The sequence below is a fragment of the Magnolia sinica genome, chromosome 15 (assembly GCF_029962835.1).
Source record: "Magnolia sinica isolate HGM2019 chromosome 15, MsV1, whole genome shotgun sequence".
Taxonomy (NCBI): domain Eukaryota; kingdom Viridiplantae; phylum Streptophyta; class Magnoliopsida; order Magnoliales; family Magnoliaceae; genus Magnolia; species Magnolia sinica.
The window spans coordinates 13,549,765-13,621,853 of NC_080587.1; the positions used below are offsets into that span (position 1 = coordinate 13,549,765).

The window sequence follows — 72,089 nt, forward strand, 5'->3', positions numbered from 1 at the left end:
GTTGTGTTGAGGGTCAAATATTGCATATTAGACCCCATTTATTACCTAGATTTACGAGCATGGTACTGTTTAATGCCCTGTTTTAATCATGTTTGTGATGCAAGGTGTATTTAGGAGTCTGGACTGCAAAGGGGTACTAAAAGCATGAAATTAACGCTCTAATGAAGCCAAGGCAAGGGACGGACTCCAGGGGACCAAGATCGATGGATTTACACGCCAGAGATCTGAGAAAATCGATAAACTGAAGCTCAAGTGGCCTGAAAATCATCTAGAATGTGAGATCACGGGGTCCTAACCATCCGTTCGGCTCAAAACTTCATACATAGCCTGAGGACTATAAATTAACCGTACACGCCGAATTTCATCCATTGGATCCGTGTAAAAGTGACCCAACAGACATATCATCCCATAATTCTCTAAACTGGGGCCCACGTGCTATCTGGATATGCCTCAAAATTGGCATCAACGGTTTAAATAAGATGAGAAATAGGATGGACAGATTGGATATCTGAAAAACATCACAGTAGACCCCACACCGTAGAGTGTGCGTACACAGTGCATATACGCACGGACGAGCACTGAACTGGCTAAGGCGGGTCAGCGCCTGCTGACCCGCATCTCCTTTAGAAACGAAAACCTCCGTTTCCAGTGTCCGTGTAACGGACGGACTCTGTCCGTCTTGCGGAAGTTAGCGGGCCCCACACATCAGTCATTTGAAGGATCTGGACCGTCCATTGTGTCCATAGGGGGGTGTAACTCTTGCCTAGCTCTACTTTTGGTCTCATGCACGTACAGACAGGTAGATCAGCGTTCGAACGTAAGATGGATGGTGGAAGAAAAATGTCAGTGGAACACGTCAACAACAATCCAAAACCATCCATTCCTAACTGGTTTTTGGCCAGGAATTCAATGGACGGGGTGGATTTTATCGAAAACATCACTGTGGGGTCCACCAAACATCACAGCGCCGACGCGGAAGCTCTGTTCGCAACAGAGGCTGCGGGTGATCGCTGTGGGCCCCACTCATCGTCCATATAGTTAATCAGAACCGTCCATTCGAATTATAGGAGGATTTATACCAAGATCTAGTTGATCTTGGTTTGAAACATGACGGACAGAAGGTGAAAAATGAATGGACGGCAGAACTATGTTACATGAAACGTTACGTGGGCCACACCAAATCTGAGCCGAATCAATCCATATCTGACCGAAATTCTGACGTGAATCCACTGGACGGAGTGGATTTTCTTGCCAGCATTGATTATGGGCTCACCAATCATCACACAAGAAGGAATTGTGTAAGAAAATTCCAGAGTCTTCTCTGCGTAAATAGAGTTGCTTGTTACGCACTCCACCGACCTAGCCACCGTCAGTACATGCTATAAGAGAGAAAAGAAAGAGGGAGAAGGGGACATCTGGATCTGAATCTTGTCTGTGTGCAGCCGTGGAGGCATTCCAGGGATCGAAGCAGTTTGAGTTCCTTTGTTCTTAATTTTTATTATTTTTGTTTTATTTAGGGATTGGTTAATCATAATCATGAATTGCTAAACCTCTTAGCTTGGGCTAAGAGGTGAAGCTTGTAGCGTGATGGGAAAACCTTTGCTTGTGCCTTTTGTTTAGATTGAACTGATGTTGATTTTGGTTTAATTAAGGGAATATTTTTAGTTTTTAATGGTCTGTTGTGACTAAAATTATAATGGGTCTGCGATAGCTTTAAGCGTGTCCTTTTCTTTTTATGTTTATGACGTCAGGAAGCCCTGTTGTTCACCATTGTCTCCTGGGCATGGTCGGATGACGGTACCCTTCTTAACCTTCATATCATGTTGATTGGTTGTTAATTAGTTTAATTCTATTGTTTACTTTGTCTCCTGGGTATGGTTTGGTGATGGAATCCATTCTAATTCATATACCTTTCATCTCTTGAAAATTATATCAAAGGAAGTTCAGTCTTGATTTCCATGGTTATATTCTTCAACTGGATGAAGATGGGACTTTAAGTCCAGTTGAGTTCTTGACGCAGGCATAAGATCTCCTTGATCTCTACAAGTGGATCATCTGAATCCCTAGTTCCTTTCCCTGAATTCTTTAAGTTTTAGATAATTATTTCATCATTATTCCTTAACTTACACTCGATTTAGATTTCATCTCATTCTAGTTCTAGTTCTATTTAATTTCAAATAATGTACAAGTATTAGTCCCTTGGGATTCGACCTCGGTCTTACCGAGTTTATTACTACATCACAACCCTATAATTGGGGAGTGAACAGTACCCTTTTCACTAAACCCGGATAGGGCATCCTCATCTCGGGTCGATCCTTTTGAGATTTTGTTGGCTGGAATGCTAGATATGCAAAAGAGGAATTTAACATTTTACTAAGCAGTCGCGAATTTAGGACGAATAGTCACGAGTCCAGACCGAAACTTTTAGTAGATGGATGGCTAGTCATGCTGAAAGTATGAATTGGACGATGGCCATCTTTGCCGAAAGAACACCTACGATACCTTAGCAACAGGTTGATACTAGTCTTGCCAAAAATCTGGGATTAATACAACCTCAGCTAGCACCACAAATACTTCCTCCACAATGGAACACTCCTCCTACCCCAGTACAGGAAGTGCGGAATCTTATGCTACATGCTGAGTATAGGTAACTGGAATAGGAGGTTAGGAACTTCATCTCTGAAGAAAGAAACCAAGGTATACTTGGGCGGAATTCCTTACCTAGGAATTCACCATATCATGGAAGACAAAACTAGGTAGGTCTGGAACCGCCACCAGTGGCTGAACCACACCATTTAAATCGTGACCAAATCATGCAATTGGTCTAAGAAGTAATAGGCCAAATTCTCGATCATACTATTATCCTGATCTACCATAAGCCTTATCTGGAATAGATTGATCAATAGTCTCCATTGTCGTATATGAATTTACTGTTTTTTTACCACGATGGCCAAATTTGTTGTTATTCGATGGCCAAATTTGTTGTTATTCGACCAAGACATCTAAATGTAATGTTTTTCGACCAAGATGGTTGAATTCGACTAAGATGCATGGGAGAATTTGTTGTCTTTTTTTTTTTAATTTACCGAGATGACCGAATTTGTTGTTTTTTGACCAAAATGGCCGACTTTGATTTTTTTTTTTTAAATAAATTAATTAAGATAGCCGAGTTTGACTAAGATGATCGAAATTGATGTTTTTGCCTGACTGAACAGTCACATTTTTGCGTTGAATGATGAATTAGCGCCGCTCTCACCTTTTCAACCAAAGGCGAGATGACGTAGGGGGCAATGTTATACCTTATTTTTTACTATTCTTGGAACAATCAATCATGAATAGACACGTGTCATTACAGGGAAAGGTATAGCATATGGAAGATATTTACCGATATTTGAGTGCGGCTAAGATACTTGAGATGCGACTGAGGGTTTGGAGAGCTGACGATGTGGTCAAGAAATTAGATGTAGATTGCAGTTGAAAGACTCAGAGAGTGCCCGTGAGGCAAGATGCGACTAAGAGGCTTAAAAGCATAACTCGGTCGAGAGAAGATGAATAATCAGAAAGGAAACATACCAAAAGAATGATCTAGACAGTGACACTTCAGTTGCTATAACTGTCGAATTAAAGAGAAGAAACACGTAAAGGAGAGCAACAAAGATCTATAAATGGATAGAAGATTAGCAAAGAATAAACACCTCCAATCCAATAATCAAACCAAAACAAATCTATATTTTATATTAGTCTATCTATGAGTAACAGTAATCCTTAGTTGTAATTTAGTAGTAATAATTCTTTGTTATAATCTAAGTTTATGCTCGTATGTTAGACTTGATCCTTATCCAATACAAGCAGTTCTTTGAAGAGATGTATTTTTATAGTTCCTCTAGAGAAGCTCGTTTTTATAAAAGGCAAGGCGCAACCTATTTTCATATGAGAACGCGAAGTTGGACAATAGTTTAATAGCTCAAAATGCTAGACTGGACACATCTGAGTCAACTCAATTTGACCAGATTTCACTAAGACTCGAGAAACTATGGGGTGATGACACGGTCAAAACTCCATATTCGACTCAGAATACAACTCGATTACACTGGTGCATGGGAATTAGAAAAGTGGGTATAAATATCAACTTCAGTTGAATTTTTATGTATCGAAACATCAGTTTTGGACCACATCATGTCGCCTAGTGACAAAAAATAGCAATAGAAAATGATTTTTCACAAAAGGGTTAGTCCATCAGAGTATAAATATGTTATTCCTTCCATTTAACTCCTTTCCCATACCATCAAAGTCACGGGCATGCCTTGAAACTCCAAATAAAGACACACGCCCAAGAATATGGTACATCTGTTTCCACCTGAACATCGTAGAGCCACCTCTCTGCAGTACACGTGGCGGCATGATGTACCAATTCTAACCGTCCATCTAGTGTCACCTATCAAGGATGGCCCATGTTTTAAAATTCATATATTTCTTATCATTGGATCCATTATTTTCTACCACCTAATTTCTACGATTTCTTTGAAGGCTACTGATCAGATGGATACAAACATCCCATTTTGGTGTATTTTAAATGGTTTAATATTTATAGTAGAATAAAGCATATGGACGGTCCTGATGATAGTTGACCCTGTCATGTGTACTGGGGGAGAGATGGATCTACCTTATTCGGGTTCTACCGGCTGTACCGTATCATCTCCAATCAATAAAATAGAAGAACATTCTTCCAATATAAATACTATCAACGCCTTGGCAACTGCAGAGATGGCTGATGGTGCCCTTGAATATTCCAAAATAAGGAAATAATTATTAAAATTGGGACTGATTGTACACCCTTTGTTTCTTGATATACACGCCCATTTTTCTAGCTTTTGTAATAAAATAATACACCTTTAGTACTACTTCTATACCAAAAGTAGTATTATTGGGTGCATTTATTAACGTTTTGTTGAGCAAGTTTCAAATGAAGTGTTAAATGTGGGGAGTTATTATTTGATACTCTGGCAGAATAGGATGCTTCATGGACAGTCACTCAGAAATCGTACATGAAAGTCAAAGATCCACTGGACCCAAAAATCAGATTGTTCGAACCATCTGAACCTATGATTCATGGGCACTTGTTTGTTGAAATGGGACCATTGTTTTTTTTTTTTTTTTTATAAAAAAAAATATATATTTATTTTAAACGCCCAATTAATGTTCACAATCTGATAGTCAGAAAATCAAACAACCATATTTTTTGATACATGATACAAATAAAATGAAACTGATAATTTGGACAGTTTAATTTTAATTACTTCTATACTATGAATGTAATTTCTAAGTGCATATGTACCATCGTATCATTATCTGGAGGCGATTAGGTGCGACTGCAGCCTAACCCTTGATGGTGTGGCCCGTGACATAAGGCCTACCTTGATGTATGTATTATATATCCACATTGTTCATCCATTTTTCTAGATCATTTTAGAACATGATTTCAAAGTTAAGCAAATCCAAATCTCAAATGGACCATATATACTACATAATAGTAGTAATTAACTATTATTGGGCAACAAAAGTTTTGAATCTAGCTGATAATTTTTTTCCCTTCATTTAGGTTTATGTGACCTTATCAATAGGTTGGATGACAGAGAAACCTTATGGTGCACTTTAAGAAGTTTTTAATAGCAAGGCATTCAACCACCACAGTTTCTTATAGCATGGTTTGCTTAGGATTTAGATCTTTTTTATTTTTAACACTAATGTCATAAAATGATATGGAAAAATAGATGAACAGCATGGTATGATAAATACATCGCCCTCACCATGCCTGAGTCTGCCAGAGAACCAATGTCTTTAATTAGACCAGTTCAGTGCTTCATAGTACCACTTAAAAATGTAGTTCCTAAGATAGGAATCTACAGTTTTATGCATCCTGCATAACTAGGAAGTCTAGTCATTGTTCCAACAAATGTATAAATATTTACAAGAAAAAGCTCTACCATTAGAAATTGCAAATCTGTTAAATCTAAGGGCAGTCAATGGCTCAATCTAGAACCTAGCAAATGCAAAATTTTGAATAGGCCTGGCCGACAATCTAAACCCAAACAGTTCAAAAATCAGCTTAAATCCCAGCCATTAACATCTTGTTTTTGTTTTTGTTTTTCTGCTTTTGTTTTCCTTTGTGGATGCGAGACTTGGAGTTTAAGAAAAGAGAAGCTTATATGATACTTAACCATCCTAAGTTCGAATCTAAGTACGATCCCGATCATTGACTTTTTTTGTGACTTGGGGGATAAGAAAAGAGGGAGTCATATGATACCCCACCTACACTTAGAAATTGCACACGTCATACATTGACTTAATTTAAAATGACTAAATAAAAGACCAACCATCTCAAGTCACAATCCAAAAATCATATTGATTAATTAAATAATCCTAAACTCTTATTCATGGGGCACATTTTTGAAATGGGATCAATGAATATTTTTCATTTTTAATCATTTAATAAATGTCCACCAATCCAATAGTCATATAATCAAATAAGCACAATTTTGATCGAATGTACATCTAATTAAGAACCATAGAGTTTTGCTAGCCTGCATTCCATGTATGCAATTTCTGAGTGGTCGAGTATCATCCATCACGTTCAGCTAGAGCATCAAAGATCTTATTTCCAGTGAAAAGATGTTAGACTTGTCTCGAGTGGACTAGCTGAAATGGTTACAGACAGTTGTAAGTGGGCCGGTGATCTAGGTTTGATCCTGGCTGTCTTACAAGTAAAACCTTACTAATACTGGAAAAAAAAGAAAAATAGAAAGAAAAAAAAAGGAGCCTTACCATGAAATCTAAACTGTTCATTACATCTACTAATATAGCACTCATCTGACAAATAATAATCATTTGATCAATGTCTTTAATATGGACAGTGAAGATCATATACACAAGAATAGGTCTAATCAGCAATTTAATCCATCCATTTTTCAAGTATAGATTGGATCATTTGATCCATGTGATTTTTGCATGGTAGTCTATAAAATATTGTCTGGACTTAATGGACCTTTCGGATTGATCGATTGGACTGTCCAAGTGAACAGATGCAGTTAGAAGCACCCTAACTTGTAGTACTCTTATAGAAGAAATTGGATCATTTATCCACTTGCAATAATATTGCAATTTGCAAGTAAAATGATCATATCATGTTTTTTCAATGATAGGGAAAAAGAAATCTCCTCTCAAACATAATTATGAGTTATGTTTTCTGCTTTTTTCGAATTGCCATGATGTCCCTGTTACAGTAGCTTTTGCTAAGCCCACGCGCGTGTACAGGTGAGTCTATCTACACGCCACCTATTCACCCAGCGCCAGATCCAAGCCGTCCATCAGATGGGTCTCACCATGCAGATTCCCTTGACCAAAAATAGTATGCTATATGTTTAGAAACAAATAACATGAGTGAAAAAATTAGCCGACTTTTCTGAGTCGTCCTTTTGCATCTAAAACCATGTCCAGTTTGATTTGTAGATGGGCCTGATATTTTGTCAGTGGAATGTAGATAGTTTGGCCCACACGATAAATGGCTTGGATTTCAAACGCTCTTCCATGTCTGCATGTGTGGTGGCGTGTAAATGGGCTCCTTTGTACACACGCGTGATTCAAAACTTTACATTAATCATGTAAATGAGGTCCTACTTTTTGATAAAAGGACCCATCATCACCACCACTCATCATCACCACTAGAAGAGCAATCAAGAACTAATTAACGGCTGATTGAATCTCGATTACAAACTTAGGAAAAAGGACCTATGAACATATGTTTCTCCGAAGTTTTTTAAGCACACATGCTAATATGGCCGGCATATGTAAGATCCAAGCCGTTAGTCAGGTGGGTCACACTTTTATATCCTTAAGTACAAAAAGATTTAGTATGTATCACTTTTCAGAGAACCACATTATGATAAAAGAATTGGTGGCTAAAACAAAATTTCCAGCCATCCATTTATTTTGTAAATTTTGGCCCACCTGATCAGTGAAATGGCCTGATTTTATGTTCATGAGTTATAATCAGTGTGATATAACTGATGGAAGGCATAGATCCTCTACATGTATGTCATATTGGAAGGTGTGGCTGTGATGTATATAAGCAGCGTGCTCGGCGCTTGTGGTTCTAAAAAATCTAGCTTCTTATCTTATCTTAGAACGGTGGAAAAACAAATAATTACTTGCACATGTACAAAAGATAAATACAAGCGAACGGCTAGAATACAATGCTTCTGTCACAATTTATTAAAATTTGGCAACTCACGAGAGGTATATGTGATATGATGTATGTTAATCCAGACCGTCCAAATAGTTGGCATCATATATATTCGATAGAGAAGGGCCTGAAAAATACAGTGATTGGGCGGCCTAAAACATCTTGCTTTTGGATTGGATTTTGACAGCTGGGTCTCTTTGATGGTTCACCAAACGGACATTTAATAATGTCTAATTAGTGTAATGTTCAGTATATTCTAGACCTGATAATGTCTAATGAGTGTAATTTTCGGCCATATGGTTAGGACGGTCCTGATTGCATGCTTTTATGACCGTAGATGAGTTAGGACAATTTAGTGGATTGTGACAAACGCACATTGTATAGAGGAAATGGAGTATTATTATGACTAAATGTTTTAAGTGACCAGTAGGTATGAGAGAGAGTGAGAGTAATAGCTTTTGTTGAGAGAGAGAGAGAGAGTGAGTGAGTAAGAGAGAGCATGTTATAGTGGGTAAGTAATAGCTTTTGCTGAGAGAGAGAGAGAGAGAGAGAGAGGGAGAGAGACTGCATGTTTGAGTGGGTGATTAGCAGTTAGCTTTTGTTGTGTGTGTGAGAGAGAGGATGAGTTGTAGTAGCTTTTGTGGAGAGAGAGAGACTTTTACACTGCATGTTTAGAGAGAGAGAGAGAGAGAGAGAGAGAGAGAGAGAGAGGATATTTACTTACTAGATGTTAGAGGGAGTGAGGGAGTAGTAGGATTTTGTGGGGTGGTTGGGTTTGAATGGCATTCTTGGTGGAGAGGTGTGGAGAAATGGTGGTGAGTGTGGAAAACCACAAGGCAGTGCCAGCGCCCTTCCTGACCAAGACATACCAGCTGGTGGATGATCCATGCACTGACCACATTGTATCTTGGGGTGATGAAGATAACACCTTTGTGGTGTGGAGACCCTCTGAGTTTGCAAGGGACCTTTTGCCCAACTACTTCAAGCACAACAACTTCTCCAGCTTTGTTAGGCAGCTCAACACCTATGTAAGCACCATTCCATTCCATTCCTCTCTCTCTCTCTCTCTCTCTCTCTCTCTCTCTCTCATGTGGTGTTCTTAGACTGTTGTTAGGGACAAAATGAGTTGGGTTTTGTTTTTTATTTGGTTTTGAGGCTTTTTTTTTTCTTCTTTAGGGTTTCTTGTATTTTAATGATTTCAATTGGTTTTTTTTTTTTTTGGTGTTCTTTTGGAGATTGGTTTTGAATTGAGTGTCTTGTTTTTTAATATTATAAGAGGCAGAGATCTTATATGTTTTTTTTATTTTTTAATGGTTTGTGGTTTATGGAGATGGACTTTGAGATTTTTTTCTTTTTCTTTTTGAAGTTTTAGAAATCAAGTTCTCATCATCTCTTTTTCTTTGTCTGTTGATGTTCTTTTGTGGTGGGATTTAAGATCGGTTTGTAGTCATTTTTATTACTAAAATCCATGAAGAAAGTCTCATCATCTCGAGTAGCCCTTATTTTCTTAATTTGCAGTGGAGTCTTGCCATCTCTCTCTCTCTCTCTCTCTCTCGGGTTTTCTCTAATTAGTTTTTTCATTTTTATTTTTTTTACACGCACACACACCCCCCACACTCACGCCGTAGTGGGATTTCACCATCTACGGATACTCGAATCCTTGACCGGGTGTTGAAACCCTTGAGAGTCTACCACTGGAGCAAGAGTAAGCATCCTTCTCTAATTAGTTTATGCAAATAGCCTCTTACATGAATCTTATTGTTTATCTCCTTTCTTGCAAATCAGTGTAAAAGCACTGAGATTATTCAAATGGGTTTTAGTTTAAGTTCTCTGAAAAAGAAAAGGAAAAAAAAAGGGATTCGGAAATGGTTTTTGGAAATGTTCCCACATATATCTTAATAAAGCCTATTCTCAATAATCTTTCCAAGAAGATGGTGCCTGAGATGTTGTTTTCATTGTTCTGACAGCAAGAAGTTCTTTCTTTCATGGTGGTAGGATAGACACAAGTGCATTTCAAACCATTTCTTAAATGGTGGTGACTCCTCCAACACACTCATTACAAACATGTATGTCAAATCCAGACCGTCCAAATGATGGGGCACCATTGTGGATGGATCATTGACCAAAAATCATTACCCATTTTATATCATCCACTGATCTTTGACCAGCAACCTTTTTTAACCATCCATTAGCTAGATGGTCAGAATCATCCGATCAATGCGATAAAATCATGGCCCATGGTTTGATCATGCCCAATCGACATGCACTATGCTAACATGTAGGGTGGATGAATCGCCAACCATCTAAGATCGTGTTCTTTGCTTTTGTTTGATTTTTCATGTTTATGTATGCAGGGATTTAGAAAGATTGTTGCAGATAGGTGGGAGTTTGCAAATGAGTTCTTTAAGAAAGGAAAGAAACATTTGCTATGTGATATTCACAGGAGAAAATCATCTCAAATCCCACCACAGCATCACCACCAGCACTATCATGAATCACCACCCTTGATCAGCTCAGGTGAAATGAACGGTTGGATTGAATCCCCACTACCATCCCCCACACTAGAAACCACTGATTTTCTATCAGCCCTTAGTGAGGATAATCAGAGGCTGAGGAGGAGGAATTCCATGCTCATATCAGAACTAGCCCATATGAAGAAGCTCTACAATGATATCATGTACTTCTTGCAACATCATGTAAAACCAATGCCCTTAGATCAAAGGCCCACCAATCTGGTCCCCAGGCTCATTGAAATGGGCCCTTCTCTTCAGTCCCAGAAACCCCATCTTGGCCTACAAATCAATAGAAATCACGGCGTGGCGGGCCATTCCATTGCACTGTCTGAAGAGCCCAATGGCACCATCAAGCTCTTTGGTGTCCCACTCCACAGCAAGAAGAGATTGCATCCGGAGACGTTCGATCGTGAGGAATCCGGATGTGCGGCGATGATCAACTAGTCTAGATTGATTGAAACCATGATTTATCATCAGATGGTACCATAGCAGGAATTATCAGCACGATTAAGGTTACACAAGCTTCCCATATGTGACAAAATGGCATGCATCAGTGTATTTTCTCTAGTCCATTCATCAGGTGGGCCCCATAGTGAATGTCGTCCAGCAATGCATGTGCGTTGAATGTAGAGCGTTGGTTTACTTATACAGTCATCGATTGTTTTTTGTACATGACCGGCCTGATTCTTGGGCTAGGGCACATCCGTCGCAGGCCCGCCGTAATGTACATCCCAGATCATGTACACATGTGTCATGTTAGCATGTGTGAAGCGTTTCAGTTTGGTTTTTGCCTCATTTGCATGGCAGCGATGGTTAGGTCATGTGATAATCTTTCATGATCAGAGAAGTTATAACTTGAGATTTCTTGCTTAATTGCTCTTTTGTGAAATGGGTCTCTTAATCTCTACCATTAAAAGTCTATTGGTTTCAGCTGATCAACGGTTGATTGATGATTATCAAGTTTTAATTTGTCTTTGAAACACATTGATCTGTTTTTTTCAGACCGAAAGCAATGCAAAACAGTCACATGCAATCGTTGTATTTGAACTTTCAGAGACATGCTTTCTTTCCCGCCAATTTGTCACTTGTGCAGAACATCCAAGCCGTGAAAAATGTGGATCTCTTCATAGGGATCATCTGGAACAAAAACCAGGATGGCTCACTTGTAAGACAGGCTATGCCATCAAAATCAATGGACAGCTGATGGTCTAATCAATGCAGCGTGGTCGACCTAATGAGTGGATTAGTCCCATTTTCACCCCAGATTATCCTTGTGGTGTCACTCATGTTTTACACGGTTTGGATGTTCTACAGAAGTGATAACGGTTGCATGTAGCATCCATGCATATTTAGTCCTGATCTAATGATCAGATTGGAATGCGTGGATGAATCTGAACCGTTGTTTTAAGAGTGCGACCGGCCTAGAGAACAAAACAGAGATTACTCGCCCCGATTCGTCTGGTTTAAGGGCGTGATGGGCCTGGTAGCTAGCTTTGCTGACCAGGGTAACTGAGTTGACTCGGCCGAGTTGACCGGGTTCAGAAGATATTTGTAACCATGATCTGAACCGACCGACCGATAGGCCACCTTACGAATGCCCCAATGGTTCAAAAAAATAGTACTAAAAAGAGGCGTTGTTACTATTGGCAATTTGTAACTGTTGGATCTGGCTTTTGGACAATTGATCTAGAGCTTTCCTGACCGTTCAATAATGATGAGAACAGATGTTAAGAACAGCCAATCATGGAGAGTTTTGAGAAGTAGGTCTCTGACTAGTCAAAGAGGTGATCAAATAACTGGACGATCCGGATCCATTTTTAAAGTAACATCAATGAAGGGTTTGCCTGATTATAATTTTGTACCATTTACAAAATCTCCACTGTTTTTGGGATTTAAAAAGACATTAAAAGGAATTTCCAACATAAGCAATTAAAGGTATTTAGAAAATTTACAAATTATTCGTACTTATCATCAGATGATGTGGTGCTTGAATTTATGGGGTCCTTTCTCTTTCTTGCATGTGTAGCACGGTTCATGCGGTACCCACCTCATGACTTTTTTTCTCTGCATGTAGCACCACCCAATCTTTCTCTTTGAAATAGATTGTGGTGACCCATAGGTGATGTTGGCCACAGTGGGGCCGAACAAGATGTATGTGTTTTACCTGCACTGTCCATTTTGATAGCTCATTTTAAGGGATAAGCTCAAAAATAAAATAGATCAAAAGCTCAAGTGGACTACACCGCAAGAGACTGGTGGTGATTAAACGCTCACCATTGAAAACTTCCAAGGGCCTCAAAAGCTTTGGATTACGATGATATTTGTATTTTCCCTTCATCCAGGTCCATTTGACTTGCCGTAGTTGGATTTCACCACCTATGGGTACTCAAACCCTTGACCAGGTGTTGAAACTCCTAAGAGTCTAGGACCGGATCAAGAGACCTTATCAAAAGGTTGGATGGCAAATAAACATTATGGTGTGCCGTGGTAAGGTTTCGATTGTGGACCTTAGGAAAGTTTCAATGGCAGGTGTCCCTATCCTTACTGTTTCCTATGGTTATGTATGCTTATCATCAGATGGGGGGCCGCCTAAGTTTATGGAGTCTTTTGGTGACAATAGCCAGCCCCCTTTTATTATGTTCTTGCATGTGTAACATGATTCTTAGGACATTCATGCCACTTTCTCTCTTTACATGTAGCACCGCATAATCTTTCTCGAATTGGTGGGGACTCCCTAGGTGGTGGTGGGCACTGTGGTACCCAATGAGATGTATGTGTTTTATCTACACCGTTCATTTTAATAGTTCATTCTAAGGCATGAGCCCAAAACTGAAACAGATCAAAAGCTCAAGTGAACTACCTCATAGGAGACCGTGGTGATTGAATAGTACCACTAAAAATTTCTTGGGAGCCATGAAAGTTTTAGATGAAGATGAAATTTATGTTTTCCCTTCATCTAGGTATTTTTATTTTTATTTTACTTTATCAAAAGGTTGGATGGAAATTAAACAGTACTGTGAGCTGTAGAAAAGTGCCGACGGGGCCTTAAGAAGGTTTCAACGGTGGGTGTCATTATCCCAGTGTTTCATGCTTACATGTGCGCATGATGCTTGAATTCATAGTCTTTAATCCGATCAACCTGCCCTGATCTTCTTTCTTTTTCTTGCATGTGTAACATAGTTCGTGTGGCCCCACTCCACTTTTTCTCTTTGTATGTAGCAGAGCACAATCTTAATTTCTGTGGGAAAGAATTGGGTGATGACCCTTAGGTGGCCTTGGGTGTTGTGGGACCCAATGAGATGTATCTGTTTTATCCACCCCATCCATTTTGGTAGCTCATCCTGTAGCATGAACAAAAAAGAAATGTCGCAGATCAAAAGCTCAAGTGGCCCACACCATAGGAGACGGTGGTGATTGAACACTCACCATTAAACACATCTCACCGGTCACAGAAGTTTTGGATCAAGATGATATTTGTGCTTGACCTTCATCTAGGTCTGATGTTATCCAAAGGTTGGGTGGCACATAAACATTATGGTGGGCCTTGGGCAGGTTTCAACGGTAGGTGTCATTATCCCCACTGTTTCATGTGGTGTGGCCCACATGAGCTTTAGATCTGCTTCATTTTTACTCTCATGCATTAAAATGAGCTGGCAATATGGATGGATGGTGTGGATATAAAATACATACATCGTGGTGGGCCCTACGGCACCCAACACCACCCACCCAATCAGCTTCTCTCTCTCTCTCTCTCTCTCTCTCTCTCTCTCTCTCTCTCTCCTGCCATGATCACTGGTGCAAGTTGACTTGTACCAGATCATGGACCTATTCTATGGGTCCCTTAGATTTTTAAGGAAATCAATTAATGAACATGGATTTCTATCATGATCTGAAGCTCAGGTGGGCCTAGTGGAAAACTTAATTAATTGAAGGAGAATGGTAAATGGTAGGAGTTCAATCAATTTACACGCAGCCCATCCACCTTTTTAATCAGAAACATTCATCTGATGGGTCGCACAATGCAATCCCATGGTGCAAAAGATCCCTTAGGTGGTCGATTGGCCCCCATTGTATCATGCAAACAGGCAAAATAAAAACACCAACGTCCCACACTCGATGCGCAGAAGGCCCTTTACAAGAATTAGAAGTAAGATTTCTTGAATCTATTTTTGTACCAAAAGTCATCTAAAATAAGGCCCATCAGATGAACGGTTCCGATTACCACTTTTTTATCTGCATGTGCAATGGAGGCCCTGAGGACTACACTTCATTGATGGTACATAGAACCATAATCTCATTATTTTCCACACAAAACACTGACCAGTATGCAGTGATCTGTGAGATGAATAAAAAGCATATCAGTTTTTTCTTTCTGTGGTTATCCATCAGCCATTTGAAATCTCTCAAACAGAAGTTTTCAATTCCACTCAGGTGGGCCTGATCGAAACTTCGTGATTTGAGCTTTCCATTCATCATAAAAAGGTGTAGATGAATGGACAAGGAAAGTGAAGCCTTAAAGAGCACATGTCGCCGGACACCCAGCTAATTTACTGCTGGATGTGGGCCCCACATGGCTGCAATCATTTTGGGAAGATCTGGACCGTCACTATGGTGGGGTGCACTGTGGGATGCGAAATTCCAAAAGACCACTATAGTTTATTATTATTATTATTATAGTATCCCTCTGATTGGTGGATTTTCAAATGGACAAATGAAAAAAAGTTATTCAAGGGTCCAAATTCAACTGGAAGATCTATGGACTAAGACGTCCAATCGGCATTGTTTGCACAGGATATCATCCATCCAGGGTATGTCCCACGAGATGGACGGTTCGGATCATCCGATAATGCAGCCATTTGGGCCCCATAGAACTACACATGATGCACACAATGGAAAATGGTAAAGTAAATTGATGTGTATTGGGCCATCATTGCTCCCTTTGTGTTTTACATTTTTCTCAAGTGGAATCTGGACTTTCTTTCCTTTCTGGAAAAAAAAGAAAAGGAGGGCTTAAAGAGGAGAAACAGTAGCCGTTGAAGCGTGTCCAAAGCAAAGGGGAAAAAAAAGGCTGTGAAAAAGATAGAATGATGGGTGGACCACACATTGCTCGGGGAAAGATCACATGCATTCCAACATATATACGGTCATTAGATTGCCATATCTGAATGTGGTCCACCCATGATGTGTACATACAATCCCACCGTACATCTCATTTGCTTCCTTGTGATATCCTTACATCCCAGGAATCATCCTCATCAAAAACCTATATATTCACTTTTGTGGCCCACCTGAATTTTGGCATGGATCGAGTTTTGGTGTGTCCCTTCATCCTGGTGGGGCAAACTTGATGAACGGGCAGGATGACATGTAAACAACATTGTGGTCCCCATTTGGATGTTTTAGTTCTCCTCCTCAAGTTCCCCCACTGTTACCTTTGGTGTGGCCTAATGGGGCCCACCTGAGTTATGGACTGGCTGGATTTTATGATCAACGGTTTAAAATAGTCAGGATCTAATTTTTTTTCCCCAAATCCCCTCCATCCATTGTAAATCCCATTATATAAATGGTTTTGATTATGGAAATATGATCTCAAATCGTAAAGTTATTTTTAAGTCGATCGTGGGGTAAAATAAGAGAATCATGACCATTGAATATTTTCAAATTGTTCATACCTTTGTATGACAGTGACCCACTTGATGATTAGACAGAGAAAATGGGCTAGTCTGGGCCGTTCATCATCAGCCTGGCCAGACACCAGGCCTAGATTTCAAGCCCAATCCTGACCCTTGGGCCAAGTTTAAGGGTCCAGGCCTAGCCCTATAGGCCGGGCCCATTGAAACCCTAGTTGGATGTCACACACATCACGGTGGGCCCCACACAGATGGAACTTATGGTAAGAACCATCCTATTTGAAGCAAGTGATCATTTTCCCACATTGCTTAGCGATTGTGATCTTTTGTTTTTCTTTGTATGAGGTTTTGGAGGATCCTGTACACGAGTTTTCAGTTTCTACAAGTGGGGGCCACAGATGGGCCTTTTAGGAATGGTCCATCTGTGGTGGACCCAACAAATCAGTGATCTGAATTACCAACCATGTGTCCCACTCTTCAGGTTTTGGCTTGATATAGACTCACTACGTACCAGTCTTATATATGCAACTTGTCTGAGTCGACTCGACTCAGTCCGTGCTGATCCAGTTCGGTATCACAAATCACGCGACTCGGACGAGTCAGGCTGATTCAGCCCCTTTCTCCAGCCAGTAGGGACTCGACACAGGGCCAAACGAGTCCGGTTGAGGCTTTTCGTGTATATGCTACCACATCAGCTGCATGGCACATTGATAAGAGATTAGTACTGTTGAGGATGTGGTTGTCAGCTCTTGTTGTACGGTCTACATATGAAGGGAGCATGGGTAAAGAGAGGGTATTATCTTTTGGAGAAATTCTTAGTTAGAGATTTTTCATGAAGAACGGGAGATATGTAAGTTTTGTATTTCTAATTCTTTTGTTTTAATAATGAAAAAAGTTTTGGATTGTTGATCCGTGAACATAAGTACATTGTTGAAATATGTTGAAAAAATTATCTTATTTCTTGCTTATTAACATTTTAGGTTTTGGATATTTTGTGTGGCTCTTTTTTCTTGTAATTTTGCTTTGCTTGTATTGGTTATGCGTAGGTGTTTTTTTTCCACGACAAGTAAATCTCTCCATCATAATGGTTTTTACTATATTGAATTCACGATTCAAGAATTTGTTTAGTCCACTAATTAGGTGGGCCATGTTTAATGAAACAAAAGTACAAATGACAAAAAAAATAAAATAATAAATAAATAAAATAAAATGCTTGAAGTTTTCTACGCCACCATTAGCTTGATGAGCGGACCAACCTAATTTTTAGATGAGAAAGAGCCGTCATATGCACATGATGGATTGTTTGAATATTTCACTTACCTACTACAATACAGGTGTTGCCATAGAAATAGTATGACTGGGCTTAGCGATCCTAGATTTTTTTTATAATATGAATGAAAATATGACTAAAGTAAAGGGTTGGAAATTACGTTTCCTTCTTTTAAAATTTTCTTTCAAAACTGCCTATTTATTTTCTCAGCTAGCCCGCTGTAAATGTAGTTTTCTTGCCCGATTATCTAGCTGACGTGAAGTTTTAGAGACCTTTTGGAAAGAGATATTTTGATATTTTTTCCAAGTATGATGGATGATATATATATATATATATATATATATATATATATATATATATTGTGTGTGTGTGTGTGTGTGTGTGTGTGTGTGCGTGTATATAGGTGTGCTTTAAAATTGCATACATTCCATGCTAGAAATTCTAACTAAACCGTTTAAATTGTGTAGTATTTCAAATGTATCATGAACCAAATATTCTGATTATTTGATTATCTGACTATTAAATAGATTGAAGGAGTATTATTTGATGGATCAAAATGAAGAGTATTCAATGCCATCTAAGTATTGACGATCAAGGATAGCTTTGTCCAACCAATCTAATTTTTGGACTGTAACTTTGTGATAGCGGGCCTTACAATTTAGGGTCCATTTGGATACCACCAAATAAGTTACTTTTTCTACTTACAGCGGTGGATAAGTAAGTTGAGTTTAAGATCAATTATAAGTAACTTTTTTACTTAAACTTCATATTAATAAGTAGAAATCAAGATGCGCTACGTGAGTCATGAGTAGCCCATTTTAAATAACTTATGATCCAAACACCCCCTTTTTAGAAGATTTGTGTAAAAGGTGATATGGTAACTTTTGTTGAGCACCACATGGCGCCCATTGTTTTTTTTATGCATAAGATCCACTTTGTCTATCAGGTGCACCCCTTAATATGGGTAGTGGGACCAAAAATCAGCCCGATCCATAAGTTAGGTGGGCCACACCATAGGCAACAATATGAAGAACATGTCTTTCATAGGTTTGTGTGTGAAGCTGACCGCGATGTCCATGTTCCGTCCAACTCGGTCATCTAGCTACGTAGTTCTATATAGTTTTGGACTATAAACTTAACTTTGAGAAGCCACATCAAGTGAAGGAAAGGATGCCACACTTTGAGAAATAGTATTTTGTTGACTGATTTAAAAATATATCCAAATTTCTTGAGAAAATATGTTATTAATAACCAAACATGTACAACCGTGTTAAATAATGTTTCCTTTCTCATGCTTTTCTTGAAACAAGGTTTCTTAGGAAATGTTGATGCATAAATATGGTTAGCCCTCTTTGGACCTGCTTACCTGCACAAGGAAGTCCCTGTCTAGAGCAGGGACCCTCCGATGCCCAAGTCAAGAAAGGGATCTAAGTCTAGTTGAGTATTAAAGGTAGAGCTAAAGACAGTGGTACATCTCACCATTAGATGTATCTTTATTTATAGTTTAGGAGAGGCAGTGGCATAGAAGAGATCTACCTATTTAGTAGATGCGTGTTGTAGAGGGATTTGGATTCCGAATGCGCGGTGAATCTCCCAAGATCCTCAACGAAGATATCGGGATCCCGAGCGTGTCGCGGATATCCTCCACAGACCTTTGACGGATCTCTATCGTGATAGATTTCCTATATCTTCGGCTAAAATCTCAGGTGGACGCGATCAAACCTTAATAGGAGGCGGGCTGAGCCAACCTGAAATGTGCCGACCTGGGACACGCCCACCTAGGCCATACTGGCCTGGGTCATACCATCCTGGGTCATGCCGACCTGAGTGATGCTGACTTGGGTAATGCTGACCTAGAAAATGCCGACCTATCTCCTTAGTCAAACAAAGGAACGGAGCTCTCCTGACGAATTATGAAGATCTTTGAATCGACGGAGGTGGTGCTCTAACGGGCATGTTCTTTGGCCAGGGACTTTGAGTAGGAAGCGGATTCCCATGGCGACCATGCTTCTTCTTCTTTTCCTTCCTTCTCTATCTCTTTGTCGTGGAGAGGGAGAACAAAATGATTTATTGTTTGCTTGGTTGAGTGTGAAGGGTTCCGACCTGACCTTTTTTTATAGGTCAGTCCGTTGTTTCCCACAACAGGAAACATTTATAGAGCTAAGCAAAACTAGATTGGAAGGAATACTTTGGAGCCACATTTGCTATAATACATCCCAACATGGTCTTATGTCCATCTTGCAATCCTAGATGTTGAATGGGTTTTGTCGCGATGACCCAAGCCATCCATATGATGGGGTTTATTGCGTATGCAGTGCTAAAATAATCTTAAAATAGAACTTTTAATTATTTAAACTATACCTTAACTGATGTTTTCTGGGTTATGACATAAACTTCTAATACTAAAGTTTTTTTTTTTGGTATCATCAATCCAAGGTGAGGATTATCATAAAAATAATTTGGCTCATTGTAACGTAACATCACTCCAAACACTAGCATGAAAAATAGCAATATATCTAAATGTATGTAGCAAGGAAGTCAAGAAATTGATTTCTAGGATTTTTTGGATAGGTGTAATCTAATGAGCCATCCATGATGGTACCCACTAGATGGACAGATCTGATTGGAACATGATTGTTGCATGTGTATTGTGGAGAGATGATTTTGCTTATGGTGTTATAGAAATAGTGCTAGTCTATCAAATTAGACAAACTTTAACTAGAAATCGGCAAATTTAAAATCAAACTACACTAAAGGGTCGTACATTTTTAAAAGCATTGAACCGCGGATTACAAATTCAAACTTAAATTTGTAGAGTTCAAGTTAAGTAACCATGTTTATCACACTGTGTGTTGTTTTCTAAAATCTTTTCCACTTCTATGAACAAAAGAGATGGTTCTTTAGTATGGAATTATATGATACACACCTCCCATGGACCTACAATGGCTTGCTAATCCCAATTTGAATGGACCATGCAACAAATAATTCTTAATTGAAACATTCCAACGATTGGATTGGAGCTTTATTCGGTTGAAATGTGGGTTATTTTTGTATATTCTTTTGCAGTAGTTTGTTGTCCACGAAACAGACGATTAAAATTGATGGTAGAAGTTTAGAATTCAATGGTCTGGATTATTGAACCATGGACCCGAAGTTGGCATTCACCATGCAAAAACACCAAATTGATTATGATAGAAGGTGTTGTTAATTAATAAATCTGAACCATGCAGCTCACGGGCCAATTAATCAATGTCTCAGATTTCTATAAAAATGGTCAATGGAATAGATATTTCAATTTATTTAATCATGGACCATTCATGCCTCCTAAAAATAGCTTTGGTTGAAAAGATTATTGGCCGTTGGATGATCCGTCGGGGCCATGATATGCTGCAAATGGATGGTTACTATTGAAAAGACTTCTCCTATTTCCCGGCTATCTAGAAACACCAATGATCCGTTGAGTAATAGCAAGTTAAGGGCCTGTTTATTAAATTTGAAATCCGAAGTCTAAATTTGAAGTCTAAATCTGAAATCTGAAATCTGAATCTGAAGTTGGAAAACTAATAGTGAATCTAGAATAACTCGTTTGTTAACTAACGTCTGAAATGTTTGAAATATATTAATTTGACACATTTACCCATACAAAACAATTGTGATTGAATCCCTACCTTTAAAAACTCCGTGAATTTCACTGAAATGTTTATTTGTCATCCAACGTATTAAAAAAGTCACACAAGCAGCTAGATGAAGAGATGACACAAATATAAACATGATCCAAAGCTTTTGTCGCCCAAAAGAATTTTTAAATGGTCAATCACCACTATTTCCTATACAAAGGTTTATCTAAAATTTGAAGCTAATTTATATTTTTGGATTATGCTCTAAAATAAGCTTTCCATATAGATAGACCGTATGGATGTAGTCACATATATCATAGTAGGCCTCAGAGTCAGGGTCCCACCCACCTCAGTGGATCCGGGGTTGCACCAAATCCACTCCCCTATATTGGGGAGGCAGATTGGCTAGTTACCTTGCCACTAGCCAATGGCTATTGGTTAGTGTTCACGGTGGACATCAGGAAGGTTTTAACGGTAGTCGCTCTTGTCCCACTACTTTATGTGGTGTGGTTGACTTGAGCTTTAGATGTGCATCTTTTTTTGGATCATGCTTTAGAATGATATAGAAAAGTTGATAGACGGTGTGGATCTAACACATAAATCATGGTGGGCTCAGAGAAGTGCCCCATGTTAAAAGTTGCGATGTGTATAAGGTAAGAGAGAAAATCTTTGTCGCAAAGAACAATTTTGAATTAAAAAAATAATCACGAAACACATTTTTGATTCCCCATTAAGCTAGACTTCTATTACAGAAAAATTTCGATATAAAATGGTGGAGCGCTTTCCTTCTTCTGCGTTAACAAACACCACTAAACATGGAACATTTTCGAAATTCCATGTTAAATACAAAAATTCAGCGTTAACAAAAAGACCCTAAGTGGTTTTTAAACATGTTTGGTAAACAACAAAGGTGGAAAAGTTCTTTCTCTATATTGAAGTTTTAATTAAGTAGCCTAATATGTTTTTTTTTTTTCCTTTTTCTTTTAGGGCATGTTTAAGATACCATGTTTAAGTTACTTTTTAACTTATGTTAATTATTAAGTTTTTTTTTTCACTTAAGTTAGTTTAGTAAGCATCATCGTAAAAATAACTTACGTGCTAAAAGTTACTTATCTTTATAAGTATTTTTTTTAAAAGTTTTTTAACTTATTATTTTTAGATCTATATCAAAGAAGACACTCTCTCCCGAACCATAGCAAAGGAGGCCCCACTTGATGGACTATACACATCGAAGGTGGGGTTCACATGATGGACAATCCATAGCAAAGGTGGGCCACACATGATGGATTACCTCATATTAATGTGGGCCCACATAATGGATGGTCTACATCAAAGGTTAGCCCATAATAATAAATAGCCCACATTCAAAGCTGGCTGGGACAATGGATAGCCCACTTCAATGGTGGGGCCTACATGATGGACAGTCCACATAGTGGGTAGTGGGCATTGAAGTTGGGCCCCACATGACGGATGGTCCACATCAAACGTCAACTACCAATGATGAATGGCCTGCATCCAAGGCGAGTCCCACATAATGGGCAACCCAAATTGAAGGAGGGGCCCTTGTGATGGACAGTCCACATCAAAGGTGGGCTCTATGTGATGGGCAATTAATAATAGTGGGCCTCATATGGTGGATGATCCACATAACATGGGTTCCACATGATGGATGGTCCACATCAAAGGTCAACCCTGATGGAGAGTGGCTCATATCCAAGGGGGCCGCCACATGATGGATGACCCACATCAAATGTGGGGCCCATATGATGGACGGTCCAAGTCAAAGGTGGGCTCCACATGATGGGTGGTGGATATTGAAGGTGGACCCCATATGATGGATGACCAACAGCAAAGGTGGGCCCTACATAGCGAGTGGTGCACATAAAAGGTTGGTCCCTAGTGATAATAGCCCACAACCAAGGTGGACCCTGCATGATGGACAATTCAAATCAAAGGTGGGGCCCACACAATGATTGATCGACATCTAATATTTACCTACTCAAAAAGTAGAAACCAAAATAAGTTACTTATAGCATAAGTAGCTAAAGTAACTTAAGATCCAAACGTCCCCTTTAAGTCTCCCAATAGTAATTTTTCTCTTTAATTACTTTCACATCTCTTTTTGAAAACACAACTATCAGTGACAATGGGTTACGTTTTGGTCAAACTAGCCCAGACTAGTTACTTATAGTCCTATGCCCAGGCTCCTCTAAATCCAACATGAGAATAGCATGGTGGGCCTAAACCTGAGCTCAAAAAAATTGGTTGGCTTGGGGCTGACCAAACCTGACCCAGATATTAGTAGAATCCCAATTTCTCCAATAAATGTTCCTAACCTATCCGTTGATCATGTGGGCCACACATGCAGAAGAAATGCTTAAAAGGAACAGATTAATGGCATACACTCAAGAAGCTTAAGTTGCTTAATCAAGGATTATAATAACATTTAAAGGATATCATCATCATCTTCTTCATTAATTGGGGTCATTAATCCTTTTATGCCATTCCACTCTATCAAGGGCTATGAACTTCAATTAGATCATAAGCCATTAACTCTTTTCATACCACTTCCATCCATGTTTTTTCAAGCCGTCCCCTTGCATATTGGCTAAGGATATAAGATGTACATATGAAGTTGGCTCAAACCAAGCAGAGTTAGAATGGGCTAAAATAACTTGAGCCTAAGCCCATTTCTAAAAATTGATTGGACCATGCATGTCAATAAGCCTGGTTCAAAGTTGAGTTGTGCTCATCAGCCCACCCCACCCTTACCTACAACCACGTACAAACAATATAACTCAAAAATAAACTTTCCAAATGGTTGCACCACTTCATATGGATAGTAAAGTACTATAAAATAATGAAATGATGTTTTAATTGTTAAATTCATGGATGTATAATGGACAATAACTTGAATATTTAATTTCAATTCCAAAATAGCACAATATTTTTTTTAAAATTAAAGTTCCAAACTATTTAATATTAACTATGAATTTACAAAGTGGGTTAAATTTTTTATATAAAACTTGACGTAGGGAAGAGCATGAAAGGATAAAGAGAAAGACCGCCATCTTCCTCAAGTGAACAAGACCTTGAATCCACAAAGTGTAGTGGCTCATTGAATCCATAAGAGTTAAGAAAAATGAAATATACTATATTGAAATTTGTCTTTCAAACGAGATTATAAGTCTTTAAATAATAAAATGAAATTCTAATTAAGAAACCTAATGTAAATAAATTGAAACTTTCTTAAAATAATAAAACTTTGTAAAATAGAGAGTTCTAATTTAACTACGCAATATGATTCCTTGTATGATAAGAAGCAAACCCTAGGAAGATACTAAATACTAAAACTCCAAGGATAAAAAGTTATGTCCAATTTAAAATTAATTAAAAATAATAAGTTTTTTGAAAATGATAGACTTGCGTAGTAAGGAATCGTTTTCTTGTGAAATGGAGCGACTTGACATGCTTACGAGCATCGGTTAGCCCCAAAACAAAATTTCAGTTTAAATTTATAGATCAAAAGTTATGGTTGATTTATAGTTTGCACTTTAAATAATATTTTTTAAAAATCCGAAATAAATTTCTTTGATTCAGATGTACCTAGGGCCAATTACATCACGCCCTACGTAAGACTAGTCGCAAATCTAATGAATTATGTCTGCTTCCATTTGAACTTTTTTTGATTCATCTAGGCTAAGAATAGATCTGCGGCCGCTCTACATCACAACTAAACTCATTTTTAATCAAGTGCAAAGCCGTGACAAAAAATGCTGGTTACGTTCAAACAGGCCCTTAAGGAACAGAGATTAATTATTCGTAATGAATTATTGTGTGGTCCAGGTGCACACACCTGTGATCACAAATGACCCATGAAGGGGTGGGACCCACAGTGGTTGAGCTATGGCCAAGAGTGACAAAGATAGGATGATCAAAGCCCTCCATTTAAGGCCATCTTGCAGGCCCATAATCTGATGGCTTTGATCATCCAATCAGGGTAATTACAGCCCTATTTGAATAATCGCTATCCACTGGTCCATCATGATCGTAGTGGGCCCACTTGGGTCTCACAGAGAAATTCATATGGAATGAGGCTAGGAGAATTTGGACATGATTAGGAGCTAATGAGAATTTTTTAAATAAAAGAGAACCTTGAAACAGGGATATTTTCAGACCAAAGTTCTTTCATGCTGAGATCCACATGATAGACGGTTAGGATCAACAAGATGGCAGCTCCCATGTATCATTGAATCCATTTGACTATGTTTTGAAGCATATCTTGCCAACTAATCTACATATCTCAAAATTGAAAAGGTGATCGACGGCACACGTTCCATCATATACCTCTACAAGAGATCCTGCCCATCCATCAACCGCAAAAAGGGATGCAGATTGCCTGTGACCCACTTCGTGCGGTTGAAAACTATGTGGCTCCACCGTGATGTTTGTGAGAATCCATCACGTACGTCCATCCTTTTGTGCTGCTGATGTTAACACATACGCCCAAAAATGAGGCAGATCCAAAACTCAAGTGGGCCACACCATAAGAAACATTGGGATTTGAACGCCCACGTTCAAACATTAGTGGGGCCACAAAAGTTTTGGATCTGGCAGATATTTTTGTGCTTTCAGTTTAATCCCAATGAGAATGACCTTATAGGAACGGTTTGGGTATTGGATCCAGCAGACTTTTGGGCTCATATGTTAACAGGAGCTGACAAAACAGATGAACAGTGGGATTTCTAACAAATATTATTGTGGGCCCCACATAACTTTCCATCACAGACAATCTGCGTCCGGATTGCCTGCCACCACCTGCCGTTGGAAGCTAAGTGAGGCCCACCATGATCATGAGAAATCTACTCCATCCATCCGTTTTATCATTTTACGAAATAAGACCAAAAATGAGATGGATTCAAAACTTAAGTGGGCTGCATGAAAGAAATAAGGGCATTGAAACATACATGGGGCCACATAAGTTATGTATCAAGATAATATTTCTATGTTTTTAGTTCATTTAAGTAGGAATGACCTTACAAACAGCTTGGATGGCACATAAACATCAAGGTGGACCTAGAAGGTTTCAATGGTAAGCGCTCCCCTTCGTACTTTTTTCTGTTTTCCCACTTGAGTTTTGGATCCATTTCATTTTTGGGCTCATGTCTTAACATGAGCTGAAAAAATGCATAGACAGGGTGGGTTTCTCACAAAGACCACAATGAGCCCCAGCTTGGGGGTCCCAGCCAATATGCATTCAAAAGGAAGCCTGTAAACTCACCCAAGGGTCTGACGTGTTTCAAAAGACGGATGGTTGGATAGAAATAGCCAACAACCCACATTCAACAATGAGTGGACCAGCTAACTCATGGGGACTGCATTTTCCACGCTTGCCGCAGATGATGAATGGCCTGATCTTCTTGGATTTGATAGTGACCACTTTGGTACCAACATGTGGGCTCCACCATGATTTATGTGTTTTATCCGCACCATCCAACCATTTTGCCAGCTCAATGCGGCAGATCAAAATCTCAGGTGAACCACGCTACAGGAAACAGTTGCGATTAAACGCTTATCATTAAAAACTAAGGCTCGCTTATAATATATATTTACCATCCGATGAGAAGGTCATGAAAACTTAAATGAAGGAAAATCACAAATATCAACTTGATCCAAAACTTTTATTACCCCCAAAAAGTTTTTAATTGTGGTGGTTCAATCACCCTTTTCCTATGAGGTGGTCCACTTGAGATTTGTATCTTCCTCTTTTTTTAGCTCATAGGATAAAAATGAACCGGAAAATGAGATGATAACGTGGATAAAATACATATATCATGGTGGACCTCACAGAGCACGGATACTAGAAGTATCACTGCCCAATAAGAATATTTCTTACTCTTGCCCGGGTGATAGACTTACAAGAGTTTCAACATCAGGTCAAAAGTTCAAGTACCGATAAGTGGTGAAATCTCATTCTTGCATATTGAGACTTAGACCATTATCAATCTTGGCAAGGCTCTATGGTGCCCACTGTGGTGTATGGGTTTTACATATGTTGTCCATCCATTTTTCCAGATCATCCAAAAATAAGGCAATTACAAGATTGAAGTGGACCACATGGTGGTGATTGAACCCCCACCATTTTAGCTTCTTGTAAGCGGCATAATATGATATTTGTGTTTTTCTTTCATCTGTCTATATGACTAGAGCCATACACTAGTTGAGTTAGCTCGGTTAGGTCACTCAATTCGACTCAAAAAAGCTTGACTCACCTTAGCTTGAAATTGGATTCGGACTGAGTTGAGCTAGATTTTGGAGCTCAAAAAAATTTTGAATGGAGTTCGAGCTTGTCCGAGCTCGACTCGACCCGGATAGAACCTCAACTCGAATCGACTCAATGACTCAGTTATTTTAATATTGACACTATTTGTCGAGTGTTTGATGAAATGACTAAATGAAGTATTGTTTCAAGTGCATATATTATCCGTGGGATGACGGTGATGAGGAAGGAATGAATGTTAAACAAAACACTAAATTTTTTTTAAAATAATTATATTATAAAACTATTCTTATATCTTGATTTTGATGTTGCACGCGAAGTGTTTGATGAAATACATATAAATTCCTGCTACTATTTTGCATTATGTGATAAATGAAGTTGCACTTTATTTGTTTAAGAAAATGTCTTATAACTTGAATTAGCCTGAGATGTTGACCAAATTGAGCCCAGCTGACCAGTCAAGCTCTATAACTGTGATGAGCTGAGTTCAAGGTAGGGCTAGCCTGGCCCTGCGGAGCCATGCCAAGCTCGACTCGATTCACCGTGCCGAGCGTGACTCGATCCGTGTACAGCATGGCCTTATGAACGATGGAAAATAAGTATCACCGGTAGGGCTCACACAGCACCGACCAGTACCGACATCTGCAGGGATCACTACCGAATCCGAATCCGAGTCTGATCTTCCTCTCGCAGCCGCGAATCGCCGCCTTAATTTATCTCCCGCGAATCGCTTCAGCATTTCCGGATGAATTTCAACCCCTCATAAACCCTCTCACTTACAGAGGCTGTATCATAATTTATAATACGTCCACTCTTTTACAGCCAACGTATGTTCCATATCATATCCTTTTCGTAGAAAATGTGGGAAACAACATGATAATTATGTTATATGAAAATCATGCTGACCCACCTATACATATGGACACAAATTCAGTACAATGGACAGACGATGGTTTGACTTAGTTAATTTTGTAGCCCATAAATTAATTAAATCATCTTATTTTTCTCAAATAGTGATAATACGTTGATTGTAACCTTTTCTATGGATTGGATATTTCACGAAAATTTAATTTTAATGAAAAAATAGGATGTATTATAACTTATGGTACAGCCTCTGTGTATGATCATTTTAGAAATCAGACTCTTTTAAACCCTGCAATCATTTTCAGGTTTTCTCCTCTTTCTTCGTCGACCCATTTCAATCCTCTAAATCTAGTTTTCTTCCAATTTGGCAGTCGAAAACTCGTATTTTCAGCAGATTCTATAATGCAAGGAGCAATTGCATTCAATTCCCTGTCATACCCAAAATCAATTTCTGCTAAGAAAGGAAGAAAATTCTATGATTTCAAGAGCAGGGGTTTAAGCTTATCCATTTCTGCAGTCTCCCAAAGTGGTAATTCTCAGAACCCTAATTTTTTGGAATTCTTTTACATTTATTTTTATTGTTGAAAGATTAGGTCTTTTTTATTATTTATTTTTTATTCCTGAAATTTGTGAAAATTTTGAATTTTTCAGAATTTGGGAATTTTTGGAAGTATTTGTTGTTTTGGGAATTTGTGGTTGTTTTTGAATTCTGGATTTAATCTGATTTGGGTTTTCTAATTCACGATTGAAATGTGGCGGTTTTAGGGATTTACATGGAAATATCGGTTTTTTGGGCAGGAAATTCATGTTGTATTCTGTTTACACACACACACACACAGAGAGAGAGAGAGAGAGAGAGAGAGAGAGAGAGAGAGAGAGAGAGAGATACTTTTTATAATAACTTCTGATTGGAATGTGGCAATTTTTAAGGATTTACATGACGATATTGCTTGTTATGGGGAATTCATGTTGTATTTTGGGCAAGTTTTTGAATCTGGTTTGGGTTTTTGTATTTGTGATTGGATTCGATTGAAATATATGGTTTTGGGTGGGCGCGGATTTTAAGTGAGTCTGAGGTGACAGCTTAGTGTGTGAGTCCCTGACCATGGGGCCCACCTTGATGTATGTGTTTTATATCCACTCCGTTCATCAGTTTTTCCAGCTCAGTTTAGGGCATGGTCTCAAAAATGAAGCAGATCCAAATCTCAAGTGGACCACACCACAGGAATCAGTGGTCGTTGACCATTAAAAACTTCTTGTGGGCCACAAAATTTTTGGATCAAGCTGATATTTGTTTTTTCCCTTCATCTAGGTCTGTGCAACCTTATCAACAGGTTGGATGGCAAATAAACATTACGGTGGGCCCTAGGAATTTTTTAATGGTGGGCATTCAATGAACACTGTTTCGTGTGGTGTGGTCCATTTTGAGGTTTGGATCTGATTCGTTTTTTGGATCATGCCCTAAAATGAGATGGAAAAACTGATGGATGGAGTGGATATACAACACATTCATCATGGTGGGCCCCACGGTCAGGGGCTCACCCACTAAGCCATTACCCTTGACTCACCTAATCCGAGCTGGTTTTGGGTAGGGGCGTTAACTAGCTGGGTTAGGGCTGGGCCAAGTTCTGTCCAAGCCCAGGCCGTATTATTCAACATAAGCCTGAGCGCAGCCTAAGCCCATGATGAGCCAAAATAGTCCAACTTGTGCTCAGCCCAAGCGTAAGCCTGAGTGTTTCTTAGGTGGATCACAATCTACAAAACAAATAGGAGTTGCACAACAAATTAAATGAGGATTTTTACATATTCTGTGTATTACAAAATTGCCTTTGCAAACCCTGATGGGCCAGGCTGGTCGGGATTCAGGCTGGGCCGACGGGATGTTGTACATGGTTCAAACCTAGCCCAATTGTGAAACATCCCCAAAGCTTTTAAGTGACACTTGGAATGCACAATTGTCAATCCGGGCTGTCCATTCTTTCATTCAATTAGGGACGAGCCATGGTGCAAAAATAATGTGAATCAGATGATCTTAAGCATCCAACGAATAGCATGGAAAATGGATAGTTAAGATTCAACAGAGAAATAAAATAGGTCCAATCATCATCTTGAGCCATAGATCCCACTTTCTATTGTTTATGATTCAAAAGTAGCAATTTGGTTTGTAGATTCTAACCATGCAATTTATGGCTCGTAAAAAATGGACGGTTGGAACAAATTAGCTTCATTCATAGGGTTACGATCATCTAATCGGTGTGATTTTTACACCATGTCTTGCTCCCAATGGTACTATCAAGTGAATGGTCCAAATTGATGATCGGGGATCCCACAAGTCAATTAAAAGCTATGGGGATGTTGATAACATCGTGGGGACGTTCGCAAAACCCTCAGCCAGGCGCAAAGCACTTCCCTCAGCATTGTTCAAGTACAATAGGTGTCATAACATGAGACAGTTCTTTCCTAGCCCGACTCCCTAGCCATTGTGCCAGGCGCAAGCCCTTAGCGCTTGGCACCGGGACTCTATCACCAGATGGCAGGTGCTAACATGCAGTTCAATGCATTTTCTTCATCATCTCTGTCATGTGAGACCCATGAGAATGCTGGAATGATTCACCCTTGTCTATGTTGCAAGGCTACATGGTCATTTGAAGCTGATGCTTCTCAAGATATGGGATATGCATTATTTATTAGTATCTCGATGCCCAATTGGCTATTTGAGATGCCTAAATGCCGAAAGCTATCATGAGTTTCCCTAGTTTGATCGATGATTTTGACACTCTGAAGATGAAGGACTATAGATTAGGACCTTTTGCATCGTTTCCATTGCACTATTATACACCATGTAACAGACTAATTCACGCTAGTTTTACTTTTACCTTCAATCAAGGGTTCCTCTAGGGAATGTAATTTAGGGCATATGAAACTACAGCTTGGAATGTATCTTTATTTTAATGAAAGCCTATCATTGGAGTTAACAATAAAATTAATATCAAATCTAGTCAATCATTCAATAGACATTTTGTTATGAAAAATAAGACTCAATATCAAATCTAGTCAATCATTCAATAGACATTTTGTTATGAAAAATAAGACTCTTAGTTCTTGTCAAAATCTTAAGTCTTATGATTTAAATCTTACAATCCAATTCAAATTTTATGGAAAATGACTAGAATCTTAATTTAAAACTCATTCTCCCTAAAAAAAAAAAAAACCCTAATTGAATCCTATGATTTATCAGTAAATCTTACAATACATGATATGAATCTTATGACTTGATTAGAAAAACACAGATCATTCTTGTGCGCTAAAACCATGGCCTGTTAAATTGCAATTTTCTTTCCTTTAAAAAAATAAAATAAAATATTTCAGAAGTAATTTGGTGCCTTTTAAGCCTAAATGGCATATCTCGCACTTGTGTGAGGCATTTTCAAGTTTTGAACCTTCAAAATACTTCATACATGGATGAATAGACCATTATAAGGGAATTGAAGATGTCAATGCAACTGTCATTGATAGACTAATTGTCATAGATTGAGATTTGAATGTTTACCTCTCATTTGTTTGGGTCTTTTAGTTTTGGAACTTAGTACTTTGAAGTTGGAACTTGGAAGTCCAAAAAAGCGTTTTTTATGTGTTTTTAAACAACAATAGATAACGCATTACGTTGTATGTATCCTTATGTGTTATGAATTATGATAGAATTCACAAGATCTGAACGTATCCCACTTCTTTGTATTTTAATTTTGTTTTGTATATTTACCATTAAAATATTATTTTATGTTTTTCTATATTTTTGTGCAACAAAATCATAAAATCTTATGATCTCATCCCTCTTATGATTTTGGGATCCAAAATGACTTTAAGAACATTGAATCTTATGCATGTTTGTTGCAATAGAACTGTTCCATTATTCAGGTTTTGTCTGTTTTTTTTTTTTTTTTTTGGTATCTGCATCCTTGCTTTAGGTCGCATTTGGTTTGACAATCTAATTGAATCACAATTATTATCTACAAATTGGAAATGATAAACATTCTGGGCTCCAAAATACAGTTATGTAACTTTCAAGTTGGATTTGGAAGTAATCCAACTGCAATTTAAGGGCTACTTCCTTGCTATGATTGCTAGGAAACATATCCAATTTTGTCTTTTCCTCTTGATTAAATTGAGTGTTCAATTCAATGCACTAGTGCATCCAAAACCAGCCTTAAGTCGGCATTGACATAACTTTCTTCTTGATTTCTTAGTGACAACTCCTGAAGCACAGGATGCTTTGAAGCGTGCTCTTGCGAAGAGGGCCGTGGGACTTGTAAAATCTGGGATGGTGATTGGTCTGGGGACAGGAAGCACAGCATCCCTTGCGATTGAAGAACTTGGAAAATTGATCAAACAGGGAAAGGTTAGAAGCACTCCCAACACTTGTTGTAAGCAGTCTCTTCTGTGCTCTGCGACAAAGTTTTTGTTTCTTTCAATATCCTGCAAATGCATAAACCAATACTAGGCACTTATATGTAAGACTGGCTGAATTGTATCACTTCTTGTTGTTTATCACGGTGTAATATGTTGCTAGACCTAGATTTCTACAATCATAAGCTATGTTCAAAGGCGCTAACTCGTGGATCGTTTACTTATGACTTGGGGTCCTGATGCATCAGATGTGAATGACATCTTCTTATGCCTATCTGTACTACAGGGGTCCATGGTTCAGTGATTTAGGCCACTGATTGCCTCCAACATTTGTAGAGATCAATGTTTTGAATAGCGTCCGTAGCGTAGCTATGACGCTATGTAGCGTTAGCAAATAGCGTAAATTCCCTGTAGCGTATGCTATAGGGGTTGTAGCGTATGTAGCGTCATAGCGTACACCACGTTTTTTTTATAAATGATAGTTGTATTTTGTATTTTGTACTTGATGCTCTCAGCCTGTGGGATTTTAATTTCGTTTCATACGTGTGACTTGTGGTTTCAATTAGATGTTATTAATTAAAGTGGTTTGCTTATAAAGTTGTTGATGTGATAATGATTTGATTTGGTTTATATATGTGGATTGGCTTTTGATAAATGATAATTAATAACTTGTTTGAACATGCTTATACTTGAAAAAATAATCATCTTTTAAGCATATATATATATATATATATTTGTTTTTCTTACTATTTATCATATTTTTTTCTATTTTTAATTAAAAATTAGAAGTATCAGGTAGCTTATGCTACAAGCTATAGAGGGCTAAATGCTACACAACATGCTACGGCGAGCTGAATGCTACAAGACATGCTACTGCTGTTTAAAACACTGATAGAGATTGCTTGAAAATCTCGCAGATTGGAAAATCCTGGCCATACAACCAATGGATTTTCCACCCAACCATTCTAGTATTATTTTCCTTAACTACTCATTTGGTGGCTACCGATTGAGGGGTCGTGACTTCCATTTTGGAAGATATCTGGGGCATTTCCCAGCCACAATGCGATCCATCAGATCGATGATGTGCCTCACCCTTTATGATACATGCACAATCTTACCCCAGAATGGAAGATTTTAACGATAGAATATTGAGGCTTTCTTCAGTTAATGTGAACCATTGCATATTTTTATTTTTAATATTCTATTTGTTGGGCCACCATTTGAATTGTTGGAATCTCTCCATTCGAGTGATTTATTTGGCACTGGTCACCACAGAAAACATGTTGAAAAACCTCCAAATTGATGCGGTGGCCCACATGATGGTTGGATTGACTTGATTCTTGTGGTGCCCAACAATCCCATGCTGGCCTAACTTAATTATAAAGTAAAATTGTCCTATAGCAGTCCTAGAATCTTGAAAGAAAAGATCCCAAGGGACATATATTTTGTCCCAAAAATTGGAGTTGCTGCAAGTTCACCAAAAATTTTCTGTGAACTGAGATAACACTCACTAAGAATCCCCTAAAGAAAAGGATGGCTACTCAGACATCTTTTGCGTATAAAGCGAGACCTGTGGGTCCCATTGGTGATGTCAGCAGGGCATCGCCAACCTGGCCCTTGTTTTCCTCCCATTTCTGGATCCTCCCTGACACTTTTTTTGCTTTCTTGACAAGCCGTTACACAGCCCCACAACTGTTTCCATGTAAAATAGTAATATCACTACGAAGTTTCTTTGACGAGCCATTTCACAGCCCCACAGCTGTTTACATGTAAAATATATCACTACTCTCTCTCTCTCTCTCTCTCTCTCTCTCTCTCTCTCTCTCTCTCTCATTGTACCTTTTTCCCCTTCTTGTTCAGTTAAAAGATGTCGTTGGAGTGGGAGCAAACTACCAGTCACGGGTACTTGCTAGACAGTTTGGTGTAAAAACTGTAAGTTCCCACATGGCGTCTTTCCTTTTTTCTTTTTTATTTTTTTTGGAAGGATAGAACATTCCACCTTCTTCTTGAACATGATCTTAGATTTTGCAATTATCAGCACTGTGTTTATTCTATTGTAAGCAGTTAACATGTTTTTTATTTCAAATAATTATGTCTTGGAATGGCCATGCCCTGCAGGTTGATTTGAATGACATTAATCACATTGACATTGCCTTTGATGGGGTAGATGAAGTGGATATCAATAAGAACTTATTAAAGGTAGATGTCCATTCTTGTAATGTGAATATCATAGAATCTCTATTTCGTTTGTTATTATTTTCTCATATTTCGTTTTTTGTACATTGATTCATGGTTTTACCTTGTTAGGGTGGGGGAGCTGCCCACACAATGCAAAAGGTAACTTGATATGTATCAGAAGATAAGTTATGATTATTTATCACATTCCAGTCTCTATATATTTTTCCTTAACCATCTTTTTGTTTGCCATTGCACAATCGGTTAGGATCTTCTAATTTAGGATATTTTGTGGCACCTTCCATTGATGGTGAGGAATAAGATCACCTACCTGCATTGTCAAAGCATGGGCTCCAGCTATACAAATAAGGCACCTCATGACTCTGTTCATGTCCTATTGCATCAGGGCTTGATAATTCCTCCCTGCTAGAAGGTCAAAGTATTAACTACTGTACAAAATACAATGAGCTTGCATCTGTTTCCTTCTTTCTGGATGCATGTTCATGCTTTCAGTTGTTTCAGTGGCCTTTAAATGGAAGCATCCACTCAATAATGAGAAATATTAGGGAGGTTTGTGTTTTCTTCCTCATGATTTAATGATCCCATTCACATTGGACCCACCTTAGATGGTCATAAGGCAAAATCTCACTGATCAAAGATCCTCAGCATCCATATTAAGTTGAATTAGAAATGGCGGTCCCCATTCCAACACATATGGATGGCGAGAATCTCGTAAGTAGCAAGATTTTTTCCATGTGGGCCATCTATGATAGGACCAAGATATTCAAAATCGGTTATGTAATGGTACCAGTCATAACCGTTACGCGTTATGGGATCGAAACGGCCGTAACAGAAAAAGCTGGCCGTAAAGGCCCTATAACGGTCCTGCAACGGTTTGTTCAAAAAAAAGGGGGGGCCGTAACAGCCGTTACGACCCGTATCATAACGGTAATGGTGGTGGCCGTTACGGCTACCGTTACCATTCTGGAACACCTTCAATAGGACCCATTAGATGAACAGCCTTGATCATTACGAGAAAAGAGCAAACCTCCCTAGCTGACCTCTCCTCATTAAGTGTTTTCTTTCATACTTGTTCTAGAACATCAAAATATTTTACCTCTTTTCTTTGCTTCTCCAACCTTTGGAAAACAACCCATCAGCTATTGTGCTCATAGATTGAACTCTATTCAATGTAAACCATATTTTATCAATGTCTGAACAGTTCCCTTACAACTTGCATGCATGCATCTTTTTTAATTCCTGACTGATGCAATTCTCTTGTGCTTGGCAATAGGTGGTGGACTCCATGGCGAAAGAATGTGTAATATTGGCAGACCAATCAAAAGTTGTTGTCCAGCTTGGTAGCACATTTCCTGTTCCGGTCAGTTTCATGTGTTTTATTCATCATCTTGTTGCTACTTAAAAAAGAAGATTAATGTTCTGCTTGCATGAATTATGGACATACCTGCATCATCATCATCAAAGCCTTATCCCAACTACTTTGGGTCGACTACACGAATGCTATTCCACTGTTCCACTCTATCGAGGACCACATCCTTAGTTAAACCATAGGTAATCAAATCTTTTCTTTCTACCTCCCACATCCTTTCGGGCCTTCCCCTTGCCCTTTTATAGCCTTCAAGTTGAATCAATTCATTACTTTTGACCAATGTAGTTCTTAGTCCCCTTTACACATGGCCAAACCATCCAAGTCTATTTTCCCTCATCTTATTACCAATTGGTTCTGCACCTAAGTTCCCTCAAATGTATCCATTTCTAATCCTATCCTTCCTCATCTTTCCACTCATCTTTCTCAACATCCTTATTTCTACTACACATCCTATAAACTTCTTGTTCTTTAGCTGTCCAGCATTTTGTCTCATAAAGCATGTCTAATCTTATAGTTATCCTATAAAATTTCCCCTTTGGACCTTTTTGGATTGGTAGAAAGTGTGGAAAAAGATATATTATTTCCTAAGAAAGCTTGTTTTCAGGAAAACATGGGAAAGGAAACACTATTTCCCATGTTTGTTTATCAACAACATTTTCTTAAGAAATTTGGGTTTGTTTCTAATTAAGTTGGCAAAGTAATGTTTTGTCGACTGTTACATCCACTTTGTCCATCTGTTGCCTATACTAATCTTCATTGTACAAGCCAAAATTCGGCTTAATCTAAAACGCAGTGGGCCACACCATCTTAAACAATTTAAAATCATGCATAAAACCACCAAGTTCACATTGTGAGGCCCTCAGTTTTGGATGGGGTTGATTTTTGAAATGTTTGTTCATCCTGATGAGGGGCTCTGTTTGAACAGGTTAGATGGAATATAGACACAATGGTGGGCCCCACACAAACCTATGAAAGGCATTTTCTCTCCATTGTTGTCTGTAGTGTGGTCCACCTGAGTTGTGGATCAGGCTTATTGTGAGCCCCAGTGTGTAACATTAATGGGGGCACCTGATAGACGGAGTGGATTTTCCATACAAAACACGGTGGGCCTCATGCTTAGTGAAAGTTACCACGCCCCTACTGACACGTGCCTTTTTAAAAAGGGCAGTGGCTTATTTGAAAAGGGAATTCATTTGATACTCTTGCAGTGCATGACTCTCGATACACAAGTACCTAGAAATAGAACAAGTGGCATATGATAACACAACTTAAACCGACTAAATTGTGGGACCCACTGTTCTTAGTTATGGTCCAACAACCAAATTGATTGAACAATCCTAACCTTTGATCTGTGGACACTTGTTTGTTGAGCTAAGGCCATTGGAAACTTTTCATTGTGAACCATCCAATTAATGTCCAACAACCTGATAGTCAGATAACTGAATAAGCAGAATTTTTATTTCATGTTTCATCTGAACTGGTACACCGATTAAACATTTAATTTGGATTGCTTGTATGGAATTTATACATTTTTTAAGTGCTTGTGTTTCATCCATCACACTCTGGTATAGTACAAGCATTTCTCCTTTTAATAAATAGGTACGTGCCTACGAAACCTTTGTTCGACTATGGACGAGACACGAGAGAAAGGAAACACCATTTTGCAGTTTTGAAGGAAAATTTCCCGCGTGGGAAATGTAATGTCCTACTCTTTCCAATGGTGTGGGTCTTCACAAACAAAGGAGAGAGGGTTTCTTGAGAAACTCTTTTTCTTTTCCCACTGTCTAACCGAATCCAAACAGCCCCTTAAGCAATGGTCAAAATATCGGTATTGCACTATGTATTGCATCCTTGGGATACAAATGTGTATCGGTTATCACACGGGATATATCGTTTGTATTGGGTAATTTGTCGCACTTTTTGGGAAACATGGGGAAACATTGGGGAAATTGTTGAATTATTCAATGAAACTTCATAGATTGTTAAAAAAGACCTTAATACACACTTTTAAATCATAACATCTCAAAAAAGAAGTTTACATTATAGGTTTCCTTTATATAAGGTCCTAAGCTGTGTTGTCTGACCAAACTAATGCAAATATATTTAAATTGAATGCATAGCATTTAGAGCGTATGTTATGATCATTTCATCAAACACTCCTAAATACGTCGAAATTAGTCTCAATTAACAACTGGTTGAAGGGAAATTTCGAAAAAAATAATAATTTTTTTTTTTTATTATTAATATTTAATAAAAAATGATTTTTATTTTTCAAAATTTGACGAGTACTTAACAAATCAGTAGATCAGCCTTCTACGTGCTCGATCTCATGTTTGGGGGGCAACATTGCAAGCAGTTTGGGAGAAATTGGGAAAATTTCAAAATTTTCCCAAATCATACCATCTACACTCAAATTTCGAAATTAGAGTATGATCATCAAATACTCCTAAATATTTCGAAAGTAGTCTCAATTGATAGTTGGTTGGAGGAAATATTCAAAAAAAGAAAAAGAAAAAGTGGAGAACATAAAGAACCAATGGATATCGAAATCAAAGCTCCAACTCCATGATTTTTCATGTAAAACATGAAGAACCGATGGATTTATAACCATTTGACACGATTTAACATAATTTCAACATTAAAAAAAAAAAAAAGGATCAGAAATTGAAAATGCTCACCGGATCGAACATGTGGGATATAATGGTACTACCTGTGTGTTTCATATTGCACAGGTGGGAGACAAGATATATCGTGGGATATATCGGCCAATATTTAAAACATTGATCTTAACTAATTCCTCGTTTCCACTCCTGTTGTTACTAAAGTTGCATTTTATTAACTTTTGTCTGACTAATTTAAAACCTTTAGACGCTAAAGCATCCCTTCATAGTTTTGGCTTTGCGTTTGCCCCGTATATACTGTTTTAGTCTGACTGAATTTAAAACCTTTAGATTTTAAAGCATCTCGCAATAGTTTTAGCTTTGTGTTTACCTCCCTTGGCTCATCAATCAAAACTATGTCTTCTATAAACAACATACACTATGGGACCTATTCTCTTAAATGCCTCTTTAACTTGTCCATAACCGATGCAAAAAGATTAAAGCTCAATGTCGACCTGTAACGTAAGCCCACAGTAATAGGAAACTCACTTTTCTTTTCACTGGTGGTCCTAATTTATTATGCCTCCCTCGTACATATCCTTAATCATGTCAATATATCCCCTTGAGAGTCCTTTATTTCCAAACACTCACCAAATTAACTCTCTAGGGAGTTATCATATGCTCACTCTAAATCAATAAAGACCATGTGGAGATCCTTCTTCTTCTTTTTTTCCTTGTAATTCTCCATCAGCTGTTTGAGTAGGAAAATGGCTTCAATACTTTACCTTGGCATAAATCCAAGCTGATTTTCTAGTACTTTGTCTTATGCCTTAATCTTAGCTTAATCTTACATTCGTTTTTTAAGATAAAAGAACACAGGATCTTACACTCTTGTTGAACAACTTTGTCAACTAAAATAAACTAGTTTCTCTTGTACACTTCTTAACTTTGACCATTATGCCATTCAATCATAGGGCCCTTCCTATATTTATCTTTTTCGAAGCTTCTTTCACTTCAGATATCTTAATCCTACATAAGTATCCATGGTAAGGTATTAAGAATTGGTTACATAAGGGGGCGTTTGGTGCATGGGTTTAAATGGGAATAGGTGGGAGTGGGTTTTAAGATCCTATAGATCGTTGCAATGTCCTATCTGGGACTCACATAAAGTATGGGTTGTGAAGCCCCTTCTTGGAATCAGCGCCGGGGCAAGGGTTTCTGCAATCCTACGTTGGGTTTCGTGTGGCTAGTGGTCGGTGCTATGTGGACCCCACCATGATATATGGGTTTTATCCATGTTGTCCATCCATTTTGAAATATAATTTTAGGGCTTGATCCCAAAAATGAGGTAGATATAAATCTCAGGTGGACCACACCATGGGAAAATAGTAGTGATTGAATTACACCGTTAAAAACCTCCTAGGGCCAACTGTGCGGTCCACTTGAGATTTGGATAAAACTCATTTTTGGGCTCATACCATAAAATGGCATGGAAGAATGGGTGGATGGCATGGATGAAACACATACATCATGGTGGGGCCCACAGAGCACCGATCGGTAGTGGCAAGATGAGTAGCCAATCCGTTTCCCAAACATGAAAGTGGGATGGCCTCCAAGCCATGGGATTAGACGACAATCCCTGACACGGTGTCATCATTGCATTTTGGTAATTCCATCCCACTTAAACCCATCTAATCCCATGCTCCAAACACCCCCTAACAGTAGCAGTGGGAACCGTTACGTGTTACATGGTTGTAACTGTTGTTATAGAAAAAATGGCCAATAACAGCCTTGTAACAAGGCATAACAGTTGTTACGGGGCCGATACAGTATATAACAACTGTTACGGCCTATATCGTTACAATAACTTTGGTGGCTGTTACGAGTCTTACGACCACCATTATTGTTATTGAATACCTTGATCCATGGTCTCTAACCTCATTTGAGTTTATGATTCCTTCGATCCGTATGCTTGCAGACTGGTCATCATTTAACAAGTTCTAAAAATAGCTTCTCCACCTTTCTTTAAAAAAAAAAAAAAACAAAAAAAAAAAAACAAAAAAAAAAAAGAAAGAAAGAAAGAAAGAAAGGTGGAGATGCCATTTTATAGATCATCATTTCCTTAAATAGTATCCTTTGGCCATTGTTCTTAATGCATCTAACATGGTTTATGTACCTGCCCTTCCTCTCTCTCATTTTCCCAGGCCTAAAGACATCTTTTTCACCTTCCCTTGTACCTAATCTATTTTATAAATCATCACATGCCTTAAGTTTAGCATCACTATATTCTTAGTGATCCCTTCTGCATTCCTATATTCTTTTAACTTGTCCACACTTCTATTTGCTTTCTAAGCCTTTAAACAAGACCGCTTCTCGCGAATAGCCTTTTGGACCTCATCATTCCTTATATGAGTGGCTTCTCCCTCCAGATACTCTTAAAACTTCTTTTCCAACTTTCCTAATGCACTAGCCATCTCATTCCAAATTACATTAACTTCTTCCTCAACATTCAACTTGCCTCCTTCATTCAATTTATTCCTAAGTAACACTGCTTCCTCTCCTTTTAAATTCTGCCACCTTACGTTTGGACACCTATTAATTTCACTTCCTCTCTTAATCTCTTAATGCAAAATTCAATAACCATTAACTTTTGCTGTTATTCTCCCTTGGCATAACCTTACAGTCTTTTACATATCGAATCGGTCCATCTTCCTAGTAGAAAGAAGTTAATTCAGCTGGCATATGATATACTTTTGAAGGTTATTAAATGTTCATCTTTCTTTTTAAACTGTGTTTGCTAAAGCTAGATATGCCATAACAAAATCAAGGATAGCATCGCCATATAATTTATTCTCTCAAAACCATATCCTCCATGTACCCCTTTTCATCCTCTGCTATCTTTTCTTACATGATGACCGCTTAAGTCTCCTCATACAAACATCCTCTCTCTATTTGTAATTCCTTGCATTGTTCCATTAATTTCTTCCCTGAATTCTCTTGATTTTATCTTCTAACCCTACCTTGGCACATATACAGTAATTACGTTTACCATCTGCTCTCCTAATAAAAGCTTTATTAATGAAGGCCTAGCACTTACTCTCTTAATATCTACCTACCATGTGGCAAGATGAATCCTATTCTCCTGGACTAGCTTCTTCACCCTCACTCATCCAAAATGGCACGGGAAACCTTGCCCATTGCTCATTGCTCATTGCAACCAGGTTTTTTTGCGGCATGTCTCTTCCAAGGGATGCCCTAGCCAACCCTTGCCCATTTCTCACTGCAACATGGAGCTGGTGCAGTGCGTAGCTTATTATGAATGCTCTAACCAACCCTTGCCCATTCCCCCCTTCACTCAAGTGTCGATGCAGCGTCACCTATAGGGAACGCCCTAGCATGAGCTAGCAATGTCAGATTGTTAGAATGCATGGTAAAAGATGTAGTGGAAGTTTGATTTTGGAAGAGAAGTTTAGATTATGTAAGCCATACCCATAAAAAGAAAGATTATCATAGTCCATCTAAGCTATTGACATTTGACAAGAAAGATGAAGATTCTCTCCCTAAAGAGGATGTCTTGGAGCATCATGAAGATTGAGCTGGAAAAGTATATGAAACAAGAAGAAATTAAATGGGCCTAAATTTGAGCTCATACTGTCTTAAATAGAACTTCTCTAAAGCCAGGCCTGAGCTCAGCCAGCTTATTTGTTCATCCTGAGAAACAAGGCCCAAGCGCAGCCCTCAGACTTGAAAATTGAAGCCTTACATCCCATGAAAGGCTGGACCTAGGATCCATTTGGACCAGCCCTTCCCACTGCACAACCAGATGATCTGTACCGTCAATAGTTTGTGACTGTGATGCTAGGGTAGTATTTTAGCTTCACGCTTATTACTTAATTGAAACTTTTGTTTCTCATTTGCTTCTACCCTTTTCAGGGATGCTAATTAGATCCATGTTTGCAGGTGGAAGTTCTTCCCCCTGCGATTTCACCTGTTTTGAGGCGGCTTGTTACCCTTGGAGGAGGTACTACTGACTCATTTATATAGTTTTAAATATGCCAAACCAGCTTTTCGAATTAAATACATGTGTGTGCGCTTGTGCGTGTGTGATTTCACCTGTTTTGAGGCGGCTTGTTACCCTTGGAAGAGGTACTATTTACCCATTTCTATAGTTTTAAATGCACCAAACCAGCCTTATGAATTAAATACCTGTGTGTGTGTGTGGGGTTTCACCTGTTTTGAGGTTGCTTATTACCCTAGGAGGAGGTACCGCTGACCCATTTCTATAGTTTTAAATACGCCAAGCCAATCTTTTGAATTAAATACCTATGTGTGTGGGTGGGAATTGTTTGGGTGACGTGTGTGTCATGGGTGTGGGTTCGTGTGGGTTTGTTGGTGTTTGTGGTTGTGGTTGTGCGTGGGCACATGGGTGTGGATGTGTGTGCGCGTGTGTGTACAAATACATACACACGGCACCATGGTCTCCTATGACCGTAGGAGACCTTGCAATCAAAGTGGTCAATGGCTCAGGTGGGCCCCACTGATGTTTATGTTTAACCCACCCTGACCACCAAGTGCAGACCGCATGTTAGGCCCAGGGCCCAAATATCATCCTATCCATGATTCAAATGGACCACACGATTGGGAACAATGTAAGGGCAACGCTCACCCTCAAAACCGTTCACTTCAAATGACCCACCTAAATCATGGATGGGCCTAATTTTTTGGCCCTAAGCCTAAATTTTAATGTGGCATCTAATGGTTGGAGTGGATTTCATATAATAATCACAGTGGGCCTTGAAAAAAAAATCAAGGGCGGATGTCTCTCTCCCAACTGTTTTCTTTGGTGTGGCCCACCTGAATCACAAGTCAGCCTGATTTTTTTGGCTCTGAACCTAACTTGGGACAATGCATCTAATGGTCCGAGTGGATTTCACATAAACATCGCAGTAAGCCTTGTAAAAATCAAGGGTGGGCGCCCTGCTCCCAACTGTTTCCCTTGGTATGGCCCACTTGAATCACGGACCACCCTGATTTTCGGGCCTTGGGCCTAACACGGGCTGACGCATTTGTTGACCAGAGTGGATTTCACATACACATCACGGTGGGGCCCACCCAAGCCCACGCCACTCAGACCACACGCCTGGTCTACTGCAGTACTGCTTGCAGGAGGCCAGCTCTCTCTCTCTCTCTCTCTCTCTCTCTCTCTCTCTCTCTCTTTACACACACACACACAGCGGATAACTTCCAACCTGTTAAGTGTAGGTGAAATCCAACCCTTGGAGTAGATTGGCCTTGCCATGCGGATCACCTATTGCAAAAATCAGCCTATCTACTCATCAGGTGGTCCACACCAGGAAAATAATGTGTAGACATTGATAACTAGTAAAAAAAGGTGTGGGCCACTCCATGAGTGGATATTGCAGATTTTTTGCATGAGGCGATCCTCATGACCTGGCGAACCTATTAGACGGGTAGGATGTCACATACACATGAAAGGTTGGAAGTTATCCACTGGGTGGACCGTAACTTCTGGTCCAACAAGTTGGACTCAAGACCTCTCTCTCTCTCTCTCTCTCTCTCTCTCTCTCTCTCTCTCTCTGTATGTATGTATGTATGACAATTACTGATAGGGCATTAAAATCCATCAGAATGCACATTGATACGGGCATGCATGTCTTTTTTTTAATGCCCTTTTACGCTTTCTAGAGGATGATCATGAACTCAAGTTATTGAATGACAGTTCCCGAGATAAGGTCCGCCTTGAGGAAAGATGGTCCGGTGATCACAGACCTAGGGAACATGGTTGTCGACGTGAGGTATGTTCTCTTGTTTCTTTTTTCATTATTTTTTTTTCAATGTTTGGTTCTACTTGCACCTCACATCTACATGCAGCCTCAGGTGCCAACCTAGAATGTCTGTGGTGCATCTGAGCCATGGATCAGGTGCGCTGCACTCTTTAGGTAACCTGGTCCCATAATCAGGATGGACTACTCATCTGGTAGGCCTGGCATGTATGAAAAAATGACGCCTAAAAAATTGTCAATGATAACATGCAAATATTCATGCGGTGTCTAATGGCTTACTTGACTTGATTCTTGGGTTAGGTCATCCACGCGTTTGGGCCCACCTGATGCACAGACTGGGTATCCCACATAAGTGACAGGTTGCAATGTGGCCACACGTAGAGGTGCATGTGTACTTAGCAACTGTACCTTCGTTTCTCATCATGCAAGTCTATCAGCACTGAATTTTTGTTTCATTCTTATTTTGCTATGTTTCTGCCTTGTGTAAGGGTGCATTAGAAGGGGTTTTCTTCTTTTCTCACTAGGGACAAGATTCTTCTCTGTGCCGCTCTTGCTTCAAATTGCACTTCGGAGTCTCGCTCCCACTTTTTTCTACTTATTTATATTTTGAAATAAATGCTTCCCAGCTCCTGCACCAAGTTTGTTGCCGCTTGGGTTCACGCTTCATGCAACTATACACTGGTCGTTCCAAGAGTACCACCTTGCTCCATTTTATTTATCAAAATTACTCAATTTTTTTTTTTTTTTTTTTAAATCATTCCTTTAGGCAGTATGGTTTTCTTCACATTGACACAGATCAATGTAAAGGTTGAAAAACTCGGAGTCAGAAATCGGTTTTTGATTTCTGAGTTTGACTGAGTTTCGAGTCAATGATATTATAGAAAGTCGGTTGGCCGAGTTGATCATCACCACCACCACCACCACAATCATCATCAGTCAACATCATAGCCTTTTCCTGGCTATTTGGGGTTGGCTTTACAAGTCCTATTCTGCAAATCTATCCTGAGGCTGAACAAGCAGTCATGCCCCATCTCACCATGTGTATGCGAATCCTTTTTAGGCCCTTCAACTCTAATCAGTTTCCCCTCTGATGCGACTAAACAAAGATAAGGAATTCCAAAATACCTACTTACCTTTCTTGAAGATTTAAAAAAATAATAATAATAATAAATTGAAATTGATACTTTTTTAAAATAGTATTTTTATTAAAAAGCCAAAGGAAAACTTAATTGGAAAGAATACAAAGACCAATGGAAGAAAGACAACCCGCAAGCCTCAAGGGCCTAAACTACCCCCAAACTGAACAAGACTCCTTCCAATTTGCAACCAACACAAGAACAGCCTCCACCATATGCTTGACTGAGCGGGAGGAGTCCTGGAACAGCCTAGTACTTCTTTCGAACCAAACTGACCACCAAACAACCGGCAACGACAAAAGCCAGCTAGTTCGGTCTTGACCATGGATAATATAAAACATATGCTTTTTTTTTTCTCCATTTTCTTTTTCGACAATAGAAAACACTTTTTTTTTAAAGGATTTAATAGAAAACACAAGTTACACAACAAATGCAAAGAAACCCCTGCAACTAATGCAGCGGGAAGAGCAACACATTCCCAGGGAAGGCAACACATGCTATTAACCCATGAAAATAACATTTTAGTTGGAATAGCTGTGTCTACAATTCTCTAATTTGAGAATTTGTATATATAAGCTGTAACTTAATACTGAGAAATGATACAGCGGCTATATCTATGGAAACCTTGTGATGCACATAGCTGCATTTGGACTTGTCATCATTCCAATCACCTATCTGGTCCATTCATTAGATCTAATGTAATATTCTTTCATTACTGTGCAAAAATGACAGCAATCAAATGGTCCGAAATATCTGTGACTGGACCTATCCTTAGTGAACAATCTTGTCCATCAATTTCCGCAAGTCACCGACTGGACGGTTTGGATCATCTTGTTAGTATAATTTTTCTAAGGCTTCCTATGAAGAGTGGACTGGACCTAATGGACAGTCCAGATAGGTGATGTGGATACAAACAAGTCCACATGCAAGTGAAACTATGTGCAGGGTAAGTTTCCAATACACTCAGCCCACTAGATCATTATTCTTTAATCCTAAAGATCAGCAAAGAAACAAGATGAGAGAGTCCCCATATCTTCCAGTTCCCCATGCATTGTAGGAGCTTCTTTACCAACTATATGACAGTGCATATAGTACAGCTGGTGTCGAAGGTTTAAGGACATTAAATAGCATGAAAAGAGTCCAGATGTTGCCATACCTCTCAGCATACTGGTCATGAGTATTTGCTGGTGTACAGCGGACTGTACAGACTCTTTAAGCTGTGCAATTGCATATATAGGCCTCGAAACATGGCTCGTATGCTTGTGTATAGATCCTTAAAGAAGCCACCGATTGGTCCCTTAGGACCATTTAATGCAATCTTACATGAGATCCATCTTGACCACCTACATGTGATATATGGCCCAGACGTATCACCCTCCTTACAGGACCCATCTCTGATCTTCTTTTGTTTTTTTGAAAGACGAACTTTATTAGGCCAAGGCCAAAAACAAGCAAAGGGAAAAAAAAGGGGGGGGGGGGGCGGGGGAGCCCGCACTTGCAAAAAAGCTGAGAGACTAAAAATAAAATACAACAACAGCCAGCCCCCAAAACCCCAAACAACTTAAGAGAAAAGACCCCTCAAGGCGCCCAATCACGAAACAGGAGGGCCTTGCTGAGGGCCCTTGACGCCAAACTACTATAATTGCAAAAGCATCGGTTATTCCTCTCTCCCCAAATGGACCAAAGAACCACGAGAAGAATCAACCTCCACTTCTTCAGACCTAAACATCCCCCATCCGCTCCATGCCAAGCATCCAAGAGATCTTCCATAGATAGGAGCATCACTCAAGGGATCTTCCAAGACTCCAAACCAATACTTGCAGGAAAAGAACAATGCAAAAACAAATGGTCTATTGATTCTGCATGTTGCTTGCATAACAAGCACATATTTGGAAGTATCATCCCCCTTTTCTGAAGGTTATCGATCGTAAGAACTTGACCTCTCCCTACTAGCCAAGCGAACACCGCGACCTCCAAACATCCAAACTGCTCTTGTAAGACATCCATACACTGGGTCTTTTGGAGCCGAAAGGGAGAGCCAAAAGGGAGTCATAGAGGGAACAAACAGAGGAGGATCCTGACGCACTAAGGTTCCAAACCAGCAAGTCTTCGGCTTTTGGGGATAACGAAGTTCCCTGCAAGCGAGACAGCAAGTTAGCTAAGCTCTCAATTTCGTTATCCCGCAAGTTCCTCCTAAAATGAGGCAAACATATCCAAACTCCCTCATTTAAAGCAAAGCAAGAGGCTACTGATGCTCGCAAGTCAGAACATAAGGAAGTGAGATCCAAGAAAGCATCTGAAAGTGGTTTATCCCCCACCTAGTCTGATCTTTGTTGCACATGACTGAACAATCATCTCTGATCTTTGTTGCAAATGACCGAACAATCTCGTTGGAACTACTACTACACTGCTTTGGATGACGTCATTCTTATTTATATCCTTGTCTTCCCACACATTCATTTTAAGATTCTCATCTCTGCCTATGCTGCCTTCTAATCACCAAACAATTTGCCCCATGTAACACTATAGGCCGAGTTCCCTATTTGTTATGAATAAGAACTTCCCTATTCAGAACTTAGTTTGTAGATGTGGGGCCCATAGTTGGTCTATCCAAGCCATTTATTTGAAGGCCCTCATCATGGATGGACCCTTCCCCAAAATCTCCGAAGATCGTAGCCATCATCTTTCCTCCATTGAATGTGGTTTGTTCGTGCATTTCCTTTTAATCATGTATTTGCATGCCAACAATGGGAAGGATTGGAGTTGAGCAATTGAGAGGATATTCTGGGAATGGTACATCCATGACGAGGGCCACCAGATAAATGGCTTGGATGGACCAGCCATCGGCCCTACATGTACAAACTAAGTTGGGAACGAATATGGAACTTAGCCTCTATAGCACAGTAAGTTTTGTCTCATGATATTTTCACTTAAGTTTCATGGGCATGCGACAATCACATAACACCCTAGAGGCACTTCATCCACCATGCTCTAATTCTATGGAAAATCCTTGTTGATTTCCTCATCCTCTTTAATTGTAGAGATAAGTTAATGAAACAAATTGCTTTGATGAATCATCATCGACTCCAGCTTGCTAAAGTTTGGACCCTTAGAGCTTGGCTGAAGAGAGTCAGCTCAGCCAAATTATGAGTTGATTAGTGAATTTTGAACATTAATTGGCAATCGCCAACCTTCATGTTTCAAGGTCGATTTTTTAGGCATTGTGGATTTTTATTTTTATGTTCCTTGTGGCTGATTCTTAAGTTCTTTTGTTGAAATAGAAATTTATTTGATCGGATGGTTTCTTCTAGCCTTCCCATCTACATGCCAGCACATGTGCCACTCTGTCGTACATGCATGAGATCCAGTGCTCCATCAGGTAGGACTCGTGCATGTAGATTTAGTAGCCAAAAGATCAGGCTGGCAAATTGGCACTGGTGGAAGGTATTGGTGCCGGTGGAAATCATATTCATGGGACTAAGTTGTTTATAGCTGTGGCCCACCAGATGAGCAAGGCAGTCTACTTTTTGGACCAGGGCATTTAGACAGTTTAGCCCAACAGGTGGAAGGTATTGGGTTTTCGCCACACGTGCCAGCGTGTAGATGGGTGGGCTATACACGCCTAACAATAGAAAGCCTTTTTTGGGAGATCGCCACACGAGCCGACCCCAATTAGTTGGGATAGGGCTTTAGATGACAACGACGATGATGGTGAAATCTTGCGTCATGATCCATTATATTGTTTCCGATATTTGGAAAACCCATGTGGCATTATACTCAAGGGCGAAACTTTACATTTTGGGTTTTAAAATTCCCAATTGATGATTCTATGCATGATTTCCTGAAAGGTGAGAAATAAAGATATGATGCTGTTGTAATTTCTTTCCTTGTGCTTTATGAACTGGTCTGGACTAGCTTCCCGAATGGCATTCAGAACCCCGCTGAGCTCGAGAAAAGCATCAATATGATCCCGGGCGTAGTTGAAAACGGTAAGTTGCAAGTTTTGCACTCCCAACTTGGTTCATTTCTACCTTACTGCAATTTTTTCTAAATGTATATGTCATTGAATTCGCATTCAAATGTATCGAATTCACATTCAAATGCCTACATGCATGCATGTATCCAACTACACATGTTACTGCAGACATAGGTGTGCAACTTGAGCCGGTTGGGTTGGGTCAAGGGTCAACCCAAGCCCAACCCGACCTGATTTCCAACCCAAGGTGCCCAACCCCAATTCATACCTGACACAAATACATCTAATCAATTCCCAACCTGTCCCGAATTTGCTCAACCTGAATTCAAATTGGATTGGAATTTTTCATCCTGAACCCAACCTGAGGAACATGACAATCCGACTTGAATTCAGGTTGGGTCAGTCAGGTTCAGGTTGGCCCAAACCAAGTTGCAGCCCTATACACACATGCAAGTACACGGCCAAAACATGCATGTTTCATTGCCTGAAGTAGATATCTAAATGCAAACATGCACGCATTTTCTCTCACTCATCCAAGTATCGAATGCATCTAGGCCTTCGTATACATGATCGAGCACACATTCAAATTCCCACATGCATGCATGCATCCAAGTACAGGCGTAACGATACACATGCATGTACATATCCAAAACATAATGCATGCCTCACATGAGGTGCATGTACTCGTCACAGCGCATTCATCACTATTGACAGGCACATACTCTAGTAGCTAATTCCGTTTTATTTGGGCCGAAATATTTCGTACAGGTCATGAAACTATAATGGATGATATTACCGATGCATTTCAACTATGCATGTCACGGCCAGTTTCAGCCAAATCCACAACCATGGATTCTGGTGTGATTGTTTGGAAAAGAAACAATTTCTTTTCCAACCATTTCTTTGGCCAGAAAATGGGAGCCCACAGCTGAAAACAGTTCCTTTTTTTTTTTTTTTTTTCTGATTATTATTTTTTTAAATTATTCGGGACCTCTCAAAGAGAGATGAGTCCTCCAAAAATAGGTGTATGCCGCCTTGAGTGGCGAGCACCAGTGTTCAAAATATTGGTATCGCGTTACATATTGCACCCTTGGGATACGGATATGTATAGGCTATCGTATAGGATATATCGGTTGTATCGCGTAATGTATCGTTGTTGTTGGGAATGTGGGAAAACATTGGGAAGTTGGTCAAATTTTTCCATGAAGCTTCAATGATTGTTAAAAAAGACATCAATACATACTTATAAATCAAAATATTATTTATTTTTATTTTTTTAAAAAGTGCACATAATAGGTTTTCTTTGCATGAGGTCCTAATCTATGTGATGTCCAACTGAATTGATGCTATTATATTCAAAGTCTATTCATATAATTTAAAATGTGTGGAAACATAAGCAATATATTCAAAAGCAAAAGAAGAATCACTAGATCAAGTTGTATACATGTTTGATTTTATGTTTGGACACAGATTGCAACTAATTTGTGAGAAATTGGGAATGATTTTCTATAATTCGGCCAATCTCCTCCAAATCTCGAAATCGAAGCTCTCAATCCATGATTTTTCATGTAAAACATGAAAATAATGGATTTGTAATAATTTGACACTAATTTAATATGATTTACAGAAAGAAAAAAAAATGATCGAAAGTCGAAAATGCTCACCAGATCGAACATGTGAGATATATCCCACTACTTGTGCGTTTTGTATCGCACAAGTAGGATACAAGATATATCGTGGGATATATTGGCCGATGTTGTCGATACTTAAAACATTGCCCTTAAGTATGATTGGTACACGGCGATCACATACAACTCCAGATGCACATCTCAACTTTGTCCACCCAGTCGAAATTCTCTCAGTAACATCCGTCTTAGTCTCTCCACTCTTATGAATTATCAACCAATATGTCAAAAATGCTCATTTTGGGTTACAACTTACTTCTTGGTCAAGCACACAGTATCTTTCGCTTTCTGCTCACCATCTCTCAACACATGTACCATATTGAATTGGGTTTCGTATCTTATTTGAGTGCCTTTATATGCAGGCATTGTTTCCGGTATCGCAACGTCTGTGCTGGTTGCCCTGCAAGATGGAGATGATGTCACGGTGATGGATCTGTCGGAATTTGTAAAGGTTGTCATCAACTAGTCAGGCGTGACTCATGAGGATCTGTTGGAATTTGTAGAAATTGTCAACAGCTACAGACGTGACTTTTAGTTAGATTTCTCATTGTAGATTGGGCTTGCTAGTTAGACAGAGGAGATTTGTACTTAGTAGATTGAGATTTCTTAGATATGGAATTTTGTCACTCTTGAGATTGAGCAGAATAAAAAGGCCCAGTAATACATGGCGCAGTGAGAGTACTTTCGGCCCTATTGTTATATGTATATTAAGTGCGGATACACTCTGTCTCTCTCTCTCTCTCTCTCTCTCTCTCTCCCTTCCCCCCTCTTCCTTCCAGACACGGTTTAATCAGGGTTGGATCTTGTCGTGACAGTGTGTATTTGGAATCCAACCTGTCCAGAGCGATCACCCAGCCATGAAATTTGAACCACCAAAAACTCAGGTTGATCCAACGATCACTTATGACACCTCATGAATTTGGAGGTTTTTTGGATGGTTGTCCATTGTTTTCAAAAGGTGGGACCCACCGTGTTGTGAATATGCCCGTCAATCCGTGAGTTATCAGTTATGTTAAACCCACTCAAACGGACGGGATGCCCGAAAATCAGGCCTAAAAAATTATTAGGTGAGCCATGGCGTTGAAAACAATGGACAACTATCCAAAAACCTCCAAATTTGCATGGTGGCCCGTTTGATTCGTAGATCTTTCTGATTTTGGGGGGTGTCCAGGTTTGACGGTGGGGCGACCCAGCTGGACAGGTTAGATGCCATAAACACAACCTGGTGGGCCCGACAGATGGATGGAGATGGAGAGTTGTTGGGATTGTTAAACTTCATTTTTTTTTTTAATCAGGAATTTAGGTGGCCCACATTTTTCAAACAGTATACACTAATTTTCTATGATTTGGCTATCCAGACCATTTGTATGTCGAGCCCATGGTGGAAGGAGAATGCCCCCAAAATCTCTTAGAATCGAAGATTTCAATTGACCAATATTTGGAGTTTTTCATGTGAAAGTTTTGATCCAACAGTGCCTAGTCGAGTTGGGGTGGGGCCGCCTTGATGTGTCAGAGATCTGAACCGTACATCTTCGGCAGTGCTGTGTCCAAGAAATGGGACGCCCCAAAATTGGAAGTGATTTGCCTGTCGCTGGGTTCCAAGAATCCCCTATAATCCGTACAGTGGTGCATTGAGAATGCGCAGATGTGGGCCACGTGATTTTGGCGATTCCCTGCGTAAAGTGATGATTTTACTTGTTTCAATGTGGGCCTCTTATCCGACACACAAACGCCGTCCATCTCGTCCATCTCGTGTTTCATTGTGCCATGTCAGGGGTTATAAAACCACTAATCCCACCTGAGTTCTGCTGGGCCCCACACAGAAACCAACATGGAATCCCCTCTCCATTGTTGCCTATAGTGGGCCCACCTAAGATATGAATCTGGCTGGTTTTGGGACATGGGCCTAACAGCATGGGGTGCACCTTATGGACGTTCGGCTTCGATTTATGGAACAAACTGTGGCAAGGTTGATAGAGGTTAATTCTCTGCGTGGGTCACCTGCTGAGTTGACCAACCTAGTTGTGGACCCATCAACACTGTGAGTCCCACATTTATACATAAAGGGGCAGTAGAAAAAAGAAGAAGAAAGAAAGAAAGAAATGAAAACTTAAAGAGAAGACTCTCAACTCCTTTAGTTCAGATGAAAGACTATCAAGCTAATGAACTAACGATTCTTTTTGGACCAACACGGGATGAATCAAAAGATGCTTATAGAAGAAATCTTACGCAGTATTAGCGGTACGCGTTATTGAAGCTGTGGTCTGCAAAATGTGAAAAAAAAATAATAATAAGAAAAAGAAAAAAGAAAAAGAAGAAGCCTCGAATAACAGATTTAAATAGTCGAGCCGTAAAAGATTCCATTCAGACAAATGAGTTCATCTCATTTTAGTGAGTTGAACTCATTTTTTTGCGTCCTGCAAATGGGTCCTTAGCTTTTAATTCACTATTCACAGTTTCATAATCAATCAATTAGTTCATACCTACCCATGCATGGCTTAATCTTTTAGGCAAGTGTATGAATACGGACAAGATCAACCTATTAGCAACTTACATTCTTGTTTACTAGAATTTATTCGTGCTCCAGATACTTTGAGGGCCTGTTTGGATTGGTAATTTATACAGGAATTATATGGTACATTAGCAATTATTTCAATATGCTTTACTTCAACCCTGAAGTCTGCTAAGTTTGACCATGCAGTTACGTAGATCTGTGCTGTTTGGATACAGATTGTAGAAGAGGGAATTGCAACATTTTTTATCCTTTACATGTTTGCAACCGTGTGGACCCTTCATATATTTGGTTGAATGGGCTATGAGAGGAGCTTACGCCGTCTGCATTTACCTCAAACAGAGACCACTAGTTTTCCACTAATTCAAAGAGATTTTGACTGCTCCAAAATGAAATTGATATGACAGGTTGAAAAACGCATGTTTTAAGTAATCATTACTTATTTAATAGTAAATATACCCTAATTTACTATTCCAAGCAGGCCCCGAGTGAAATTAGTAGACTCTAAACTTCTGCAATATTTTCCAAATGAAGTTGTCAATGGGCAGCACCTAGGGTTGGCTTCAACCCAAATTTGAACTATTTGGGGCAGGCTTATAGGCTGGGATATTCAGTTTTGTTTTTTGCTTGGCCTTGGCCTGGCCTGTTGACAGCCCCATTTCGAAATGTATTATCAAGAAATAAAACTTACAACTTGCAAATGCAAACCACAAATGAGATTAAAATTTGACTACATGTCATTCTAATATATACATATATAAGAGAATCATCAGATTTCAAGGGGTCGAGTTTTGCTACAAAAAGCTCATGTACGTGCTGGACTGGCTGTGCTAGAATGGCACCGGGCTAGTGGGAGGGGAGTAGCTGATCCGTTTCCCGGACCTTCTATGTGGCATGTACATGAGCTTTACTGAAAAATTGCATATTGAAAAATCATGATTTCAAGAAATCACATATAAAAAAATTTGCAGTTGCAAATGAAAATCACGACAGAACATGTTATTAATTAATCCAATTAATTCATACAAAGATTGAAAGTAATCAAAAACCTAATACAATAATAAGAGGAAATATTCAAGAAATGCTCTGATCTGCTGAGATGATGGGCATCTTGCATTCGGTGCACTAATAGAGCATTTGATCTGTGATCGAATTCGATCCACAGTCCAGATGTTCTGCCAATCGTCTCAGCTGATGGAAATAACGACAGGACATGTTAATCAATTTAATAGTTTCATATAAAGATTCAAAAGTAATAAAAACTCAATCTAATAATAAAGACTCAAGAAATGTAAATTTTGAAAATAAATGAAAATGTTTGAGGAAATACTCCAACAGTGAACTGATCTGATGAGACAATGTAAATCCGGCATCATTTGCACCCATAGAACTCCATTCAATCTGATCGATTCAATCTACTGTTCAAATCGCGTGAAGAGAAAACGGAGTTACTGAGAAGGAGAAATCAGACGTAGAAGCCGATGAAAGGGAAGATGAGCGTGGAAATCGGTAACTCCATTTTCTCTCTACGCTCATCTTCCCTGATGCCGGATTTACATCGTCTCATCAGATCAAATTGAAGCCGATGGAAGGGAAGATGAGCATGGAGAGAAAATGGAGTTACTGAGAAGGAGAAATCGGATGAGTCTTGAAATCTTGGAGTTGGTAGGGTACGGGAAGAAATTGAATAATCTTGGAGTTGGAAGGATATGTGAAGAAATGGAATTTTGTAACTCAAAAAGTGTTTATGGAGGGAAGAGCATGTAACAGTTGTATGAACTAATAATCTGAATTAGTTCATACTTACCCATGCATGGCTTAATCTTTTAGGCAAGTGTATGACTACTGACAAGATCAACCTATTAGCAACTTGCATTCTTGTTTACTGAAATTTATTCGTGCTCCAGGGCCTGTTTAGATTGGTAATTTATACAGGAATTATATGGTACATTAACAATTATTTCAATATGCTTTACTTCAACCCTGAAGTCTGCCGAGTTTGACCATGCAGTTACGTAGATCTACGCTGTTTGGATACAGATTGTAGAAGAGGGAATTGCAACCATTTTTATCCTTTACATGTTTGCAACCGTGTGAACCCTTCGCATATTTGGTTGAATGGTCTCTTAGAGGAGATTATGCCGCCTGCATTTACCTCAAACAGAGACCACTAGTTTTCGACTAATTCAAAGGGATTTTGACTGCTCCAAAATGAAATTTATATGACAGCTTGGAAAACGCCTGTTTTAAGTAATCATTGCTTATTTAATAGTAAATATACCCTAATTTACTATTCCAAACAGGCCCCGAGTGAAATTAGCGAACTCTGAACTTCTGCAATATTTCCTAAATGGGGTTGTCAATGGGCAGCACCTGGGGTTGGCTTCGACCCAAATTTGAACTATTTGGGGCAGACTTATGGGCTGGGATATTCAGTTTTATTTTTTTGCTTGGCCCTGGCCTGGCCCGTTGACAGCCTCATTTCGAAACGCATTATCAAGAAATAAAACTTACAACTTGCAAATGCAAACTACAAATGAGATTGAAATTTGACTACATGTCATTCTAATATATGCATACATAAGAGAATTATCAGATTTCAAGGGGTCAAGTTTTGCTACAGAAAGCTCATGTACGTGCTGGACTAGCCGTGCTAGAATGGCACTGGGCTAGTGGCGGTGGAGTAGCCGATCCGTTTCCCGGACCTTCTACGTGGTGTGTACATGAGCTTTACTGAAAAATTGCACGTTGAAAATTCATGATTTCAAGAAATCACATATAAAAAATTTACAGTTGTAAATGGAAATCACGACATAACATGTTATTAATTAATCCAATTGTTTCATACAAAGATTGAAAGTAATTAAAAACCTAATACAATAATAAGAAGAAATATTCAAGAAATGCTAAGACGATGGGCATCTTGCATTCGGTGCACCAATAAAGCATTTGATCTGTGATCAAATTCAATCCATAGTCCAGATACTCTGCCAGTCGTCTCAGCTGATGGAAATGACGACAGGACATGTTAATCAATTTAATGGTTTCATATAAAGATTTAAAAATAATAAAAACTCAATCTAATAATAAAGACTCAAGAAATGTAAAATTTGAAAATAAATGAAAATTTTCGAGGAAATACTCCAGCAGTGAACTAATCTGATGAGACGATGTAAATCCGGCATCATTTGCACCCATAGAACTCCATTCGATATGATCGATTCAATCTACTGTTCAAATCGTGTGGAGAGAAAATGGAGTTACTGAGAATGAGAAATCAGACATAGAAGCCGATGAAAGGAAAGATGAGTATGGAGAGAAAATTGAGTTACCTAGAGGTAACTCAATTTTCTCTCCACACTCATCTTCCCTGATGCTGGATTTACATCGTCGCATCAAATCAAATCGAGGCCGATGGAATGGATGATGAGTGTGGAGAGAAAATGGAGTTACTGAGAAGGAGAAATCGAACGATTCTTGAAATCTTGGAGTTGGTAGGGTACGGGAAGAAATGAAATAATCTTGGAGTTGGAAGGGTACGGAAAGAAATGGAATCTTATAGCTTGAAAAGTGTTTATGGAGGGAAGAGCATGTAACATTTATATGAACTAATAATCTGAATTAGTTCATACCTACCCATGCATGGCTTAGTCTTTTAAGCAAGTGTATGACTACTGATAAGATCAACTTATTAGCAACTTGCATTCTTGTTTACTGGAATTTACTCGTGCTCCAGATACTTTATGGGCTTATTTGGATTGGTAATTTATACAAGAATTATATGGTACATTAGCAATTATTTCAATATGCTTTACTTCAACCCTGAAGTCCACCGAATTTAACCATACAGTTATGTAGAGTTACGTTGTTTGGATACAAATTGTAGAAGAGGGAATTGCAACCTTTTTTTATCATTTACATGTTTGCAACTGTGTGGACCCTTCGCATGTTTGGTTGTAAAGTCTCTGAGAGGAGATTACGCCGCCTGCATTTATCTCAAACAGAGACCACTAGTTTTCGACTAATTCAAATGGATTTTGACTGCTCGAAAATGGTATTGATATGACAGGTTAGAAAATGCCTGTTTTAAGTAATCATTGCTTATTTAATGGTAAATATACCCTAATTTACTATTCCAAACAGGCACCGAGTGAAATTAGTAGACTCTGAACTTCTGCAATATTTTCCAAATGGGGTTGTCAATGAGCAGCACATAGGGTTGGCTTCGACCCAAATTTGAACTATTTGGGGCAGGCTTATGGGCTGGGATATTCAGTTTTGTTTTTTTGCTTGGCCCTGGCCTGGCTCGTTGATAGCCCCATTTCGAAATGCATTATCAAGAAATAAAACTTACAACTTACAAATGCAAACCACAAATGAGATTGAAATTTGACTACATGACATTCTCATATATGTATACATAAGAGAATCATCAGATTTCAAGGGGTCGAGTTTTGCTACAGAAAGCTCATGAACGTGCTGGACTGGTCGTGCTAGAATGGCACTAGGCTAGTGGCAGGGGAGTAGCCAATCCGTTTCGACAGAACATGTTATTATATAATCTAATTGTTTCATATGAAGATTGAAAGTAATCAAAAACTTAATACAATAATAAGAGAAAATATTCAAGAAATGCTTTGATCTGCGGAGACGATGGTCATCTTGCATGTTAATCAATTTAATAGTTTTATATAAAGATTCAAAAGTAATAAAAACTCAATCTAATAATAAAGACTCAAGATATGTAAAATTTGAAAATAAATGAAAATGTTTGAGAAAATACTCTAGCAATGAACTGATCTGATGAGACGATGTAAATCCGACATCATTTATGTAAGGCCCGTATCCTAGCCCATACCGTTTTATAGGCTTCCGCAGTCCTACCGGTCGAATTCCGGTGACCTGCGATCTGTTATCGGCGTTTGCGCGCAACACTGAGTCGTATCTAATATATCTGAGTTGGCTCGAGTCGAAACTTGTACCTCACGACCACGCCGTCGCCGTGATTCCGATGTCACGTCTCGCGCGCCAAGGCGATACCTGGGCCAGGAGATGTGGGCCCGCGTTCAGTTTAAGGAAAAACGCCGCGCGTTGCAATCCCTAAAAAATCTATCACATCAATCACTTCACTTATTAAAGTACACCCATTAATCTATCCCATCCCCAAGTGCAAAAGCAACCCTTAAAAGTCAACTCTATCCCTTACTCAAGTACACCCACCTATCCCTCTCTCCCATCACTCATCTCCCATCACCCCTCTCCCTCTCATTCTCTCTCTCCATTTTTCAAACAACACCCCATGAGAGCACCCAACGTCCATGGCTCCATGAGAGGAGCTAGTGTGGCCCACCTTTCTATTTCTCATCTCCATCCTCCGAAACTAATCTCAACCATTGAAATCATTTCCTTGTAGCTCTGGAGACTATAGGCGGAAGAAGGAAGAGAAGATCAAAGGTGGGTGCTTCTCTCTCTCCCTCTCTTTCATTTTTGTGTGATGTGTGGCCCACTCGGATGGACCCCACCTTGATGTATGTCTTAACCAAACCGTCCAAGTCATGTGCACCATACCCTTTGGTGATGGGAAAACACAAATATCAAATTGATCCAAGTCAAGTGGGCCACGTCCACGTGGGACCCACCAGCCATGGTCCCCACACGTGGGACCCATCTTGATGAAATGTATAGTCCAGCGTCCAGGGACGCTGGACGTGGCTTGAAGCGTGAACAGGTACCCACTGCAATAGAAAAAAAAAACAACAAAAAAAACTGTCATTACTTTAGCCCTTTTTGGGTGGGCCACTCATGCAGGCACCACCTAGATGTATTGATCAAATCCATGTCGTCCATCCCATTCCCTAGATCATTTTTAGGCATTAAGCTGAAAAATGAAGCCAATCTGATCCCCTGGCGGGCCATAGCATAGAAAATAGTGAGTTTCACTGTTAAAAATTTACTCTGACCTTTCTACACACCGAAACATATCAATATTGGGCTTGTCTGGCTTGTTTTGAGCCATAGGAGGAAGTGGATGGAGTGGATTCTCTTGATGTGGGCCCCAACTAGGAAAAACCTCAAAAATCTATTTTTAAGGAAAAAAAAGACACAAATGACGCAACAGTGTCCTGGACACTGGGCGGGAAGGGACCACGGGTCCTAGCTGTGGGCCCTACCATGATATGTGAGAGCATCAACACCGTGCATTTTGATGGACTCATTCTGATTGTGGGCCACCCCAAAAAATCAGCCATGTACGTGACTCAAGTGGCCCATGTCACAGGAAACAGTGGATTGGACGTCTGCCATTGAAACCTTCTCTTGGGTACCAGATGTTTTGGTTCATCATGAAATTTGTTTTTCTTTTTCATCCAGGTCCGTGTGACCCTACCATCGATTGGATGGAAAACAGACATTGTGATGGGCCCCACGTGAGACCCACTGATATATGTTTGTATCCATGCCTTCCAGCAAGCTGGAAAGGTGGAGTCCGCCGTGATGTATATTTGTATCCACGCTGTCCATATATGGGACCCACCATATGATGTATTTGTTACACCCAAACCGTCCACCTAATGGCGAGCTCTTCTTAATGCTTGAAAATAATAATAATAATAATAAAGCAGATTCAAATATCCGGTGGGCCCTTCCATGATCTAAATCATCTATTCGTTGGAGGACGTGGACCCCACCATGGCACACATGTGGGGCCCACAGGGATGTATGTATTTGATATCTACACCGTCCATTTCTAAACGGTGTACATGGAGCCAACCTTGATATGTGACTATCCATGCCGTCCAATCCAACGACGTGGATGGAAGCGGACTGGCTAGTGTACCTCACAAGCTTTGTAGTTGCTGATGTCAGCAAGCTTTGTGGGTCTGATCATATCCCAGTCATTCATCTATGTGGACCCCACGCAGCTGATTAGCTGTTGTTGTACGTCAGCAAGGGCTGTGGAGCCCACGTGATGTACGTGTTTCATCCTATGCCTTCTGCCCTGATCAGTGGACCCGCACTTGACATATGTGTTTTACCCATGCTGATGGATAATGCTGTTTTACATGGGAAGTGTTTGGACAGTGCTGATCACCTTTATGTGGGCCATGTGCCCTATGGGATGATAGGGTACAGTGATACACATGTTACACATGCAGCTATTGAAATGATTTTGGTGTGGCCCAAGCCCACTTGAGGGCCATTGGTGTGGCTCATCCATGAGGCCCACCTTTGATGTGTTTACGACCCATCCGTGAGGCCCACCTTTGATGTGTTTATGGCCCATCCATGAGGCCCACCTTGACGGACTTGTGGCCCATCTGTGAGGCCCACCTTAATGTATTTGTAGCCCATCCATAAGGCCCACCTTGATGTATTTATGATCCACCCATGAGGCCCACTTGTTGTGTTTTTGAAGCCCATGGTATTAGGCCCATTGATGCGGCCCATTGTTGCAGCCCACCTGATGTGTATGAGGTCCATTAGTGCGGCCCATATCATGCGGCCCAATGTGATGTATTCGTGACCTTTTAGTGAGGCCCATGATGTATGGCCCACTTGATGTATTTGAGGCCTAGGTGCGTAGCCCATGTGATGTATATGAGACCTATGTGTGGGGCCCGCATGCTGTGTGTTTGATGCCCATGTGCAGGGCCCACCTGACGTGTATATGAGACTCATTAATGCGGTCCACTTGATGTATATTGCGGCCCATGGGTCATAGTCTATTATGATGTATTTGAGGACCATGGGTCGTGACCCATGGTGATGTATATTAGACCCTTGTATGAGATCATGGGTCCATTGTATGTTCAGCCCTATGTGGGCCACTCCTTGGGAGCAATGTTGGTTGAATGTCCACGTTGATAGGCAATGATGGTTAAATGTCCACATTGTGACCTTTTCTTAGGCCTTGCTCGGCCGATTATCGTGACCGATTGCCGATTCCGATTGCCGTGACCGATTTGTCGATTCTGATTATTGATCGATCCGATTGTCGTGACTGATTTACCGATTCTGATTATCGACCGATCCTGATTATCGTGACTTCTGACTCTGATTATCGATCGATCCCGATTGTCGTGACTAATTTGTCGACTCTGATTATCGATCGACCCCGATTGTCGTAGTCGATTGCCGATTCCGATTGACGTGACCGATTTGTTGACTCTAATTATTGATCGATCCGATTGTCGTGACTAATTTGCTGACTTTGATTATCGATCGATCTCGATTGTCGTGACCGATTTACCAACTCTGATTATCGATCGATCCCGATTATCGTGACCGGTTTGCCGATTCTGATTATCGATAGATCCGATTGTCGTGACCGATTTGCCAACTCTGATTATCGATCGATCTGATTGTCATGATCAATTTGCCGATTCTGATTATCGATCGATCCAATTGTCGTGACTGATTTGCCGACTCTGATTATCGATCGATCCTGATTGTCATGGCCGATTGCCGATTTCGATTATCGATCGATCCCGATTGTTGTGGCCAATTATCAATTTCGATCATCGAGGCCGATTATTGATCGATTCTGATTGTTGTGGCCAATTGCCGATTCTGATTGTCGAGGCCAATGTGATGTATATGCGACCCATATTTGAGGCCCATTGTGATGTACATTCGGCATGTGCTTGAGGCCTAATGTGATGTATATTAGGCCTATGTGATGAGGCCCATTGTGGTGCATTTGAGGGCCAGGCGATGGAGCCCATTGTGATGTATCTTAAACCCATGTGAGAGGCTCATCGTGATGAGTATTGAGCTCTTGAGTAAGGCCCATGGTGTTATATATTAGGTCCTTGTGCGAAGCCATGAGTTCACTATATGTTAGGCTCTATGTGGGCCATTCCTTGGGACAATGTTGGTTAAATGTCCACATTGTTGATGTCGATTATTGATACCAATTATGAGTATGTGACAGCATTGCATCATGATACATGCCCATACGCATCATCTGTATGTTTGTTATGAGATGTGGTTAATCATTGCATATGTCATTGAGCATGTTGTTATGAGACTCCCTGATAGGAGGAGGTTGTCTCACATGAGCATACGGTATGCGCATGATTGATGCATGACTGGATTGTATGACTCATGCATATTGCATTATGTGTTATGATTACTGTGCGCCCTAGCAATATCAGGGTCGTAGCCTCCACAGGCACGTCGTGAATGGTTAGATGGGACACCGAAAATGTTTGGTTCTAGCATACGGGCCCCATAGATGTCCCTACGTGAAAATTTCTAAACCTCCAGGCCAGAAGACGCCCCAATGTCGAGACCGAGTGGATACATGAGCGCCCAAGTGCCGAATACCAGGAGGCCGCGTCTCCCACTGTGTCGTGGTCAGTTGGGAGGGGGTGTGGCCTTACCCGCCCGAGCATAGGGGGTAATACTAGGCTGAGTTTGACCAGCTCGTGATTGGGTCCGCTATCGACTTGCCGGAAAGGTATTGACAGACTATTTGCCAGGCGGATAGTGAGGTTTCTTACGCTCACTTGGACTGTGTGGCTGGGAGAGTGGCAGTGACATTTGGAGTGTACTAAACCTCGGTGATAATCCTAGAGAAGAACCGTACTGATATGTGGACTTATTGAGCATGAGTTACATACTCATTCATTCATTCGCTATCCATTCGGGCTGGTGGTGCGCAACTATTTGTTACGTGTACCTTTGCATGACCAGGATTTTGGTTGGGGCGCGCGATTAACCTAAGATCAGGAGTTTACCACATCGAGTCTGACTATCCAAATTTAGGTATGGGACTGGTTTGGATAGAAGTCCCTTGTAATGAACCCCATAGCCTGCGATACTACGTACTATCATCCCGACTTCACACTCTAGCGTGGTCATTCCATTCGCACCGCATACTGCATTACATCCGCGGCATATGACATTTTGGGTTACTGTGTTTCTGAATTTATATGGTCTAGATACGGGTGACATATTTGTGAACATATAAAGAATTGTACATTACATTGCATTCTCGTCATCTGATATTTGGCTCTTTATGACTTCTCATTTGCATAGCTGATCTGTATTGTATAATCTGATATTGTATGACTCATGGACTTTTCAGTATTTCCGCTTAATTTGTTATCGTATGATTTATGATGTTGTCAGTATTTCTGCTTGCTCTGATAATTCATGATCTTGTCAGTATTTTTGCTTATTTTGATATTGTACAATTTATGGATTAGCAGTATTTTCGGTATTGTACTATTCTGGAATTGTATTGAATACTTGACACTTACCTTGTGTACACACTTACACCACCCTCTAAGCTTTCTATAAGCTTATGCACGATAGATGCGTACAGGTGATATTAAGTTGCAGCAGTGTTAAGTTTGAAGCGTGCAGCGGTCTTCTGGAGCTTGATTTTCGATTTATGTATTTCCCTTTCAGCATTGTATTCAAATATTCATATTAATGGATATGTGATGATGATGTTGTCTTTGTGATTTGGGTATACTTGTGGTTATGCCTATTAAGAGTTAAATATACATTGGAAAAAAAAATCCTCCTTATAGGATCCCAGAATCGGGATCTGGCGTATGGACGCTAAAAGCCGAGAATAGGGTACTATGAAGGCTGTCGGCACCGGATTCGGCGATCGAAATTCCTGTGAATCCGATTTCTGGGTTTGGGGCGTGACAGTTTACACCTATAGAACTCCATTCGATCTGATCGATTCTATCTACTATTCAAATCGTGTGGATAGAAAATGGAGTTACTGAGAAGGAGAAATAGGACGTAGAAGCCGATGAAAGGGAAGATGAGCATGGAGAGAAAATGGAGTTATCGAGAAGGAGAAATCGGTAACTCCGTTTTCTCTTCACGCTCATCTTCCCTGATGTCGGATTTACATCGTCTCATTAGATCAAATTAAAGCCGATGGAAGGGAAGATGAGCGTGGAGAGAAAATAGAGTTACTGAGAAGGAGAAATCGGACGATTTTTGAAATCTTGGAGTTGGTAGGGTACGGGAAGAAATTGAATAATCTTGGAGTGGGAAGGGTACGGGGAGAAATGGAATCTTTTAGATCGAAAAGTGTTTATGGAGGGAAGAGCATGTAACAGTTGTATGAACTAATAATCTGTATTAGTTTGTACCTACCCATGCTTGACTTAATCTTTTAGGCAAGTGTATGACTACTGACAAGATCGACTTATTAACAACTTGTATTCTTGTTTACTAGAATTTATTCGTGCTCCAGATACTTTGAGGGCCTGTTTGGATTGGTAATTTATATAGAAATTATATGGTACATTAGCAATTATTTCAATATATTTTACTTCAACCCTGACATCCGCCGAGTTTGACCATGCAGTTACGTAAAGCTACGATGTTTGGATACAGATTGTAGAAGAGGGAATTTCAACCTTATTTATCCTTTACATGTTTGCAACCGTGTAGACCCTTCGCATGTTTGGTCGAATGGTCTCTTAGAGGAGATTATGCCGCCTGCATTTACGTCAAACAAAGACCACCAGTTTTTGACTAATTCAAAGGGATTTTGACTGCTCCAAAATGGAATTGAGATGACATCTTGGAAAATGCCTATTTTAAGTAATCATTGTTTATTTAATGGTAAATTTACTATAATTTACTATTCCAAACAGGCCCCGAGTGAAATTAGTCGACTCTCAACTTCTATAATATTTTTCAAATGGGGTTGTCAACGGCAGCACCTGGGGTTGGCTTCGAGCCAAATTTGAACTATTTGGGGCAGACTTATGGGTTGGGATATTCAGTTTTATTGTTTGCTTAGCTCTTGCCTGGCCCATTAACAGCCCCATTTCAAAATGCATTATCAAGAAATAAAACTTGCAACTTATAAATGCAAACTACAAATGAGATTGAAATTTAACTACATATCATTCTAATATATGCATACATAAGAGAATCATCATATTTCAAGGAATCGAGTTTTGCTACAGAAAGCTCATGTACGTGCTGGACTGGCCGTGCTAGAATGGCATTGGGCTAGTGGCAGGGGAGTAGCTGATTCGTTTCCCGAACCTTCTACGTAGCGTGTACATGAGCTTTACTGAAAAATTGCATGTTGAAAAATCATGATTTTAAGAAATTATATATATATAATTTTCAATTGTAGATGGAAATCACGACAAAACATGTTATTAATCAATCCAATTGTTTCATACGAAGATTGAAAGTAATAAAAAACCTAATATAATAATAAGAGAAAATATTCAAGAAATGTTCTGATCTTTTAAGATGATGGGCATCTTGCATTCGGTGCACCAACAGAGCATTTGATCTGTAATCGAATTCAATACACAGTTCAGATGTTCTGCCAATCTCCAATAAACAATGGAACAAATGAAGTATGCCATATCTACAATGGGGCTAACCATTTATATTAGCCAATGCTTAACCTTCAAACCCAAGATTAAAAACTTATTTTCTTTAATCCTAAAATCCTCACATCCCCGATTCCTAAAAACTCTAATTTTTAAAATCAAAAAATCCCCAATTTTAAAAGTCCTCAAATCCCCAACTAGTTAGGGATTGGACAAGACAAATCCCTAATGAGGAATTTGACAATACAAATCCCTAAAAAAGGATTCGACAATGCAAATCCCCAACTAGGTATTCGACAATGCAAATCCCCAATTAGGGATTTCTTATACAAATCCCTAATTAGGGATTCGACAATGCATATCCCTAATCAGGTATTATAAATTGCAAAAAGCAACAACGAGAAGGGAAAAACCTTACATCATACCTGAGAATCCGAGATTTACGAGCATCAAAAGGCCGAACTGCAGTAGAGGGCCGAGGAGATAGATAGATAGATAGATAGAGAGAGAGAGAGAGAGCAGAAGGAGAGCAGGGAGAGGGAGAGAGAGGGAGAGGCGGAGAGAGAGATCGAGAGAGAGAGAGAGGGAGATGGAGAGGGAGAGCGAGCGGAGAGGAAGAAGGAGAGGCAGAGAGAGATCGAGAGAGGGAGGGAGAGGGAAAGGGAGAGCGAGAGGAAGAGTAAGCGCGCAGAGAGGGAGAGGCAGGGAGAGATCGAGAGATCGAGAGAGAGAGAGAGAGAGAGCGTCGGGAGGGGAGAAAAAAGGGTTAGGTTTTTGGTACGTACGGTATTTATACCCGATCACTGACCGACGCCTAATTTGAATTAGCGCCGGTAAACTAGAGACGCACATTGTCGGCTAAGCCGGCTTTTGTTGTAGTGGAACTACTACTACTGCTTTGGATGACGTCATTCTTATTTATATCCTTGTCTTCCCACACATTCATTTTAAGATTCTCATTTCTGCCTATGCTGCCTTCTAATCACCAAACAATTTGCCCCATGTAACACTATAGGCCGAGTTCCCTATTTGTTATGAATAAGAACTTCCCTATTCAGAACTTAGTTTGTAGATGTGGGGCCCATAGTTGGTCTATCCAAGCCATTGATTTGAAGGCCCTCATCATGGATGGACCCTTCCCCAAAATCTCCGAAGATCGTAGCCATCATCTTTCCTCCATTGAATGTGGTTTGTTCGTGCATTTCCTTTTAATCATGTATTTGCATGCCAACAATGGGAAGGATTGGAGTTGAGCAATTGAGAGGATATTCTGGGAATGGTACATCCATGACGAGGGCCACCAGATAAATGGCTTGGATGGACCAGCCATCGGCCCCACATGTACAAACTAAGTTGGGAACGAATATGGAACTTAGCCTCTATAGCACAGTAAGTTTTGTCTCATGATATTTTCACGTAAGTTTCATGGGCATGCGACAATCACATAACATCCTAGAGGCACTTCATCCACCATGCTCTAATTCTATGGAAAATCCTTGTTGATTTCCTCATCCTCTTTAATTGTAGAGATAAGTTAATGAAACAAATTGCTTTGATGGATCATCATCGACTCCAGCTTGCTAAAGCTTGGACCCTTCGAGCTTGGCTGAAGAGAGTCAGCTCAGCCAAATTATGAGTTGATTAGTGAATTTCGAACGTTAATTGGCAATCGCCAACCTTCATGTTTCAAGGTTCATTTTTTAGGCATTGTGGATTTTTATTTTTACGTTCCTTGTGGCTGATTCTTAAGTTCTTTTATTGAAATAGAAATTTGTTTGATCGCTTGGTTTCTTCTAGCCTTCCCATCTACATGCCAGCACATGTGCCACTGTCGTACATGCATGAGATCCAGTGGTCCATCAGGTAGGACTCGTGCATGTAGATTTAGTAGCCAAAAGATCAGGCTGGCAAATTGGCACTGGTGGAAGGTATTGGTGCCGGTGGAAATCATATTCATGGGACTAAGTTGTTTATAGCTGCGGGCCCACCAGATGAGCAAGGCAGTCTACTTTTTGGACCGGGGCATTTAGACAGTTTAGCCCAACAGGTGGAAGGTATTGGGTTTTCGCCACACGTGCCAGCGTGTAGATGGCTGGGCTATACACGCCTAACAATAGAAAGCCTTTTCTGGGAGATCGCCACACGAGCCGACCCCAATTAGTTAGGATAGGGCTTAGATGACAACGACGATGATGGTGAAATCTTGCGTCATGATTCATTATATTGTTTCTGATATTTGGAAAACCCATGTGGCATTATAATCAAAGGCGAAACTATACATTTTGGGTTTTAAAATTCCCAATTGATGATTCTATGCATGATTTCCTGAAAGGTGAGAAATAAAGATATGAACTGGTAGCTTCCCGAATGGCATTCAGAACCCCGCTGAGCTCGAGAAAAGCATCAATATGATCCCGGGCGTAGTTGAAAATGGTAGGTTGCAAGTTTTGCACTCCCAACTTGGTTCATTTCTACCTTACTGCAAATTTTGTTAAATGTATATGTCATCGAATTCGCATTCAAATGTATCGAATTCACGTTCAAATGCCTACATGCATGCATGTATCCAACTACACATGTTACTGCAACTTGAGCCGGTTGGGTTGGGTCGAGGGTCAACCCAAGCCCAACCCGACCTGATTTCCAACCCAAGGTGCCCAACCCCAAGTCATACCTGACACAAATACATCTAATCAATTCCCAATCTGTCCCGAATTTGCTCAACCTAAATTCAAATTGGATTGGAATTTTTCATCCTGAACCCAACCTGAGGAACTTGACAATCCGACTTGAATTCAGGTTGGGTCACTCAGGTTCACGTTGGCCCAAACCAAGTTGCAGCCCTATACACACATGCAAGTACACGGCCAAAATATGCATGTTTCATTGCCTGAAGTAGATATCTAAATGCAAACATGCACGCATTTTCTCTCACTCATCCAAGTATCGAATGCATCTAGGCCTTCGTATACATGATCGAGCACACATTCAAATTCCTACATGGATGCATGCATCCAAGTACAGGCGTAACAATACACATGCATGTACATATCCAAAACATAATGCATGCCTCACATGAGGTGCATGTACTCGTCACAGCGCGTTCATCACTATTGACAGGCACATACTCTAGTAGCTAATTCCGTTTTATTTGGGCCGAAATATTTCGTACAGGTCATGAAACTATAATGGATGATATTACCGATGCATGTCACGGCCAGTTTCAGCCAAATCCACAACCATGGATTCTGGTGTGATTGTTTGGAAAAGAAATTGGAAATTCTTTTCCAACCATTTCTTTGGCCAGAAAATGGGACCCCACAGCTGAAAACAGTTCCTTTTTAAAAAAAAATTAAAATTCTGATTATTATTTTTTTAAATTATTCGGGACCTCTCAAAGAGAGATGAGTCCTCCAAAAATAGGTGTATGCCACCTTGAGTGGCGAGCACTAGTGTTCAAAATATTGGTATCACGTTACATATCGCACCCTTGAGATACGGATATGTATAGGCTATCGCATGGGATATATCGGTTGTATCGCGTAATGTATCGTTGTTGTTGGAAACATGGGAAAACATTGGGAAGTTAGTCAATTTTTTCAATAAAACTTCAATGATTGTTAAAAAAGACATCAATGCATACTTATAAATCAAATTTTTTTTTTTTTTTTTTTAAGTGCACATAATAGGTTTTCTTCGTATGAGATCCTAATCCATGTGATGTCTAACTGAATTGATGCTATTATATTCAAAGTCTATTCATATAATTTAAAATGTGTAGAAACATAAGTAATATATTCAAAAGTAAAAGAATAATCACTAGATTAAGTTGCATGCATGTTTGATTTTATGTTTAGATACAGATTGCAACTAATTTGTGAGAAATTGGGAAATTTTGATTTTTTTTTAATTTTCTATAATTCGGCCCATCTCCTCCAAAACTCGAAATCGAAGCTTTCAATCCATGATTTTTCATGTAAAACATGAAAATAATGGATTTGTAATAATTTGACACTAATTTAATATGATTTACAGAAAGGAAAAAAAAAATGATCGAAAGTCGAAAATGCTCGCCAGATCGAACATGTGAGATATATCTCACTACTTGTGCGTTTTGTATCGCACAAGTAAGATACAAGATATATCATGGGATATACTGGCCGATGTTGTCAATACTTAAAACATTGCCCTTAAGTTTGATTGCCCTTAAGTTTGATTGGTACATGGCGATCACATACAACTCTAGATGCACATCTCAACTTTGTCCACCCAGTCAAAATTCTCTCAGTAACATCCGTCTTAGTGTCTCCACTCTTATGAATTATCAACCAATATGTTAAAAATGCTCATTTTGGGTTACTTCTTGGTCAAGCACATAGTATCCTTCGCTTTCTGCTCACCATCTCTCTACACATGTACCATATTGAATTGGGTTTCGTATCTTATTTGAGTGCCTTTATATGCAGGCATTGTTTCCAGTATCGCAACGTCCGTGCTGGTTGCCCTGCAAGATGGAGATGATGTCACGGTGATGGATCTGTCGGAATTTGTAAAGGTTGTCATCAACTAGACAGGCGTGACTCATGAGGATCTGTTGGAATTTGTAGAAATTGTCAACAGCTAGATAGACGTGACTTTTAGTTAGATTTCTCATTGTAGATTGGGCTTGCTAGTTAGACAGATGAGATTTTTACTTAGTAGATTGAAATTTCTTAGATATGGAATTTTGTAACTCTTGAGATTGAGCAGAATAAAAAGGCCCAGTAATACATGGCGTAGTAAGAGTACTTTCGGCCCTAGTGTTGTATGTATATTAAGTGTGGATATACAATCTCTCTCTCTCTCTCTCTCTCTCTCTCTCTCTCTCTCTCTCTCCTCTTCCTTCCATACCTTGTTGTGTTTTTTAGAATAAAAATAAAAGTTATTTTTAGAAAGTAAATAAATATATTAATTATTTAAATTTTCCATAAATAGTGTGTATAGCCAGTTGGTAAGAGAAGGAGTTTTTGCTTATGCAACCAGGGTTCAAATCTCCTCGAGGACGGTGCGAAACCGTCCGCGCATGGTGTGGGCTATACGGCTGCTTGGGCGCTTTATTAGGTGCACTTAGCACTTCGCATCGCCACAAGGAGCAATAAGAGCCTTAATCTTTTTGGCATACGGTTCAAATTTTTTGGGTCATGGTACCTTGATGTTTTATTACCTTTTTTTGTTAATTTAGAGTAATTGTGACATGATTGTACATGTGGCACCTATGTCATGTGTCACTTATATAGATACAGTTTTTCTTGTTGGATAATTGCTCTGTCTGAATGGGTACAGAAATAACTATCATAGGACAAAGAGTCATGTCCTTTCATGGAAAGCAATTATTTGCTGTGAATGAGTATGGATTTCTTGAAGAGACACTTTAGCACCTATTCAGGAAGAAATCCATAACCTTTCAATTGATATAAATTCTGGATACTATAATCCAGAAGATAATACTCTTAATCCTTGAGATTATATTATCTTCTGTGCAATTACTCTCGATCTGATCTCTTGCTGAATTTTTTCTGAACGTCTTAAGGCATATCGGTGTCAAAACTAGAGATCTGTTCAACACTTAAATGTGTAAATTTTTGTGTTGAAAATCGGATTGAGAATTCATTGTATCCTG

The 72,089-nt window shown here is 39.5% G+C and overlaps 2 protein-coding genes and 1 long non-coding RNA gene across 3 annotated transcripts; all 3 read left to right on the forward strand.

Moving 5' to 3' along the window:
- The first annotated feature begins 8,752 nt into the window (after positions 1-8,752).
- LOC131227887 (heat stress transcription factor B-4b-like) lies at positions 8,753-11,708 on the forward strand. Its single transcript, XM_058223715.1, has 2 exons — positions 8,753-9,267; positions 10,594-11,708. Exons 1-2 carry the CDS (start codon positions 9,019-9,021, stop codon positions 11,194-11,196), a joined length of 852 nt encoding a protein of 283 aa, XP_058079698.1. The 5' UTR covers positions 8,753-9,018; the 3' UTR covers positions 11,197-11,708.
- A 17,006-nt stretch (positions 11,709-28,714) lies between these two features.
- LOC131226783 (uncharacterized) lies at positions 28,715-52,264 on the forward strand. The gene is made up of 10 exons (XM_058222510.1): positions 28,715-28,942; positions 32,658-32,809; positions 34,678-34,749; positions 34,936-35,016; positions 35,125-35,154; positions 36,287-36,373; positions 42,943-43,003; positions 44,723-44,798; positions 49,838-49,911; positions 51,946-52,264. Exons 1-10 carry the CDS (start codon positions 28,816-28,818, stop codon positions 52,047-52,049), a joined length of 864 nt encoding a protein of 287 aa, XP_058078493.1. The 5' UTR covers positions 28,715-28,815; the 3' UTR covers positions 52,050-52,264.
- A 15,351-nt stretch (positions 52,265-67,615) lies between these two features.
- Positions 67,616-71,217, forward strand: LOC131227822 (uncharacterized). Its single transcript, XR_009162518.1, has 3 exons — positions 67,616-68,121; positions 68,790-68,863; positions 70,897-71,217. It is a non-coding gene; the product is annotated as an uncharacterized LOC131227822 (long non-coding RNA).
- Positions 71,218-72,089: the final 872 nt, after the last annotated feature.

What these genes read in the sequence shown, in the direction of transcription:
- LOC131226783 (XM_058222510.1), top strand. Translation starts at nt 28,816, where the DNA reads ATGCAAGGAGCAATTGCATTCAATTCCCTGTCATACCCAAAATCAATT. An exon ending in TTCTGCAGTCTCCCAAAGTG is followed by an intron (nt 28,943 to 32,657) that starts GTAATTCTCAGA and finishes TTGATTTCTTAG; the next exon opens with TGACAACTCCTGAAGCACAG. An exon ending in GACAGTTTGGTGTAAAAACT is followed by an intron (nt 34,750 to 34,935) that starts GTAAGTTCCCAC and finishes CATGCCCTGCAG; the next exon opens with GTTGATTTGAATGACATTAA.
- LOC131227887 (XM_058223715.1), top strand. Translation starts at nt 9,019, where the DNA reads ATGGCATTCTTGGTGGAGAGGTGTGGAGAAATGGTGGTGAGTGTGGAA. An exon ending in TTAGGCAGCTCAACACCTAT is followed by an intron (nt 9,268 to 10,593) that starts GTAAGCACCATT and finishes TTATGTATGCAG; the next exon opens with GGATTTAGAAAGATTGTTGC.